This window comes from Vicia villosa, linkage group LG4 (genome assembly GCF_029867415.1).
Source record: "Vicia villosa cultivar HV-30 ecotype Madison, WI linkage group LG4, Vvil1.0, whole genome shotgun sequence".
In the NCBI taxonomy this organism is placed as follows: Eukaryota; Viridiplantae; Streptophyta; class Magnoliopsida; order Fabales; family Fabaceae; genus Vicia; species Vicia villosa.
Window position 1 is genome coordinate 180,666,201 of NC_081183.1, and position 65,750 is coordinate 180,731,950.

Consider the following 65,750-nt stretch of genomic DNA (forward strand, 5'->3'; position numbering starts at 1 on the left):
GTCTTTGGAATGTAGCTGGGGCGTTGGTAAGCCCGAACGACATCACTAACCACTCATAATGGCCTTGATGCGTTCTAAAAGCCGTTTGCTGTCTGTCCTCTTGCTTGAGAAGTATTTGATGATAACCAGAACGAAGGTCCAGCTTAGAAAAATATTTTGCTCCATGTAACTCATCAAGTAATTCATCCACAGTAGGCATGGGAAAACTGTCCTTGATAGTTATAGCATTCAAAGCCCTATAATCTGTACAACATCTCCAAGTGCCATCTTTCTTTTTCACTAGGATAATTGGGGATGAAAAGGGACTAAGACTTGGTTGGATTATACCTTCTTCAAGCATGTCCTGCACCATTGTTTCAATTTGTTGTTTCTGGCTATGTGGATATCTATAGGGTCTCACCTTCACCGGTTGTGCTCCCTCTTTCAATAACATCTCATGACTCAATCCTCTCGTGGGAGGTAGTCCTTTAGGTATTTGAAATATCTCTCTGTATGTATGCAACAGTGTACTCATTTCAGGATCAAGATCAACGGGTCTACCATCCCAATTATCCTCTGTGACAACAGGATCAAGCTTTTGGATAGTAAACAACTCACTAATTGCATTCATTTGGTTTAATCTTTTGAAAAGATTCAGCTGTGCAATAACCGGTTTGTTACCAATTTCACCTTGCAATGTGACAAACTTTCCATCTAGGTAAAATTTTAACATAGATGTAGCATAGTCAGCTACATGAGGTCCCAATGAAGCTAACCAAGGGGCACCTAAGATGACATCCGCCCCTGCTACAGGCAAGAGATAAGCAGACACATTAACCTCAATGCCCTGTATCTTCAGAGACAGTTTCTTGACCACACCTTCAGTCTGCATGTTCTGTCCATTTCCAACCAGAACCTTGCACCCTTTAGTTGGTTCCACATCTAAATTTAAGCACTTCACAATACGTGGTTGAATAAAGCTGTCTGAACTTCCTCCATCAAGCAGAATCGAAACACAGATAGGACCAATATAGCCCTTAAATCGGATAACACCCATTCCTGTAGCTCCATGGAAAGCATTAAAAGATAAGTGGTGCTCTGTCACCTCTTCAGACTCGGTTGTACTAGTTATGTCTGCTGAGGGAGATGAATTGAGATTTTCAGGATCATCATGTAACTCTAATAACATCAAATGCTTGTTTGGGCACTTATTGAAGGATAGAAAAACACTTAGAAAGGGGGGTTTGAATAAGTGTAGCTTTAAAAACTTGACAGATAAAAATAAATTGCACAGTTATTTTTATCCTGGTTCGTTGTTAACTAAACTACTCCAGTCCACCCCCGCAGAGATGATTTACCTCAACTGAGGATTTAATCCACTAATCGCACGGATTACAATGGTTTTCCACTTAGTCATCAACTAAGTCTTCTAGAGTCTTCTGATCACACACTGATCACTCCAGGAACAACTGCTTAGATACCCTCTAAGACTTTCTAGAGTATTCTGATCCACACGATCACTCTAGTTACAACCTGCTTAGATAACCTCTAAGACTTCCTAGAGTATTCTGATCCACACGATCACTCTAGTTCCTTACAACTTAATGTAATCAATTCTAAGAGTATTACAATTGCTTCTTAAAAGCTATAATCACAAACTGTGATATTTCTCTTAACGTTTAAGCTTAATCTCACTAATATATTACAACAGCAATGTAGTGAGCTTTGATGAAGATGAAGATTCTGAGCTTTGATTAGAACAGAGTTTCAGCAAGTCTTTTTGGAATAATTTCGTTCAGCGTTCGTTAATATTCGTAACCTTGCTTCTCATCAGAACTTCATATTTATAGGCGTTGGAGAAGATGACCGTTGAGTGCATTTAATGCTTTGCGTGTTCCGTACAGCATCGCATTTAATGTTATACGCTTTTGTCAACTACCTCGAGCCTTGTTCACGCTGTGTCTACTGACGTTGCCTTTAATAGCTTCCAACGTTCCTTTTGTCAGTCAGCGTAGCCTGCCACTTGTACTTCCTTCTGATCTGATGTTTGTGAATACAACGTTTGAATATCATCAGAGTCAAACAGCTTGGTGCAAAGCATCTTCTGATCTTCTGACCTTGAAGTGCTTCTGTGCGTGATACCTTGAAGTGCTTCTGACCATCTCATGTTCTTCTGATGCTTCCATAGACCCATGTTCTGATTCTGCTTCGACCATCTTCTGATGTCTTGCCAGACCATGTTCTGATGTTGCATGCTGAACCTTTTGAGACAAAGCTTCTGAGCGCTGAATTATGCATACTCTTTATATATTTTTCCTGAAAAGGAAATTGCATTGGATTAGAGTACCATATTATCTTAAGCAAAATTCATATTATTGTTATCATCAAAACTAAGATAATTGATCAGAACAAATCTTGTTCTAACACTTATGTGAAAAAGAGAATTTGTCATCGCAAAAGTAACACAAGCCTTTCTCCCTTCTCAATTGCATCTCTGCTGGAGAAATCCTTTTGACTGCAGGGTTCTTTTGGAATTGGCTCATAGGTCTAGTAGGTGGTGTGGGAAGTAATGGTGGGTTGGGGGCTTTTTCGGTAGTTTGTGTTTGGTCATTTCTGGTTGGATTGAAGTGAGTTCTATTTTGGTGATAAGATGATTTCTGTGGAGTCGACACAGATTTCTGAGCAGCCAATTTTTCCTCAAATAGCTTGGCAATAGACACAGCTTTCACAATTGAAATAGGACAATGCAACATAACATCTCTACGAATTTCCTCTTTCAATCCACTTACAAAACAATCAATTAATGCATCATTACTTAATCCATAAACACGATTGGACAAAGCAGTAAATTCAAGGTAATAATCATTAACAGATTTTGTTTGTTGTAGTTTAAACAGAGATGCTCTTGGGCAATCATAATTGGAGGGACCAAAATCCAATTCTAGAGCTTGTGTAAAATCATGCCATGATTGAAATGGTTGAGATCTAGTAACCATTTGGAACCACGGAACAACTTCTTGTTCTAGGTGAACAGAAGCAATAATCAATCTCTCCGGATCTGGAGTATGATAATAACCAAAAAATTGTTCAGCCTTAAAAATCCAATCAAGAACGTTCTTACCATTAAACCTGGGAAATTCCAGCTTGATATTGCGAACATGAAATGGAGGTGTCGGGGGGAGCAGTTCCCGACGAAGATGAGTTCGTGCTTCCATGGGTGACGACGAGAGCTTGCATTTGTTTTAACATCGTCTCCATTGATTTTGACAACTCTGCAAATCGTGACTCCGATGACTGCTGCATCGTCTCCATTCTCGCAAAGCGAGCTGCGTTGGACTGTTCGTTCCTCTCCAGAACTTCGCCTTGGCGTTTTACCTCAGCTGCAAGCTCTTTCATTCTAGTGTTGTCGGCCATGGAAGGGATGAAAGCACCAATGTAAAGTGAGTTCAAATAATATAACAGTAATCAAATATTCAGCAAGGAATGAGTATTGATAGGGAATAAGGTCACTATTGAAATGCAGCCAAGTTACATAATGGGAATACAAGCATGAAAAGGAAATGATAGAAAAGGGAAATCTCAGTACAGATGAATCAGTGAGAGAAGAGAGAGAATGATATCACACAATTCACACCCCATACTTAGAGCTACCCACTACTAATATGCTCTCACTCACTAATAAACTGGGTCCACATTGGATGCTTCTTTTTGATTCTATTGCTGCGCCTTATTTCCTTATCATTTGCCACGTCATTCTCCAATTCTTCATTCACCTCATTTTTATCAATTGGGCCTTTCTCACCCATAACAGTGGCATTGATATAAGCTTCTCGAAGGATGATCCATCAATGGCGTGTGGTACTCTTGTAGTGTTGGATTTTCATACTCTTCAAGTTGTTTATCAGGATTTCTCTTTTGTTACTCTGACTGTCCCTTACGTGGCTGGTTTTCTTGCCTTTCGAGAGGTTCTGCTTTTTTATTTTCATTTCTTTTAGTAGATTTATATGTAGAATAGCTTATTTGAATTTTCTGATAGGTTTTATGAGAGTTAAGTTTGATTTTATCTTTGGTTGAAAATAGCTTATTCATAAACTTTTGTTAAATAAGTGATTGCTTATTATTATGAAACTCAATGAACATAGTGAAAGAAGAAGATTCTCATTAACCATGGAGAAGTTACAGTGCAAGTATATATACAAGTAAAGCTGAGTTACACCATAAGCTACCTATGCTAGCTTGTATAGTATATAAAACTCAAGCATGTAACTGAAATATAACAGACTTCTAACTAACTATGTGTGCTATTGGTGAGCTGTTCATGCATAGGATTTGATATCCCCCCACAAGATGAAGGTTGATAAATGTTTATCATCTTCAGCTTGGATATAAGAGCATTGAAAGGTTGAGGGAGAAGTGGCTTAGTGAACAAGTCAGCAAGTTGATCATGTGACTTGACAGGGAGAAGTTTGAGGACACCTTGATTTTGTTTTTCTCTGACAATGTGGCAGTCAATCTCTAAGTGTTTCGTACGTTCGTGGAAAACAGGATTAGAGGCGATATGGATTGCACTCTGGTTATCACAATAGATAACCGGCGTTCTGAGGCATTGAACATGGAGATCCCGCAAGAGAAACAACAACCATTGAAGTTCACATGTGGCTGCAGCTAGGGCACGGTACTCAGCTTCTGATGAAGATCTGGACACTGTTAGCTGCTTTTTGGAACGCCATGAAATCAGTGAGCGACCAAGAAAGAAACATTGCCCAGAGATGGATCGACAAGTGTCTAAGCAACCTGCCCAATCAGCATCGGAGTAGCCATGCAACTGTAATGTGGAATCACGAGGAAGCAGTATACCACGGGCAGGGCAAGATTTGAGATATCGTAAGACACGACAAGCAGCATTGAAATGTGTAACTGTGGGATTGGACAAGAATTGACTCAGCTGTTGTGTGCAAAAGGTGATGTCTGGCCTGGTGGCATTGAGGTATAAGAGTCTCCCAATGAGTCTTCGATAAGAAGGGATGTCGTGATAAGCTTCACTCGAATCATGATGTAATTTGATAGAAGGATCAGCAGGAGTGGATACAGGTTTTGAATCAAGGAAGCCAGAGTCCTCTATTAAATCCAAGCAATACTTACGTTGGTAAAGAAGAATGCCAGCTTGAGAATGAGCAACTTCGATACCTAGAAAATATTTCAGTTTGCCAAGGTCTTTGATCTGGAAAGTTGAATGTAAAGCCATTTTGATGGAGTGTAATTCTGCATGATCATTGCCGGTGACAATGACATCATCTACATACACTAACAGAATGGTGATACAAGTATCAATGGATTTAATGAAAAGGGAGTGATCAGAGGTAGCCTGAGTGTAATGTTGTGCAAGGAGAAAGGCTGTGAGTCGCTCATACCACCTACGGCTAGCTTGCTTAAGGCCATAAAGAGATTTCACGAGCTTACAAACCTGGTTAGGTTTCGCAGTGTGAACTCCGGGAGGAATAACCATGTAGACATCTTCTGCAATCTCTCCACGCAAAAACGCGTTGTTGACATCAAGTTGATGGATGAACCAGTTTTTGCAAGAGGCAAGAGCAATGACAGTACGAACAGTGGTGATCTTGGCAACTGGGGAGTACGTATCAAAGTAATCAAGGCCCTCGATTTGATTGTAACCTTTCGCAACTAAACGCGCCTTGTATCTCTCGATAGAACCATCGGCAATATACTTTATTTTATACACCCAACGACAACCAATAGGCTTTACTCCAGGTGGAATATCAACAATCTTCCATGTCCCATTTTTTTCAAGAGCTGAAAGTTCAACTTGCATTGCTTGGTTCCAGCAATCATGTTTAGAAGCTTCACTATAAGTCTTAGGCTCAGAGTTAGAGACCAGGGATAAAGCATATTTAGAGTGAGCATAAGAGAGATGATCATGCGAAATAAAATGGGACAAGGGATACGAAATACCTGGGGATGATTGCTTTGAAGTATGGAGAGAATTGCATATATAATCTTGTAGATATTGAGGATGTTGCCTCATTCTAGAAGATGATCGGGTGAGAGATGTAAGGTTAGTAGGTGGAGTGTCAGAAGAAAGAGGTTGGGGTGGATTGGATGAATTTGAAGCTGGAGTTGAAGGTGTGGGAAACTGAGTATCAGGGGTTGAAGGAGTGGTGTTAGAAGGGTTAATGGGAGACTTGGATGGGAAGTAAGACCAAGGAGTGGAGTCTTGAGAATCAGTGGCAGAACTACTGTATGGTAATATGTGTTCATGAAACGTGACATTGCGAGACACAAATATCTCAGAGGTGTGAAAATCAAGAAGAACATAACCCTTCATGCCAGTTTTATAGCCTAAGAAGATGGATTTACGGGCACGAGGATCAAGTTTGGTTCTTTGGGATTGGAGAGTTGAGGCGTAACAAAGTGAACCAAATACCTTAAAGGTATCTAGGGCAGGAGTAGTATTATGTAAAACTTGGTAAGGGGACTGGTTCTGAAGGATTGGTGTAGGGACACGATTGATGATAAAAGTAGCATATTGAATGGCATAAGACCAGTAAGATTTGGGAAGTTTAGATTGAAATAAAAGTGCTCTACCTACATTTAAAAGGTGCTGATGTTTCCGCTCGACACGGCCATTTTGCTGTGGGTTCGAAACACAAGACCTATGGTGAATGATGCCTTTAGAGGTATAGAATTGGTTTAGGAGAAATTCAGGACCATTATCGGACCTGATGGTTTTAGGAGTGACATGGAATTGAGTAATGATCATGTTGATAAAATTCTGTACATGTTGAGAAACTTCAGATTTAGACTTAAGTAAAACTATCCATACAAAGCGAGAATGATCATCTAAGATGGTTAAGAAATATTTGTGATTATGAATTGAAGGAATAGACAAAGGGCCCCAAATGTCAAAGTGTATAAGTTCAAACATGTGGGAAGCTAAAGAATGACTAGGGTAGTAAGGCAATTTTCTTTGTCTAGCTAAGTGACAAATGTCACAAGTGGCATGAATATCAAAATCAGAAAAAGAGTACAATTTTGACATTTGAGTTAATCTCTTAGGGGACATATGACCAAGTCTGAAATGCCAAAGGGCATTTTTAGGTAGTACAACATTTTGATTAGAATTGTGTGTATGACAAGAGTTTGCTTGAGATGGAATATGAGCTTGGAGAGATCCAGGGAAATCTTTAGAATGAGCATCCTCTAGCTGCAAGATATACAAGCCATTTTCCTTTTTACCCAAACCAATCATCCTCGAGGTATTCAGCTCCTGCAATAAGCATTGATCAACAAAGAAAACAGCAGAACATGTCAAGGCATGGCAAAGCTTAGAGATAGATATGAGGTTGAGATTGAATTCAGGTGCAAAGAGAACATGGTTAAGATAAAGAAGGGAAGTAAACCTGACATTACCAGCATAATGAACAGTGGTACTATTGCCATTAGGCAATGTAATCTTAACAGGTGCAATTTTATAATAAGAGTGAAAAAATTGCAAAGAGGAACAAACATGATCATTTGCCCCTGAATCCAAAATCCAGGAATGAGGAGCTTTAAGCATATGCTGAGTGGTATTGCAAAAGATACCTGAGGATTGGTCACAAGGTAGCATACTAGTGGACACTTGATTAGTAGTAGCACTAGCAGCAGGAGCAGATGAATTAGCTTGTTGCAATAGAGTAATCAACTAGTCATACTGAGCTTGTGTAATTGGTGTGTTATTCTGAGGCTCGGGATTTACAACAAGAGATTCAGTGGCAGGTGTATCCACTTGACTAGCATTAACAGAGGATTTATTCTTGTTGAAATTGGGATGGCCATGTTTTTGGTAGCAGAAATCAATGGTGTGACCAGTTCTATTGCAAAATGTGCAAACACGAGGAGAGGATTTCTGAAAACCTTTATGTTTGAAATCAGATTTCTGAGCAGCATTCACAAGAATAGAGGAATCATCATTGGGAGTAGTCGTGTGATGATGACTCTCTTCTTGCACAACAAGAGAATAAATTCGATTGATGGATGATAGGGGATCCATGACCAATACTTGAGTTCTTACAGCAGAAAACTTATCATCAAGACCTGTGAGAAACTGTATAGCTTGTTCCTCAAGGCGATGATCCTGAGCTTTCTGCACTGCATGGCATCTGCATCTATGAGCACAAACACAAATAGGTAGAGGGCGATGGGAATTAAGCTCTTCCCATAAACCCTTAATCTCAAGGAAGTACTCCATAACAGACCTAGAATTCTGACGTAGATTGTTAATCTTGGAACGCAAAGTTAAGATGCGAATGCGATCGGCCTTAGAGAACCGTTCATGAAGATCGTGCCAAGCATCTATAGCATTTTCATGAAATAAAATGGTGGAAGCGATTTGGTCACTCACCGAGTTGATGATCCAAGATAGAATAAGGTGATTGCATCGTTGCCACTGTGTGAAGTTGAGATGATCTTCATCAAGAAGATCCATCGAACCATCAAGAAACTTAAGCTTGTTTTTGGCGCCAAGAGCACGCTGCATGGAGCGACTCCATGTGAGGTGATTTGAACCATCGAGCTTCGGTGTAACGATGACAGTGTTAGGGCCTTCACTGGGATGAATGTAGAAGACAGAATCAAGGTCAAGCTGAGAATTAGGTGCGATACGCGGAGGCATGGTTGGATCGATGATGTGCACACAAGAGTGTGAACGAAAGATGAAGAAACAATGGAAAGAAAAAAACGATCAAGAACAATATGCAGATGAAAAAACAGCTGCGAAGAAAAAAAAAAGGAATGAGAAGCTCAACAAGATGAATGAGAAATCTGAAGACTAGTCATTGATAATGGCTTGATACCATATTATGAAACTCAATGAACATAGTGAAAGAAGAAGATTCTCATTAACCATGGAGAAGTTACAGTGCAAGTATATATACAAGTAAAGCTGAGTTACACCATAAGCTACCTATGCTAGCTTGTATAGTATATAAAACTCAAGCATGTAACTGAAATATAACAGACTTCTAACTAACTATGTGTGCTATTGGTGAGCTGTTCATGCATAGGATTTGATACTTATCATTGTTTGAAAGATATTGTATTGATATTATTGATTCTAGAAAGTGAAATAATCAAACAGTTTAAGGTATTGTTGTGTCAATCAAAGGAGTGACTTTAGCTTGGGAACTAATATGATTATCAGTTAGAATAGCAAATTTAGTTCTAACGTAAGCCGATAAATAAACAAAAAAGAACTCAATGATTGATCATAGAGTTTGTCTAATTTGTGCCTATGTCTTCGACAGCTGAGTAGTTTTTGTAGTTTTTTTATGGAATGAGTAAGGGTACATAGTACAAATTTTTCTTAAGTAATATGCTTTAAGCAACCATCGTTATGCTCGAGCTCTGTCCATTTACCATTGAATATGAGCACACTCAACATGAACATAATGCATTTTTAATGATTTATTTGGTAGTTTTCATTTGGAAAATTCAACTGATGAATTAAAAATATAAAACATTCATTGAATGAAACAACATTATAGGTTACTACTTTATCTCAGGCGACTTACATTTGTTACATTTTCTAATAAATACTTGTCATTTCTTTACCATTGGTAAAAATATTTTACAAGGATTGAAGGACTTGTTTGTGCCTTTCTTTCTGTTTTAGTGTCTAAATTGATTGCCCTATGATTATAGGCTCCAGTTCTTCTAGATATTCTGGAGAAAATGAAAAGGAGTGATAATCCTTTCTACCCTCAGGTAATTTTTGTGTGTGAGTTTTTCCATTATGTTCTCGGTGCCAATCTTGTCACTACACTAAGAACTCAATCATGTAGAATTCTATCAGATTTGTAACTGTTTTTGGTTTGTTGGCAATTTATGAATGTTTTCGTAACTGATTTTTTCTTCATACGATAATAAGGTTATTCTTATTACAGGTGTTAATGGTTGATGGAAATGGAATACTTCATCCACGAGGCAAGTACTCTATATAGGAACATTTTGCATTAAGAGTCATGCACTATTTTCTTCTCTATCAGTATTTGTTGGATTGAAAGATAACAGCTGGAATGTTAGGAGCCACTTGCTTTTCTGTTAGACTTCCGGGTACGGAATCAAACATTTCAGAGTATTTTTTTGTACTCAACATTTCCAAGTTAATAGAATGGTTGGATGTTGTTTCTATTTTTAACCAGTTTTTTCACATTAAATATAGTAGTAGATGTTAAATTTAATTGAAAATGCTGTGAAACTGATTTCACTCACTATAGAAAATTACCCGATAGAATGCCATTTCAGGCAATACTAGATAGGTTATGCATTTCAGCCAAAGTATATTTTATCACTCAATTTCCAATATAAGAACTTATCCCGGATAACTTTTCTGAGATGATTGAGGTCATTTTAGGTTCTTTACATATATTCATACTTGTGGTGACAAACAAATTTTTAACTTGTAACCTGTGTTTGACAAATTTTGGCCTGCTACGTTCAACTCTTACAGGTTTTGGCTTGGCCTGTCATATTGGAGTTATAGCCAATCTTCCAACAATTGGGATTGAAAAGAGTGTTAGTATTTATAGTCCCGGCTAATTTATATTTCCCGATCTCTAGAGTTACGTTCACTTTTTTTGTTTTTCAATAAAGATTCATGTGATGTCACTATAAATCTTGGCCTGCTACGTTCACTTTTTTTGTTTTTCAATAAAGATTCATGTCACTATAATTCTCAGCCTTTATAAATCTTCTCATGCATCTCCATCAATTTAGATATTTGATTCTATCTGGTGTTTTTGTAGTTAAGAATTAAGTAATGAGTATATATATACCTATGTTATTTAACTTTATATGTTCCAGTTGCATCATGTGGATGGTCTGCATCACTCTAGAGTTCGAAAACTTCTTGAAGCCAAAGAAAACTCTTCTAAAGATTTTATTCCATTGGTTGGTTGCTCCGGGCAAACATGGGGAGTGGTAAGAATTTAAATTAATGGCACTTGTCCTTACCTCAAAACGGCTGTGCCATACTCATAAAAAGAAGGCTATAAAGTGTAAACTTAAGCTTCCAAAATCTACTTCCATGTGTTTGTGCAATTTTTATTGATATTCTGATTCAGCATTCACTTGGCGTTTTTCTCCTTTCCTTCCAAAATGTTATCCAGGCCATGAGATCTTCACAGAGTTCCATAAAGCCGATATATGTATCAGTCGGTCACAGAATGTCACTCCAGACTGCATCTACGGTTGTTCAGATGACTTGCAAGTACCGTATCCCTGAGCCAATTAGACAGGTGAAACAATTTTCTATTTGAAAGAATGTGGTATCTACTTTATACATACATTTATCATCACAACCACAACTGAACAGTTGAATTTAAGGAAAAGCATGCATCAGAACATATAAAGTGGAATATTTATATATTACTTCCAATTATTGGTTACTTGTACAAAATGAAGTATCCTTACATGTCTATTTGAACTTCAGGCTGATATAAGATCAAGAGACTACATTCGAAAGTTTGAAATGAATGCCAGACTGAAGCAAAATCCCTGATATAGTACATTTCGACGACTTCTTAACTTTTCTCCATCACTTCTTAAACACCTACAACGATGCTAACACCAGAAATGTATTGTACTATTGCTCATCACTGTGCTGCTGTTGAACATGTACAGTTTTCTTTTTCCAAAGAAAATAATATAGATCCCTTTTAGAATGAGATGTTTTGTTAGCCATGGAATCACAATTAAATGACAGTCTTAGTTGATTTTTTTATAGCTTCATTGAATCATCTGTTCCACTATAGAGGGTTTAAACCACTTATGTGAAAAAGTGGTAATAACATAAAGTATATAAACTCAATAAAATATATAAACAATAATATTGTGGAGACATCCCCTAGTGAGATTCTCCCTTTTGATTACATTTTCGGAATTTACATTTCTAACAATATTTTTTTAGTAAACAAGATATTATATAAACTGGAGAATTAAGGGTTTTTCAATCTGTTTACAAAAGGGAAGGCTCTTTGACGAAATCGTAAAAAGAATAATTGTAATAAGTAATCTTTCCATAAAAAGACCACCTCCACACTAGAATTTTGATATTCCAAATCAAGTCATCAAAATTCCAATCCTCTTCCCTAAAACAAACCTCATTCCTACCCAACCAAATAGACCACGTCGTAGCCAACCATACCATATCTAACTTCTTTACATCTATCTTTTTTTATTTACAAAACGAGTGTCAATCCATAAAACTCGACAAGCTCTCCTCCTTCTCTACCCCCCCCCCCCCCCCCCCCCCCCCCCCCCCCCCCTTTACCTATCCACAACGCTATTTCCTTACAAATATTCTTTACATAAGAACAAGCAAAAAAAGAATGATCCCGATTTCCCAAATGAAATCTACAAAAAGAGCACTTTAAATTATCAAAAGGAATCGAGACACCTCTTAGCACCAAAAGATCTTTTGTTGGAAGCCTATTAGCTAAAAGCCTCCACCCAAAAGCCTTAATCTTGAAAGGCACTTCCGACTTCCAAACCAACCCTTTCGCCTCATGAAATCTACAATTAGGACCATATAAAATACGCTTGCTCGCATAAACCTCATAGCAAGAAGCAACCGAAAAGCCATCAGCGCTATTGGGCACCCACTCCACTCTATCCTTCTCCTCACCCAAATTCCCAAAAGCCTCCAAAATAGTCCTTAATTTTTTCCAATCGGGCAACCTTAAAGAATTATCCAACCAATCCTCCGGAATACCCAAGTCCCCCCACCTCCACTCGCTATCCACCCAACCCCCCATAGCCGCCACTGATACCCCTTTTAAACGCGACACGTCAAAGAGATCCGAAAACTCATCCTTCAAAAACATCCCCTCCAACCAATTCGCCTCCCAAAATGGAGTATTAAACCCATTAGGAGTTAAAAACCTACAAGAAGAAGCAAAAGAATCAAGATTAGATTTACTCCCTATGTTAACGATATCCTTCCACCAAAAGGACGCCCTCCTCATTTCTTTCGAAGATACTTCGCCTCCCAAAATCTTCACAGCTAAATCACCATACCGATCCTTTAAAATTTTAAAACAAAGAGAATCAACTCCTTGAAGAATCTTCCACCTCCACTTACTCAAAAGAAAGCTACTTTGGATACTCGTTAGCTCTTTCTCCACCTTCTTCGGCACTTTGTAAAAGGATATAGTGAATACGGTTAAAGAACTCAAAATAGACAAGATATTCTTCCTCCTAAATTAAGAAACCTATTTTTCCACCCCGACAACCTCTTTCTCATCTTGGAAATGATCGGACTCCAAGTCTCAACTTTCCTCGGATTAAACCCCACCGGTATCCCAAGAAAGTAAAAATTACTCTCTTCGACCTTACAAGAAAGAACATTTGGTACGGCTTCCAAGAAAGCATTATTCACATTAATACCAATCAATTTTCTCTTGTGATAATTAATGCCCAAACCAAATGCTAACTCAAAAGCCTTTAACACAACCTTGATAGCCCAAACTTGTTTCCAAGTCCCTTTCCCCACCAACAAAGTGTCATCCGCAAATTGAAGAATATCGACGTTACAACTACGATGAATGGAAAAGCTCTCAAATTCTCCAATCTCTATGGATTTTCTTACTAACCCCTTAAGTCCTTCCGCGACCAACACATAAAGAAACGACGAAAGGGGATCACCTTGTCTCAATCCTTTACCCACCTCAAACTCTTTTGTTGGACTACCATTAACAAGAACTGACATATTACTATTGAAAATTAATTTCTCTATCCATCCTCTCCACTTTGCGCCAAAACCCATCCTCTCCATTTCTAAGAATATTGTTTTACACTATATTTTTCTTTTTCTTTTCTTTTTTTTCCTATCTATGATTAAAATCCTCTGGTTGAAACATTCTCCAATAGTAGTGTAGTGAGTATTTGGTGGTTGGAAGAAAAAAAATGAATATTGTTTTACACTATAGTTTTCTTTTTCTTTTCTTTTTTTTCCCTATCTGTGATTAAAATCCTCTGGTTGAAACATTCTTCAGTAGTAGTGTAGTGAGTATTTGGTCGTTGTAAGAAAAAAAATCTTTGTCTTCATGTTATTTTATTTAACACGTGAACCTTTAGGTTGTTTCCTTGTCCGTGAGTAAAAGCTATAAGTAAAAAGGAGGGAAAAGAAGGGGTTGGAAGATGTTTGGATTTTATTAACCGGTGTAAAACTAATTGTACCATCTTTATTTGTTTTAGTTCTAAAAAAAAATTTACAATATTATATATATTTGACTTAAATGCACTTTTAGTCCCAATGTTTAATCGATGTGGAGACGATATAAAATATTTTACCCACATAAAATACTTTCATCATGGACTCAGAAGGGATCAATCCTTATGGAAAGAGATTGAACTTTGTTAATTAGTATCCGAAGAAACATTTTGGTGACGTTAATAATCTGTCAATTAGACTAGTAGTAAGAAATATCTACGAAATGGAGATATTTTTCTAATAAGGGTTATTAACCACACATTATATATATATATATATATATATATATATATATATATATATATATATATATATATATATATATATATATATGAGGAGGGTTATATTGACTCCAAGAGTAAGTGTTCAACACTTACTCCAAATCATAACCATTGATTTTTATTAATCTAACGGTTTTAATTGATCATTTAATCTAATTATTTTTGGAAATATTTTTTTACATAAAACTTTAATTAAAACCGTTGGATTAATGATAATGAATGGTTATGATTTGGAGTAAGTGTTGAATACTTACTCTTGGAGTCAATATAACCCTCCTCTCTCTCTCTCTCTCTCTCTCTCTCTCTCTCTCTCTATATATATATATATATATATATATATATATATATATATATATATATATATATATATATATATATATATATATATATATATATATATATATATATGTCATTTTATTAACTATATGATTAAAATATACCGTCATAATGTATATTAAATAAAATTTACTTTATGTTTCTACCAGATTAGTTATTTCTTTCATATTTGTATCTATTTTTTTCATATTTCTCATTGTATAAATATTGTATGATATTTTTTATTAATCATACAATTTGTTTCTTATTTATAAAATTTAAACTTTTAATGGGACAAGTTCATCAATGATCAATATATTTATCTCTCTCTCTCTCTCTCTCTCTCTCTCTCTCTCTCTCTCTCTATATATATATATATATATATATATATATATATATATATATATATATATATATATTAATTAAAATATTAAAATTACAATTTTAACGGGTCAATTTCATCTAAATACACAATTTCATCTAAATATAGCATGGACACACACATGTATTATATGGTACACGTATATGGTATTGATATTAACACATTTAATTAGTGATCAAAATATTGAATATTAACGTGAATATTAAATTGCTGATCAAAATATTGAATATTAACGGAAACGTGAAGTTACTGATCAAAATATTGAATAATAACGGAAACATGAATTTACTAATAACGGAAACATGAAATTAATGATAAAAGTATTGAGTATTAACAGGAACATGAATTTACTTATCAAAATATTAATATTAGCGGAAACATGAAGTTACTAATCAAAATATTGAATATTAACGGGAACATGAAGTTACTGATAAAAATATTGAATATTAACAGGAATATGAAGTTACTGATCAAAATATTAATATTAATGGGAACATGAAATTACTGATCAAAATATTGAATAATAACGAGAACATGAAATTACAGATCAAGATATTAAATATTGATGAAAACATGAAATTACTGATCAAAATATTGAATGTTAACTAAAACATGAAGTTACTGATCAAAATATTGTATATTAACGAAACATGAAGTTACTGATCAAAATATTATATATTAACGAAACATGAAAACATGAAAACATGAAGGTAAATCTCAAGGGCTGCTTAACGATAAAGAGTTTTACCACAATTTCAATTAAACAAAAGGTAATAGGGGTTTTGGTTGGTTTGATATAATTCGTAACAAAAGTAAGTAAATAAAAGATTAAACGATGAACAAAGATGAGTAGATTGCTAGGGTTCGGTGAATGATTCTTCATGTGACAAATCTTCTCTCTCAATGCAGTAACATGATTTTCATAATTAATCATCGGTTCTTCAAAGTATCTAATCCTAAGGCCTTAGTGAGAAGATCTTTGACCGCACAATCTAATTACTACGTCCATAGATAATTATAGTTATGATCAAGCATTCCAATAACAAGAATTTCCGCTTACAATATGATATCCCTAGTCCTAGGTGATATGAATATTATATGTTCTTAATCGTGTCCACAAATAATATGCTGTCCAGCTACACTATTCATTCATATTCAGAATTTATTTTTCAGACGGATAAAGCATTACTAACAGATGAAGAACAAATCAACAAATATGACAATCAGAATAGTTATTGCATCAATTGAACAAATTTATCACAATCAGAATTAGGGTCACCCCTTAGAAATGGGGGTTTAGCTACTCATAAAAATAACAAAAACCATAGATTGAATTGTAGACATTACAGATAAATGAAGGGAATAAGATCTTCAATGGAAAAAGCTCATAGAATCTTTCAATCCTTGCATCCAATCTGAGTTTCCCACCTTCTCCAATGTATTTTTCGCACCCAAAACTGTCCAACCCTTGTCCAAATACACTCTGGTTCTTTTATTTCAAAGTTTTTGGGCTTTTCAGCAATGGAGTGACACACGTTCTGGGACGCGTCTGAGCAGAAGGGTTGATCTCTTTGATTTTCTGACTCCTGGAACGCGTGTGGACACGCGTTTTGGCCAGTGACACGCGTCTGGGGACGCGTCCTGGCAGAGGGTTGTTTTTTAGTTGCTTTCCTCCCTCAGACACGCGTCCTGGGACGCGTGTGAGCAGAGTAGTGCATTTTGGCCTTGAGAGACGCGTCTTGGGATGCGTGTGAGCAGAGTAGTGCATTGGCCTCGAGAAACGCGTCTGGACACACGTGTGACCAGAGGATGTGCTTTTCTTTAGTTTTTTTTTGCCTTTTTGCACTGATTTCTCCCACTTCCTTCATCCGAGTCTGCAAACACTATAACACACAACCAAAACATAAAATGCGGAATAAAGAAATAAAACATTAAGCAAAATACTTCAAATGTCACTAAAAACAACTGTAAATATACATGTGAAAACCACTGATCACAAATCCTCTGATCCACTCTCCATTCGATCCTCTAATGACTCCACCATAGTCTGCCTTGCCTTTCTTGTCTACTGCTCCATCAACATTTATCTTAATCCAGTCTCTAGGAGGCTTATTCCACTGCACTAAATGCTCTTCCATGCTCGGTTGGATGAAGATTTTTGAGCTAGCTTTGGCAGTGCCATATTCATCCAACACCTTCATGATGAAGGAGAACATACAAATAGGTCGATTATAGTTCTCCTGATGCATTTCCTTCTTGTGCCACAACCAAAGATTATAGCATGTAATTGCCCAAATTTTTTGCCATTATGTTATTCCTTCATTGCCAAGATTGTTATTCATATTAATATGTAGCCACTCCTCTAAAGTACCTGCAAAAAATAACACCTGTTTGTTAGTAGGGACCGCTTGTCTCCATAACTTCTCCACACTAGGGCAATCTCTAAGCACATGCAACGTATTCTCCTCAGCGTTACCACACCGCCTGCACATAGCACTACCAAGATCCATTCTAAATTTCTTCATGTTGGTAAGTAAGCCATCATGATGCAGCAACCATATAAAATAGTGAACCCGCTCGATAGCCTCAATGCTCCAGACCTCCTTCCATTTAGCATCTTCTATTACTGCAGTGCCACTAATGAGTTGTTTGTACATTTCACTCATTGTAAACTTATTGCCTTTATCTCCAATTCCCACTATCACATTAGGAATTGCACCACTCAAGGGAGGAGGAATACTTTATATTCTGTAGCATAAATCACGTGGCAGCCACTGACTCAAATCAGTCTACTTCCATTCACCTGCATCAGTACATAAATTACGAATTGTGGCCATATTTAAGTGCTCCGGAATATTGATACTCATGTCCCTAATCCTTATGCTCGGGTCAATCCATCTGTCATCCCAAGCATTAATCACGTCTCCAGATCCAATCTGCCAAAAACAACAATCATTCATATAATTCTAGTTCTTTGTAATAGTTTTCCAAAAACTGGAATCAGCAGGCTTTCATATGGGATTTTTTTCATCTGTATTTCTACCATATTTTCCCCAAATCACCTTACTTCAGAGATCTTCATTGTGTTTCTGCAACTGCCATCCCATCTTGATCAAACAAGCTTTATTCATCACATCAAGTCTCCTGAGACCAAGACCACCTTCACTCTTCGGGCTAGTAATGATTTGCCAATTAACTACATGATACCTCTTGTTATTCTCCGTGTCTCCCCACACAAAATTTCGTTGTAGCCTGTGGATTTGATTAATACAGGTTTTAGGGAGAATATTTGTCATCATAGGGTATAAAGGAAGAGCTTCGATGACACTCTTGGCCAACGTAACACGAGTGCCATCATGTTAGGTAATTTTAAAATTGGTTAAAGTTGGTTTTATGGTGAGTGAGGTAACTTAAATGATATATGTCAAATTTAATGAGTATAAGTTGCTGATTTAATATCAATTTTTCGTGATGATATTTATTTTTATATATGTATTAATATAAATAGAGTTTAAAGGTAATGCACTATCAGTATAAAATATTTTATACGATATATCATAATATTTTATACGATATTCTATTAAACATAAATAAATTGTTTGTTGGTATTTATCTATCAATTTGTTATGCTATTTTATTTTAAATAATTTTTATTCAGAGTAACTATATTCAACAAAATTTGATAGATTTACTGATACCTTCCGGCACCAAAGAAGATCTACCATTGTCATTTACTTATTTTCTTATTTACGCTTATAAATTATAAAACATTAAAACATAATAAAACAAATTCAAAAATTGATAAAAGAAATATCAAACAAAAATATTAATAAGATTATTTTTAAAAATAAGTAAGAATTTGTCACAAGGTTAATATTTTATATAATCTAAAAAGAATTAAAATATATTGAAATTACTATTTTTAAAATTAAAATTAAATATTAATTTAATATTTTCACAACAAAAAGGTTTAGATTCAACGGTTCTTCGGGAGTATTATTGTACGAAACATAAAAACGAATGTGGTTTATATTGTTATGGAAGTTCATGTTTCACACTTGAAGAAGATTTCCTTATAAAATTTCACAACAAAAAGGTTTAGATTCAACGGTTTTTCAGTAGTATTATTGTACGAAACATAAAAACGAATGTCAGATGCACTGAATTCATTGATGCACGTTGTAAAGCCAACAATAAGTTACATCAAAGGCACCACTACAGTAGAGGAGCTGATGCCTTCCCCCAAGACATTACCGGAAATGGATTTGCTGATTTTTGATTTTGTTACCTTTGATAATTCTATGCAAAAAATGACATAAACAAAGTGATATAATTAATTAGGTTGATGAGTGAGAAATACTATTATTTGTTAAAGAGAGATACATACAAAAAGACACCAAAAACATGCTGATCAAAGTGTATCCAATTTCATACCCCACACAAAAAGACACCAAAGACATGGTAGTGTATCAAATTTCAAACCCCACATTAGAAGGTTCTCTTTACATACGTTGAGACAAAAACAGCATGTTCAGTATGGGATATAAGATCCACTTAGGGCCATTTGTTTTCAAAGTTTTTGTTTCTTCTTTTTCTTCTTTGAAATTGATGTATATCCTCTTAAGGGGGGACATTGAAATCGACTGGAAAATTAGAATAGGACATATTCTTAGACAGGTTCTATTGTGAAGTGGTATTGAAATATTGTAGACCGGTTAAAATATTGTAGTCTCGTCGCTACCATTGTTGCTTTCCCCAGACAGGGACGTCTCAAGTTTTTGGAGGCCCTGTGTAGATTATTCATGGTTCAATCATGACAAGACAATTAAATGCCCTATTTAGCCACATTTTAACAATGGCAAAGATTCATAAGGCCCTATTTAGTTAAAGTTTAACAATAAAAAATTTGAGGCCCTGTGCGGTAGCCCACCTTGCACGCCCTCAAAGACGGCCCTGTCCCCAGATTCCATAACTTCTTCAACACAGCAACGCTACGCAGAACATGAATGAACGGTGCAGACAAGAAATAGACGTCATTCAATTAATATCTTCTATTCTATTCTATTCTCCTGTACTGGAATTCAGGAAAGAATCATCTTTGTCATGAGAGGTTAATTATAGTTAAGTAAGACTAAGACTTCACTTGATTGTATTGATCACACTTACACTTGTTCAATTGTTAAAGATAAAATTCTTACTATTAAAATAACTAGATAAAAATAAAATCAGAAATTTCATTCAAAAGACATTATTAAAAATAAAACACCAGGAGTACGGTATATATAATGCACCATTATAAAAGTAGTGATGCTTAGAAAACAAGTCATTTAAATTTTATGGAGGTATGCAGCTTTCGTGGTTAAAAGTAATCATGTGACTGAATAATAGTAGACGTTTCACTTTTTATAAATTTTTATAATTATAGTTTTTTATTATATGAAAATCATGGTTTTAAATTGCGGTTGCGGTCGCGGATGCGGTTGCAGTTGCGGGTGTTGCGATTGCGGTCAATGCGATTGCTGCAATGCGCATTGCGGCAGTTGCGGCGTGAATTTAAATAAGGAAATGTTTGAAATACACCATTAAAAAACACTTAATGTTACTATTTTACATTACAAATCACATGTAAATTGAGTTTATGGGTTCTCAAATGTTGAGTTATGATTAAAATATGTGAAGAAATATGGTTTAAGGTGTTTGAATCGAATTCTAGTGTTATTGGACGTGTGATTACAAATCACACCGAATTGCGGCCTGATGCGGATGCGGAGGTTACCGCATCAGCAATGTTGCAGCCGCAATTGCGGTTGCGGACCGCAATTTAAAACCATGATGAAAATCAACATATATTCTCTTACGAAGGCTGGGTGATTGGGAAAGAATTGTCTGCCAATTACTATATCATAACTTTGGTGCCTCTAATCCTTCTCGTTGAGGAACGCAACAGTAATATACTTTCATTCCATAAAATAAATTAAATTTGACATTGAGATACTAAAGATAAATAAAAGAAGATATCTTAATGGGAATAAAATTTTTGAAAAAAAAATCTAAATAACCATGTTTAATAAATAAATTACACCAAAAACCATGTTTTCGGCAAAATTACGCATATGACCAGGTTTCAGAGGTGGTTTCCACATAGGAGCCACCTCAGGTGGCGCCAATGCCCATTTGTCCATAACATATGCGCCACCCAGGGTGGCATCAATGTATATTTTCCTCTTTTAAGCCACCTAGGGTGGCGCCTAGGTGCTTTCCCTTTTTTTTTTTGCTTTTTTTTTTGTTGTTTCTTTACTATTTTTTTTTTTAATTTTTTTATTTCTTAATAAAATTGTTTTAATTTTAAAGTGTATATATATATATATATATATATATATTGAATTGCAACAGATAAGATCAGTGAATCAAGTAACTCGAGCGTTAACGGAAAACAGTAGTTCATTCATTAATTAAAAGGTACATAGAAAATAACCAACAGAAAAAGATAAACTAAAACATCTAAGAAATCACCACGGTGAAAACAATGTCATTAGGTCCATGCATCATTTGAATGGCATCAATGTCGTATTCCACGTTAGCCCAGAAAGTTATCGTTGCTCCAGTCACAGCATCGACCCTTGTTTTAAGCCTCTTGATGCTTCTTATCTGTTCGTCGGCCTCGTACTCCCCCTCTAAAAATCTCAGGAGAGTCGTCTTGAGTTGCTCGACGGAAGAGATATTCCAAAACATAACCGGCATGGGAGGTTTGACGGCGGAGAATATGACATGTCCGGTCCTTCTGCGATACTCCGGTTCAGGTTCGGCACGCCATGTTGATCTCCGGGGCGGCAACTCTGTTGTCCGGTGACATCCATCTGGCCTAATGGTTGTCCGGCGAGGCATGGTTGTGTTTGTGTGATTGTTTGGTATTTGGAGTTTGTGTATCTGTGTGTAAACTCAACCATAGGAGCCCCTAATTTATAATAGTAGTGGGTAAAAAAAAGTAATGATGTTGCGTACTGTTTACAAGCACGCCTAACATGTACGATAAATGCAGACACACTGATCAATGACTGACTTGATGGGACTAGACGAAAGCATGCGTATTTGACTGACTGTCCAAAATAAAGAGTGGCAGTATGGGCCATGAAGACAATTTCACTACGAGACAAAGACATAAATAGTTGATTTAATAAAGGATAATACAAATACAAATACAAATACAAATACAAATACAAATACAAATACAAATACAAATACAAATACTAATACTAATACAAATACAAAAACATTATCAATAAAAATACAGATACAAAATACAAAAGACATACAACTAATTGTTGGTGGAATTTGATCCACGGTTAGGACAGGTATTTATATTGTGCCCGACTTCACGACATATGCTACACTTTCGTACCATTTTCTCATGATCCATCTCGGTTGTGATCCGGGTGCTGTTCGGGCGACCTCTTTTCTTTCTCCGCATGTTATCATTATGCCAAACCACGTCCCCTTCATACGCAGGCCAATAATCCTCCTTTGCCAACAATACGCACAACAACCACCCCAACAATACGCACAACAACCACCCCAACAACCACCCCAACAACGCCAACAACGCCAACAACGCCGACAACGCCAAACATCCGAACAACCTGACCATGAGGAATATCAAACAACACCAACAACGCCCTACCAAAGTCAACCCATCCAACAACAATCATGGGGCTTCACCCAACAACTCCGTGACGCCGACCCCTCCACTAGGCTACCCGTCCAACAACAATCGTGGGGCTTCACCCAACAACACTACGACGCCGGCCCCTCCTCCTCCACTAGGCAACCCATCCAGCAACAATCATGGGCCTTCATCCAACAACACGGCGACGCCGGCCCCTCCAACTACAATAGGCAACCCAGCCCCGACATGGGTTCAAATGACGATTACGACCCAAACGAGCAAATGACCACTCAATCTTCACAGTACCAACAACATGGATACCCCACACCCCAATTTCCACAACACCAACAATATGGGTACACCACACCCCAACAAACAATGCCATTTTTCCAAGGCCAATCAAGCGCTGGGTTTTACCGACCATATGACACAACTCCACCGCCAAGACCAATCTTTGAGGGCATGGGGACCCGACTATTTGACAGCAACATACAAGAATACATGTCCAATGAGCGCATGGAGGGGCTAATCCGAGGACCACCTACCCAGACACAACAAGAACAACCAAGGAATAGGGGGGGGTCGTGGAGAAGTGGGTCGTCGAGATCCTTCCAACCGGATTCGAGTAGTTCCAGATTGCGGAACTGGCGGTGAGAGGGGTCATGGTCCGGCGCCGGGTCGGAGGGGTCATGGTCGGAGGGGTCGTGAATAGCATAATATCTATGTTTTATAATTTTTCTTTTTTTTATCGTATTTGTAATGTTTGAACTGTATGATCGTATTTGTAATGTTGTTTCTGCATTTCTTGTATATGTAATGTTCGGAATGAATGACATGTGGTGTTTCATTATTTATTTAATTGTTAAAACAATTTTATTAATAAATAAAAATAACAAAATATAATTTATTTATTTATTTAATTATTAATAATTTATTTATTTATTTATGTTAAAAACAATTTTATTAATAAATAAAAAAAATTTAAAAAAAAATAGTATATAAACAATTAAAAAAAATAAAAAATAAATATATATGTACATAGGCGCCACCCTAGGTGGCTAAAAAGTCAAAAATATACATTGATGCCACCCTGGGTGGCGCATAGGTTATGAGGGATTGGTAGTTGGCGCCACCTGAGGTGGCTCCTATGTGGAGACCACCTCTGAAACCTGGTCATACAGGTAATTTTTCCGAAAAGTGGTTTTTGGTGTAAATAAATTATTAAACATGGTTATTTGGATTTTTTTTTCAAATTTTTGAATAGGTTAATTTTATAAATATATTATTATAAATATATGTTAAGTGTAACCGATCCCAACGTGGGTTATTATTATAAGGTCTGCTATCTTTACACTCAATTTGGCTACACCGTATATACACTGTAACAATTTTTCAAACCATTTACATGTTAGCACAAAACCCAAGATAAAAAGAAAATTATTAAAAAGCAAATATACATCAAATAGTATATAAATACGGTGTTGGTGTTACATTTTGGTGTAGCTCTAGCATTTCTGTATTATTATATAAACCCTTCCAACTCTTTATTGTTTTACATCTTTTCATTTCTCTCTCATTTTTCATATTTGTTCATATTTCCTCATATCCCTAATGTCTTCTTCTCACAGAGAAATTATCTCTACCATTCTTAAAAGTTCAACCCTTCTCTTGAAGATTTCAATGGTTGTGTGATTCCGATCTGATGCGGTTCTGAGTTATTTATTGTTGAAGATGCGTCGCTTTGGCGAAGAACCATTGTGTGTCGTTGTGTTGCGATGCATCAGCGCAAATTCCTATGGCTTTGATTTATTGAAGCTCCTTGCAGTTGGATCAATGGTTGTGTTGCGGCAGTGGCTGTTAGGAAGCTAATTGATGAACCCTAACAACTCAAGAAAAGCTAAAAGAAATAAAATAGACAAATACAATTAACTAAGAAAATAAAGACTTTTTTTCATTTCATTTGATGATTCCAAAGGTCTCTATGAGACTACAATATATACTACTCTTAATGGATATTAAACATAAAAACCCAACACCTAATAAAGGCCCAAATACAATTAAAATCCAATAACAATATTAATAAATAATAATTATTATACCCTTCTATCATTACTTACCCCTTCAAAACAACCTTGTCCTCAAGGTTGTAAATTAATTGTTGAAAAAGTCACATGATCAATGGGTCCAATATTACTTGCCATGCTTTTGATAAAGTATACTTCTTCATGAGCATTAGATAACAAGGACCAAATATAACACTTATGCTACAGAAAAAAAACAATGTGACTTTAGATCGGTCAACTGAAGACAACACTGCCCCAATTATTTCAACACATTGAACATAAAGTCTTTTAAGAAAACAACCCACGGATCCCATTGTTTGTAGTGCAGACCTTCTTCTAATATCAGCTTCTGAGTAGGAAAGCCAATATATGTAATACGGCTGCGTGATATCAATTCAAAAGTAACATTGAAAAATTCTGCAAGTTCCTTGGCTGCACCATGATAAAAGTCATATAAATAGTGTACAATGTGGACACAATTTTGTTTAGGTGCCACCAATTGTAGCTTCTTCCACATAATTGCATCACTAGCAGTAGAGGTGAACATCACAACATATGAAATATCACTATCTATCTCCTGGCCTTTGCGGTGGATATAAAAGTAAAAAGTACACACTTTTTCAATAGTTGATAACCAAGAAACACAGTAAGTATAAATCTTGTAAGAAACATAAGTTTCTTGGGATATATAAATGTTGTAATGATTGGGAGTAAGATTAAGATTCTTCGCAATTTCATCGATGTGAACAGGTTGAACGGAGTTAGCGATATAAATATCAGCGGGAACTAGAGAAACTACATCAAGCTTTCTCATCACAGAAGAACTCATTGTTGATTTTCTATTGAGTTTTGATTTTGAGAAGAGTGATTGTTGTTCTTGTGACAATTGCCTCCACTTCTCATCAACAAGGAACAATTCCAAGAAAATAATTGAACCATCTGCATCTCTAGATAAAAAATAATGCTGCTCACATTCTTTGGATTTAATTAGGAATTTACTTGTTGGAAACCAATGAGTGAAATTCACTACTGCTTTGTGACCATGAAGAGTAGTTAAAATATGAGCACTCTTAGGAGATAAAATGGCGACTGTGTTTTGAGCACCAAAAGATACTAAATCGGAAGCACCGCAAGAAACATTGTTGACTGTTTGGTGGCATCCTACTCCACTGAATACTCTTCTCACTTCAACTTTGTTTTCTGTATGCATTATGAACAGACTAAAAGTTAGGAGAGAGGACAACGAAAGGTTTCGTGAGTAGTTTCTCAGAAGCTCATGAATTTCCAAAATAGAGGAAGGCATTTTAACAAACAGGTGGAGAGTTGGTTCAAGTGGTAGCAGCGTGACTGGTACCATGATTGAATCAGGTGGTTTCGGCGGCGGTAGAGCTCGTGATGATGGAATCGAAACTCTGTTCGGTGGTGAATGTGAGAATGTTAAAAGTGTATCCGATAAAGATGGTGGTGGAGGCAAAACCGAAATCAAAGGTGGTGTTTGTAACAGTGGTTTCCATGGAAGATCTGGCAGTTTTAAAAGCGGACGCAACGAAGTTGTTGTTGGTGAAAGCAACGACGGAGTTACCAAAGGTTGATTAGGTATCGATGTTAATGGTAATAGACTAGAAATCGATAACTGGAAAACCATATCGGTATCATTATTTCCCTCTCTTGTTTGTTTGAAGACGCGAGACTCAAATGACTTCGGAGTTAGATCTGGCAGAAGGGTTTCAAATGAAACTTTGTTTTCACCTCTTTGTTCTTCAATAACAAAGTCAGAAGTCGAATCTGGTGGCTTTGGAGGTGGTAGCGACAAAGTTGTTGTGGCTTTTTGTTCTTTACCAACAATTTGTTCTGGAAAAATGAACTCCGACTTCACATTTGCAATCGGATCTGAAATTAGTTGTTGCTTTAAATTTGGAAAAGGATTTTGAACCCTTTCACTAATAAATTGAGATTCAGCAGCAAAATCTTCATGAACAGGAGTTTCCTTAATGAAATTTATTGAATCTAGATCTGCCATCACATCTTCTTCCTCTTTTCCATTATCTGTAGAATGGTTTTGTTTGTGGTTAACTTCAACCGTAGGAGTTGGTTCGATAACCAGATCTAGGTCTTCTTCCTCATCCAACAGTGGTAAAATTTCTCGCCATTCCGGTTTAAAGTGCCATAACAGTGCCGTGGTAAAGGTATCCCAAGTATATCTGCGATGAATACGAGACCACCATATCCACCATTCGAGAGCAGAACCTCTCAATGCTCCAACAACTTTTAAAACCTTCCATGACTCGGGTGTTTCATGCTCCTTGAAAAATTTCTCAAAACAAAGAATCCACCAATAGACATCTTCTTCCCCATCAAACAATAATATTGTCATGAATTTAAGCGGAAGTGAGATCAAAAATGAAAGCACCAATGTTAGGAAGCTAATTGATGAACCCTAACAACTCAAGAAAAGCTAAAAGAAATAAAATAGACAAATACAATTAACTAAGAAAATAAAGACTTTTTTTCATTTCATTTGATGATTCCAAAGGTCTCTATGAGACTACAATATATACTACTCTTAATGGATATTAAACATAAAAACCCAACACCTAATAAAGGCCCAAATACAATTAAAATCCAATAATGATAGAAGGGTATAATAGTTATTATTTATTAATATTGTTATTGGATTTTAATTGTATTTGGGCCTTTATTAGGTGTTGGGTTTTTATGTTTAATATCCATTAAGAGTAGTATATATTGTAGTCTCATAGAGACCTTTGGAATCATCAAAGAAATGAAATGAATCTTTATTTTCTTAGTTAGTTTTATTTGTCTCTTTTATTTTACAGCTTTTCCTTAGTTTGTTAGGGTTTAGATCTTGCTTCCTAACATCGGTGCTTTCATTCTTGAACTTCAATCCCTCCATGGCATATTGTTACTACAACAACCCATTTTCTCCTTCATGCACTCACTCTCATTATTCCACTACAGCAACAATTTCTGCCCCACCATTCATAAACCCATTTCCTGCATATTATTATCCAACCTCATATCCTCCATTTTCAACCTTTATTCCTTACACCTCATACATCACATACCAACAACAAGAACCCATAGTTTCTGCACCACCTCAAGAACTATCATCATCTCCAAATTTTTTTTCACAGCCAGAAACACTTCAGCAGTTAAAAATTCTAAAACAATATATAACTGAGACTCATGAAATCTCAAACAGATCTAGAGAGGAGTTGAAAGAAAAACTCCAAAATCTTTCTGATTCATTCAAAAAAACACATGAAAAATGGAAAGAGCAAAAAAAAAGTAGCAGAAAATTTTGATTCCCTGAGATTTTCTCCGGCGACATTTCCTGCTTCTTCTCCGGCAACATCTCCGGCAAGAACTCCGACGACTTTCTCAAAGGTATCTCTGGCATCGCTTCCGGTGACTACTCCGGTGACAGTTCTGAGATCTTCTTCAACAACGCCGACACTAACTCAAGTGTCACTTTCGACGTCGTCTACTCCAGCAAAACAACCAGATCCAAAACCACCTAACATAATTTTATCTTCGGATCTGTCATTATCATTCAGAAACTCATTTTTACAAATACTAGATTTGAAACGGCCACCTGCAAAACCACCCGACCCACCACCGAAATCCATTCCAGCTATTGTTAAAAAAAAAAAAGAGAGACGCAAAAACGACACAAGCTGAAGGTAAAAAAATGTTGTGGTGCTATGATTCTATAGAGAGAGAAAGAGTAGTTGAGAAGAAAAAAAAAGAGTGGTTGAATAAGAAAGCAAAAGAAGTACTCACATTGTTTCACTCAACGAGTCATATATTACCAAGAACAAGAAAGAACAGTCCGCGTGGGAGCCACCTCTGCATTGTTACTATCAATATGTGGGTGACATTTTCAGTAGATGGGTTGAATTTCCAAGACCACACTATGATTTTTCTTATCACATGTTTCTCTCACGTGTTCGTTGGCATAATGTTAAGCACCAACCCGTTCTTCAAAATTCAATTACTCATTACAACAAAAGTCACATGCAAATTTATTTATTTATTTTTTAAACTTTTATTATAATTTTAGAACCTTGAGGACAAGGTTCAAGTGGACCCCGCGGCAATGATAGAGAGTACTTTAGTATATAAATTTATTTAGAATTTAGATAAGTAGTAGTTTTATTTGTATTAATTATTTATTTGGGCCTTTATTAATATTTGGACTTTTTAGTTTGTTATCCACTAGTAACATTATATATTGTAGTCTCATTGAGACATATTAGGGTATCAATGAAAAGAAATGAAATCAAAGTTTATTTTATCTTTTATTTTGTTAAGTTATTTTAGTGTTCTTCATCTTTTCTAGTAAAAACCCTAGTTTGTAACTTTGATAGGAATAGCTTCCTATCAGTGGCTGTGCGGTGGATTTCCATGGAGGAACCGATCGGATGAGCGGAGGTCTGGGAATAACATCCGGGTGGTTGCCGTGTCGGCACAGTGGAGGCCGGTGTCAGCTTTGGCGTCCTTCTTCTTTTTCACTGCACATTAAACAAAGGCAAAAACAATTTCCCAAAATTCTCAGTTGATGATTCATTTACATGGTTTGAGGTTAAGTCTATGTAGATTTACGAGTTACTAATATAAAAGAAAATCTTTGTTAGTTTTTTTTGTAAAAAAATGGTTTGTATTATGTTGAGGAAATCTCTTTCTCTTCATCTTGTGTTTCTGCAACTAAAAAAACAAATAAAAAGCTGTACAAGGTAATTTTGTTAGAATTGTTTGAATATGTATCAGGTTTTGATGGTAAGGTTGATGGTGGATATTTGAAATTGCAATGTGTTGTTTTGCTACTGAGTGGTGATATCGTCAAAGAGAAAGTCCGGTTATTTCAAAAATATGGTGACATGTTTGAAGATACAAGGCTGATGGAAACATGATAATAGTTTGGGCTTGGGAGAATCTACATAGGGATACATTTGAGAGTTGTTTAGAGTTTGTGAATGGTGAAGGAATTGTGTGTACCGTGAAAAATTGGTGGAACAAGGGTTTGTGTGTTACTGCCGTGAGAGAGAGAATTAGAATTGATGGCCAAATTATTAGTCGTGAGAGCTTTGTACGTGTGTATTGTGATGGTTAGAAAAATTAGGAGCGGAATGTTGAGAGTGTTAGGATTGTGAATGTTCGGAGGAGAGTGTCCAGAATAGGGTTATTTGTTAGTCTTATCTATCATATAAGAAAAGTCTACCATTTGGGACTTTCTTAGGCTATCCACATCAGCAACTCTTCCATGGTTGATCCACATCAGCATCCTCAAAATTAACTTCTTCTTCCACTATGATTTGGCAGTTACATCCTCCTGTTTTTCAATTTCCACTATCCTCATAACTACCCTTAAACCCCATCCTCTTTCACGGTTACGAAACTTTCCATCTCCCCCTTCCAATCTTCTTCTACAGCGGTTTCACAAAACCCTTTCTCTTCCAAATAGTTTCTAATTTCTCTGTAAGATGGATTCGTTAAAATTTCTCTGTTGCAGTTACAGATACTTTAATTCTCTACCCATCCACGTTCTAAACTGCTACACTTTGGTTGATCAATATACGCCCATCCACGTTCCAATCTTCTTCTTCTACCGCGGTTTCAGACAACCATTTATCTTTCATTGGGCTTCTGATTTATTCACTTTGATTTTGATTTAGTTTTAAAAGTTTCAGGTTTCATCGTGTTGGCTCACGCGGAAGAGGAAAGATTCATCGCCGATACAGTTTCTGATGATGCGTCGGTGTTGGTTGTGGTGGACGGAGATTAATACTCTAAAAGAGGTTCAGTTTTATATATTTGTTATTACTTTGTATGATTTGTTAAATTCTGTTTGGATAAGCTGTGACCTAAGTTTGATGTGGGTTATGCAGGTTCGATGATGAAGCACAAGTTTGCTTGGCCATAAAAAAGAAAGGATGGCAATGAGAGAGATTGATCGGTTATTTTTAGTATTTTGATTTTGTTTATGCTTTGAATTTCAGGTGGCTGTTCGTTTTGATTTGGGTTTCTAATGTTGTGTCAGGTATAATGCTTAAATTTTTTAACCGTATTAAAGATTGTTTATTCGACGTTGTTGGAATTGAAATTCTGTTGACATTATGCATGAGGGATAAAGTACGGGAATGGTATAACATGGTATATCTTGCCATCATTTCAGTATTTGGATGGGCTTATAGCTTGCCACTTACATTCAGCATTCAGGTATAAATATAATCAACCAATTAACACTTCAGTTTTTGGCAGAAGAATGATAAGTAACACCGGTAGATCTAACTGAAAAAGTAAGATTTCTACTATCTACTCTTTCTCAATACTAATCTAAATCTATGGTAAATTTATTTTTCGGATTGATTGTGAGTTCAACGGAATGCCCGTTCCATTGGTCAGCGAGATGTTCATATTGGCAAGAGATGGCGTCGAATTCGAGGTCGACAAGATTCCTGGCGCTGGGTATTCTTTCCGTTTTTCTAATTTTCCTTTTATCATTCATTCAATTTTCCTTTTACTTGCTTGGTGTATTCATTTTTGTTAAGAATCGGCAATAGGTGCAATTTTTGTACTTTAGCAGCTTCAATAGGTATAGTTTATATTATACAGTTTGATATATTAATCATTTTGTTATTAACTTCTTTTGAATGATCAGAAGTCACGGGGGTCGTCTCAAAGCAAAGGGGATCATATATTTGTCAAATGTACGGATGGTTTTTGTTGCCAAAAACCCTGTTGATGGCATTGTGGCTTTCGATATGCCTTTGGTATTTCATCCAATTCTTTCATTGCTTCCAATTGCCAGCAGGCTAAATGCATCATCTTATTAAGGTTTATGGAATTGTTACAATTGCATACGGTGGTGAAGCGTGCCACTACGAAGGAACAAGCAACTGATATCTTGATCGGCAGCCGCGTTCATCCACATAAAGACGAGTTCAGGAGTACCAATGAAAGTATCATTTAATAAGTAAGTTCAACCGTGTATATACATGTGACTGAACCATGAATTTTTTTCGATTGACTGTGCTAATGTAGTTGCGTATTTCTTATCATGAATTTTGTTTCTAATTCCTGCTTCATATGAGCTTTACCTGTTTTGGCACTGGCAGATGGGACATCTTGCAAAGGATTTCAAAATTCGAGTTCCAAAAGGACGTCCAAGAATGATAGTTGTTGTGGTTTCACTTATGAAACTAAATTCTACTATTGATGATGGAAGAACGTGGTGATGTTTTGTTTAAGAGATGTGAGTTGAAAGTCGCGACGAGTGAATGTGGACAACCTGACTCGGTGTTTGCGGATTTGGCTGAGTCGGTATCAGTTGAGGTAGGAATTTATGTGGGTTACTTTCTCTACCCTGGACAATTGTTAGCGACAACAATGATTTGTGTTTTTCGGATTAATGTTTATTATGCTTACTTCTAACATATATGTATACGCCTCAATCAAGATCACAATTAAGATTCGAGGTTCTCTAGCTCTCTCTTTGTTTCTGACACTTTTAACTTTTCTGACCTCTCTTGGATGTCCTGAAATTTTCAAGGGTTGAAAAGTGGAAAAAGAAACTGAATTTGAATACCTTTGTGGGAATGATCCAGGCTTCTAATGCGGTTGTTCTACCTACGAAATGGCCAACGATATATTCGATATACTTCTAAATATGGCATCTGCTAGAGTTCAAGAGCTTTGTGATTATATCACTAAATTAATGCCTTTGCAAGACATCACCGAAAACTCCATTAAGCATACCGTGTCGGACGTTAACACTGTTGTTGAAGCTCCTGGAAGGTTAGCATTTGATTGCAGCATAATTAATTTTGAAAGATTGCATTTTCACTTATATCGTGCCACTTTCTTTTCATTTTTCATTCAAGGCATTTGATTATTTTTTTCTCTGATTTTCCTTATTAATTTTGTTTCAGGCAGGGATTGCAAGAACATGGTTTTTGAAGAATTTCTAAGTAGTTATTCAACATACAAATCTACGGTAATAAGATAAGAATACTTCAAAAAATTGATGAATGAATCACTACTATAGTTTTCAAAATTATAGTAAAGATCAGAACTTTTAAGCCACACAACTGGTGTTGGACCTGATGACAATTTAGTGACATCATTTCCAAAAGTTACCTGATTGTTTTGAACTGTTAGGTATGAATTTGTGGTGTTAAATGTTGATGATATTTACTGGTACTGCATGGCAAAAGTTACCTGAATTCTAAAGTTATCTGAATTCTGAACTCTGAACCTTTCTCCGTCTCTGTCGCAACCTCTTCCATTCATCTTCCTCATGAATTCACATTCTTCTACAGATTCAGTTCATACACACGACAACATGGTGCTCACATCGTCTGTGCACGATTACTTCAACCACATCTTGCAGGACATCTCTGACATGAAGGTTCTCATACTTGATTCTCAAACGGTACGCCACTTTCTTCATTAATGATCTCCCACATTCCTAACAAATCAGATTGTTTTATTTCTTTGTTCTTTTGATAGTTATAAACTTATAATGGTTTGATCGATTATTTAATTGCTGTTGTTTCTAATGAAATTCATTTTTATTTAGCCATAAGAACTTTGCCAACCTTATTCGTTATTATGAAGAAGACGAACCATTCATATGGACGGTGGTGTTTGAGTATACTCCGAACGAAAGCTTATATGAGCATCTACTTGGTAACACATGTATATAGTAACTTCTGCAAGATTTGGGCCTGTTATGTTCCCATAAAATGTTCATGAGGGAAGGGAACAAGAACACTATCCAATTATATACCTCATTTAGTGTCTTAATTATGTCTCTCTTTCAGGATGACGACGGGAACAAGATGTTAAATGAATACATTAGAGAGTATAAGATTGGTGACCACCCGGAACCGAAAGAGAAGAAACACGTTTTCAAACTCGAGGTAATCACTTTGTTGCTATCAAATATTGTCCCTTACGAAGTTTATTATTTATAAGAATTCGACACTTCTCTTTCTCTTTGATGCAGATACTAGCAGGAAATGCGAGAAAGGTGAGCGCTGGTCGGTTTGAAAGGCTTTATAATGGTGACAAAATGTTGGAGGCAAAAGAAGTAACACTAATATTCCCAAAAATTGTAAAAAGGAAATGGAATAGTGGTAATTTATTGTTTTCTGCAGTTGAATGAGGTTTTGGTTCCTAATCCATTCAATCTTGTGGCACACCATTCACATGACCAATTTTAGAAGTCTATGCGACAAAAATCATTCTAAGGAGTTGGAGATTTGTCGTTATGCTGTTAAACAAAGTCGCGGTCATCTGATAAACATTAATATTAAGTACTTAACCTATGCTGTTTCATTTTCAATGTCAAATATTAACTGAATCATGATGAAACATGTCAGGTATGATGAAAGGAACATCTGATACATATTAAAGGCCTTTGGTATCGTGGCTGCTGCTTCGGATTCTGGAAAATAAATGATGAAAGGAACATCTGATACATATTCGCGCATTATAGGTGCTTACATTAAACACCGTTGTGTAGTTGGAAGAACTAAATATTCTGTTAGGCTGAAGGTACGACCGATTACATTTAAATGTTGTATAATTATATTGTTTATGATATACGCATTGTTTGAACTAAATAATATTGATGGTTCTGTTCAGATTTTTCATTGTTTTCAAATAAATTTCAATGTACCCGGCGTGAAATCCGTAATTCAAGCACCCCAAGGTTTGTATTCTGATTACTCGATTCTCCTCCTCAATCCCTCCTCATTCTACTATGATTATTGACGTTAATCTGTTCAGATTTATGGCATGATTACAAACTTTGTGGTCTGCAAGCAGAATGAAGCATCTTAGTGAGTTCCTCTACATGACCCTCAAACTGAGCTATGGTAAAGGGCATAACAACATCTTTAACAATTGAAAAGTCGTGCACTTCAGATATGTGAGTTTCAAAACAACTAATACAAGAGGATAGCACTAAAGCATCTCCAAGACGTTTCTCAGATATTTGTAGCTGATGTGAAATTCTTGGTTTCTCAAATTCTACATTTGTGACCAGTTGCTTGAGATGGACCAGCTCTTGTCTGTTCATTTCAGAATCCTGCAGATGCTGTTACTTTTCATTCAATTCTGAGGTAAGATCTATAACCGTTTTCTCCAAATTTTCTTAGAAGATTTTTTCATCATGCAACTAATTTTTAACCTGAGATGAAAACTGGGCAGATTCTCCTATTTTGTCCTGTAAAGACACCTCCAAAGCTTTCTTCTCCTCTGTAATTGTTTCTAAGGCCAGCTTACACATTTCCATGTCACTAGATAAAGTACCTAGCTTTACAATTTCTTGAGTAAGATCTTGATTTCTGGAATTAAGTTGCTAAAGTTCAACCGAACGATAAATTGCTTTCAATCCTTAATAATTAAATATCTATTACGATTGATGTTTTTATTTGAACCGAAACAAGGTAATTAAATACCTAATTATGTCTATTACTTTTGTGTCTATTCAGGATCAAAAATCAAAGTGGCCGACATATATTTCTTTAATAAACTTCTACTGTTGCCGTTGGTGACAAATGCTATGAAACCATTCATTATCCTTCAAAATAAAAGCTTAAACTTTTTTTGGAGTATTGCTTTTTTATATTAACTATCTATATTTTTCAGAAACTAACCCATCATGGAGTTATCTTAAATAATTAGTGTTCCTATAGTTTTTAGAAACTAACCTCTCATGAAGTTATCTTAAATGATAAATGTTCCTATAGTTTTCAGAATGGATTTTTATAAATGATTTTCATGTTGAGTGATTATGGCTAATGTAAATCTTCGTTGAATCTTCATGACATGTTAATTGTTAAATGTTCTGCAATTGTATGTCTTATTAGAGGTTTTTTCATTATTGATGTTTAATGTGTGAAACATCAGTTTTAAAGAAAAATAGTTGATGCTGAATTCAGTTTTGCTCAATTTTTGATGTTGGTGCTACCTGTAGATTTTGTCATGAAGATCAGAGAAATAGTTGTTACAAACAACATGACGTTGGAACCCGAGAAATCTACAGGCGGTGGACTCTTCATTCCCGCAAAGTGCGGAGGGTCTCAAGTGCAGGTTAGCTTCCTTTTGCTTTTTTTTCTTTTCTGGATTTTATGTTCACCTGTGAATTGGTCCCTGTGTTTGTAATTTGCCTTTGCGACATTAGGTAGCAGTGGCCCTTTCACATGCTGCTATTCTAGAGGAGTCTATGTGTGCCTGGGATCAACTCATGGAATAGAACACCGTTTTAGATTTAGCTCGACCAGAAGATGAAATGGAAATTCAAGCAGAACCCCATGTTCTATAAACGGTAGAAGCTGAAGTGGTCGAGCCAATTGAAGCTGACATTCAAATGGGAGAAGATTGTCACATAGAGATTTTTGTTTTCACTTCTTTCTCTTTCTTCAAAATTATATATTTGAACAAAATTGGTGTTTGTATTTTATAGAAACTTTCAAAGTAATGTCAACCTCATGTAATTCACAAGGTATTGGCTGGCTAATGTCAAGCTTATTCATTGCTATTATTTTAAATCTCTACTACTGTTCTTTTATTTTAGTGAAGGGTATAATTTATAATTTGATGAGTGAGTTTGGTTGCATTATCTGGGAAGATAATTATTGCCATGAAATGGAACAATTCTCTCCATCCATGCCACAAGACAAGGGAAAACTCTTGGAATGTGATTTAAGAGCCATGCAGAGCCTTTTTCAACCCTGTTATCTGTTTGACTAGGAATTAAAACCAATTGTTGTTTTATCTCTATCACTTGATATTCAGCCTTACATGTAGGTGTTTAAATGAGCCTTACTTCCGAAACCGCTACCTCTTCAGTCAATGAATAAAGGCACTATTAATACATTCAACTAATGTTTTACAAATAAATTATATAAATTTGTCTTTGAAAGAGTTTATGAAAGGATCACACAAACTCTCAGATTAAATGTGATTGTTTATGAAAGGATTGCAAAAAATATACTACCATTAATTGCTTAGAAAAATATTTCCATATATAGTAAGTTATTATAGTACGAAATATTATTCTACGGATACATACATACGGGTATTTGTATGGTACACGTATACGATATTTATATTAACACATTTAATTAAACATTGAATAATAATAAGAATAAGTTTACTATTGACTCGGTAGTGATAAATTTTTTGAATATTAACAAGAACAACTTTGGAATATTATAGAGAATACCAAGTTATTGATCAAAATAATGAATAGTAACGGGAACACAAAATTACTGTTCAAAATAATAAATATTAACAGGAACATGAAGTTAGTCAAAATATTGAATATTAACGAGAACAAATTTGGAATATTAACAGGAATAAGCAATTACTGATCAAAATAATGAATATTAGCGAGAACATGAAGTTACTGATGAAAACATTGAATATTAACGGGAACATGAAATTACCGAATAAAATATTGAATATTAATGAGAACATGAATTACTTATTAAAATATTGAATATTAACGGGAACATGAAGTTATTGATCAAAATATTGAATATTAACGGGAATATGAAGTTACTGATTAAAATATTGAATTATAACAGAACCATAAAATTACTAATCAAAATATTGAATATTAACGGAAACATGAAATTACTGATCAAAATATTTAATATTAACAGAAATATTAAATTACTGATCAAAATAAACTCAAAATAAATAACTCAGTCCTATTTACTATTACTTCAGAAGAAGATCCCACATACTTACCCTTCCCTTTGTCACACCTTCCACCTTTACTATTGTCCTTCAATATATGTGTAACTTCACTAATACCCTCGAACGAATCTTGCCCAACAACAGCTTTTCCATTCCCTTATGTTTTACACACACTATTTTTCTTTATGATAATCTTTAACCTAACTTATAATCTTTTTCAAACATTTCTGATTTTCCTAAACCCAAATGCGCGGAAACAACGGGTACCCGTGCGAACGCACGGGTAAGACACTAGTTTATACTAAATATAAATTAGGTTAACTTGAGCCAAACGAAAAAAGATATTTGTTTCAAATAATTAAAAAGCCAAAGCAAATTCATTTGATTTTGATTTGTAATTTCTTTCTTACTTGAATCAAATTGATTCTTTCTTAAAAGAATAAAACTATCCTAAAATGTAAAAAGTGAATAAAATCTTTTTATTTCATGGATTTTTTATTTATTTTTTATTAAAAAATGCATAAAAGATTTATTTTAAAAACACCTATTTAATTAATACAAAAAATTAAAATTAGAATGATAAATTTAAATGAAATAAAATTAAGACTATAGTTAGAAACGAATAAAAGGAGAAAATGTTAGAAGTGAGATTCGAACTCGGGACTTCTCACTCTTGTACCTCTTACTCAAATCATTACCAATTGGACTATGTCACTTATTGGGAATAATCTGACATTTGAAAATATATGAGGGCAAATTTTGGGGTATAACAACATCGCTGTAGGAAATCAACCTTTCTTGTACCTTTACAATGGTGCCTACGAATCCACCACGCTTCCAGCTCTCCAAAATATCCAAATGGCTCTAGTAAAGGCTCGTTTAGGAGAGATGGTCAGAGTTATTGTGCCTTTAAATGCGGATGTTTTTCAGAGTTCATCAGATTATCCTTCTGATGGTGAGTTTAATGCAGAAATCCATGAAGTCATGATTGATCTTGTCCAGTTTTTATATCAAAACAACGCTCCATTTACAGTGAACATCTACCCTTTCAACAGCGTTTATCGAAACCCCACTTTTCCGATCGACTTTGCATTTTTCGACGGTTCTACCGATCCTTCAATTGACAAAGGGATGATCTATGACAATCTTAGATGCTAACATTGATACCCTAGTGTGGGAACTGAGCAAGTATGGTTTCGGAAACATCTTCATAGTTGTTGGAGAAATTGGTTGGCCTACTGATGGAGACAAAAGAGCAACTAGTCAACTCGCTTAACGATTTCATCAAGGACTCATGACTCGTCTTATTACGGGAAAGGGGACACCTATGAGACCTTGGCCTATAGATGTATATTTGTTTAGTCTAATAGATGAAGATAACAAAGCTATTCAGCCAACTAGCTTTGAAGTGGGTAATTTTGACCGTCATTGGAGATTATTTCGCTAAGACGGGCAACTGAAATACAAACTTAACACTGGATCAGAAGCAAATGGGTTAGTAGACGCTACTGGGGTAAAATACCAGGACAAAAAATGGTGTATTTTGAAACCCTCAGCAAACCCCAACAGTGATAAAGTTGCCTGGAGTGTGTCCAAAGCTTGTCAAACTGGAGACTGTAGCAGTCTCGGATATGGAACTTCATGCGGCGGTTTAAATGTTCGAGGTAACATTTCCTACGCTTTTAATAGTTTTTATCTGGAGAATGACCAGATCTCCGGAAATTGTGATTTTTCTGGCCTATCTGAAACCACAGACAGAGATCCTTCAACGGAAAATTGCAAATTCCAAATCATGATAGATTCCGAATCTGATGGGAAAATTAGACCTTTTGGAATAATGACGTTTATACTTCTGTTTTTTACTCTTGTCTAATCTGAAACTATTAGTAATAGGCATGTTGTGTTTTTTACTCTTCTAATATGAAACTGTTATTAATAGGCATGTTATTAGTAATAGGTAACTGCTAACTGCGTGTGTGCAGTAACACTGCTACTATGTAATTGCTACTATGGTTATTATTAAATGTTGCTATTATGGTTATTATTATTAAATATTGTGTGTGTAGGTAATCTGTTATTTGGCATTATAAATATAGGGTGAAATGGAAATTAAAGGTAATATAGTAATTGGCAGACAATCCTTTCCCAAGCACCCAACCTATGTAAGAGAATATATGTTGATTTTCATATAAGACCATTTACAATGGTTTCAACACTCAACACCCACTTTTTCAACTCCCAACACTCCACATCATTTTCTCTCTCTTCCACCTAATAACTCAACACTCATTCAACTTTTACCTTCTCCAATGGTTTTTCACTCAACACCCTACCCCACCACTTTTTATTTTCATATTCTTATTTAAATTTTATTTTTATTTTTATAATTACATAAAATTACAATTATCGATTAAAATTAAATTAAAATAATAAATACTTAACAATTTATTTTTTAATTTTTTGTAATAAAAACAAAATTTATTTAAATAATTGGATACGATACAAATCATATCAAATTAAATTAAAATACAACACACAAGTAACGTAAACACTAATAGAAAGATAATAATAAGATTAAGATAGTGAAAAACTTGTTTTTTTTTTCTGTGTCCAAATCAAATGAACCAAGTCTCTATTTATAGAGAAAAAAAAATCATGAATTTTGGTAAAAAAATAAAAAAATAAAAAAAATAATTTGCAACAAAATAATTGAGTTCAAAGTATTAAATGGATAAAAATCTGGTCAGCCAATCAGAAGCTGCCACATGCCCCCTGCGTCAGCATTCAATTGTGTTGAGTTTTCTCAACACCTCTCTCTTCCACCTCACACTCAACACCACTCTAAACACCCATTGGAAGAGATTTTGCATGTTGAGTTCAACTAAACACACCCATTGCACATGGTCTAAGAAAAAACTATGATCGTAAAAACTATAAAAAGTGAAACGTATACTATTCTTCAGTGACATGATTACTTTTAACCACGAAAGCTGCAAACCTCCACATAGGTAAAGAGAACCTTCTGATGTGGGGTTTGGGATTGGATACACTTTGATCAGCATGCCTTTGGTGTCTTTTTGTGTGGGGTTTGGGATCGGATACACTTTGACCAGCATGCCTTTGGTTTCTTTTTGTATGTATCTCTCTCTAACAAATATTTCTCACTCATCAACATAACTAATTAGATCACTTTATTTATGTCATTTTTTGCATAACATTATCAAAGGTATCAAAACCAAAAATCAGCAAATCCACTTCCGGTAATGTATTGGGAAAGGCATCATCTCCTTTACTGTAGCGGTGTGACTTTACAACGTGCATCAATGAATTCAGTGCATCTGACATTCGTTTTTATGTTTCGGACAATAATACTCCCGAAGAACCGTTGAATCTAAACCTTTTTGTTGTGAAAATTTATAAAGAATACATATTCAAATTTAAATATCTTCTCCAAGTGTGAAACATGAACTTCCACGACAATATAAACCACAGGTGGTGTGTCATGTATTTAACGTACATGTCATAACAAAAAGAATATTAATATTTTTATAGTATATATTACTATTTTTAATACATATTGATATGACAACATAAGTGAAATAATAAATTATGTTTAGAGGAGTGCTAGCAATACTCTCTTTTGAACCAGTGGCGGAGCCAGAAATTTTAGGGAGCCTGGGCAAAAATTTTACACTTTATTTTTACTAATTTTATATCCTGTTTCTACTAATTTTGCCTTTGATTTTGTCAAAAAAAATTGCCATTGATTTTGTCTAAAAATTTTGCCCCCTGTTTTTACTAATTTTGCCCTATATTTTGTCTAAAAATTATTAATTTTGCCCCTAGTATTGTCTAAAACTCGACTATTAGATGGGGGAGTATACAACGAAAGGAGGGGTTGAGTCCGGGCGCGTGCCCGGGCTGGCTGGGCTATAAAACCGCCCCTGTTTTGAACACTCTCTCAAGCACTCACTTTCTTATTGGTTGAAACATGTGTGGGCTCCCATTTTGAAAATAGGTCCCACATAAAGTAGTAGGACCCACACATGTTTCAACCAATAAGAAAGTGAGTGTTTGAGAGAGTGTTCAAAAGAGAGTGTTGCTAGCATTTTTCTTATGTTTATAATATAACTAGATATATATTTCTTCAATACAATCAAATCAAGACATTAATTATCTCTTTTTATCAAATTTGTCATCATTTTTTTAATCAAATTTGTTATAATTTATTTAATTATTATTTATTTTGGTGATCAGAAAACATTTACAAAATTTATGTTTTTTCTTAGAAAATTTCTTTGGCCACCTCCCTATGGGGGTCACCCCCAGCAAAAATACCAAAATACCCCTGCTTCGGAAATGAACTTCCGAAGCGCTTTTTTTTTTGAAAAAATTGACTTATTTCGGAAGTTCATTTCCGAAGCAGGGGTTTCGGAAGTTCACTTCCGAAATACTGCGGTTTCTGCAGATTTATCAAAACACTCTCCCTCCCCCAATCATTTACTCTAAATCAAAACAAAAAGTGGCAAAGGCGAAAATTTGTGCAAATAGAATTCCAAAGCTGCATCAAGGCTCCAATCACACTGCTAAACAACATTCAAAAGCCCTCAATCCCAACACTTTGTAAGTTTTGAAATTTTTAGATCTATTATTGAAATGCATGTTATTTAGGGTTTTAATTGCATAAATGATATATGGTTAGGTTGTTAGTAGTATTTAGGTTGTTTAGAAGCATTTTGATTTGGTTTGAAGTTTGGTTTAGGGGTCTGCCATGGAAGTTGCAGAAAAGTCCATCGCAGGGGTGTTTCGGAAGTTCATTTCCGAAAACACCTCCTTCCCAGTTTTCGGAAATGAACTTCCGAATTGTATCAGAAGTTCAAATTTTTTTGTTTTTTATTTTGTCTCGCATATTAACCGATTTCAACTATTTACAGGAACATGTCAGACAACCAACAAGCACGCAGGACTGCGTCTTCTAAAGAGGGTGCTAAGGGAAGAAAGGGTTCTTCAAAGAAGGAGGTGAAAGAGGTGAAGGAGGTGAAGGAGAAGAAGAAGCTTTTGACTGGTTCTGCTTCTCGTCCCCTGGGAGTCCATGGCTCGGACGCGCAGGCTCAGCCTTCAGGCGTGATCAACTCTGATGGTTCTGATACTGAGTGGGATGAAGATTGGTATAATTATCTTCATTCGGAGGAGTTCGCTCGTCGAGAAGAATAACGTGTTTTTATTTTGTTTGATGTGTATTTTGTAACGCTCGTCGGGCAGAATAACATGTTTTTGTTTTGTTTGACGTGTTTTGTTTTGTTTTGTTCGGATTTCGGATTGTATCGCACATTGTTTTGTATTGGATTTATCATGTTAATAAAAATAATACGTACTACTGTAAGTAACAAATGACGGAGGAGGTGTAACCGGAGCCGGAACATATGACGGAGGAGGTGGATGTTCGGAGGAAGAAGAACCGGAGGTACGTCCACCGCGAGACAAAGGAGCCAATCATTGTAAGCTATAGTTTATCATTATCATCTGGGGACGTCATTTCTAAAAAATCAAGATTAAAAATAATAAGATTTTTTCTTGATTTTTTGTAATGACGTCCCCTGATGATAATGATAAATTATAGCTTACATTGATTGGCTCCTTTATCTCGCGGTGGACGTACCTCCGGTTCTTCTTCCTCCGGACATCCACCTCCTCCGTCATATGTTCCGGCCCCGGTTACACCTCCTCCGTCATTTGTTACTCACAGTAGTACACCTTTTGAAATTTGGAAGCCTTTTTTTCTCCCCACCACTCTCTCATCCCCACCTACCCGTGTTCAACAATATGTAACTTTAATTTTATGTAATATTGTCGTTGTAAACTTCACCTGATTAAATAAAGCGAATTGTTGTTGTTTTTCATTTTATTCTGTCCAGACATATTTTCGGAGGTTCATTTCCGAATTCTCCAAGGGGGGTGCGTTCGGAGATGAACTTCCGAAACACCACATTTTCTGAAAATGTAACTTTATTTCGGAGATGCATCTCCGAAACCAATATTTTATATTAAAAAAAACACGTTTTCGGAAGTTCATTTCCGAAAGCACCTTTTTTAAGAAAAAAAGTACAGTTTCGGAAATGAACTTCCAAAACAAGGGGTATTGTGGTAAATTCACCAGGGGTTGGCAAGAAGGTTAGGAGGTGGGTGAAGAAAAAACCTTTTTCTTATTTATCTTGGAGATAAAAGAAACATTTACAAACTTTATTTTTCACCTTTTTTTACCAAACTTTTTCTTTTAACTTTTAAAACTGATGACATAATACTGATATTTTACCTCCAAACATACTTCATGTTTTCAATTTCTTATATATAAAATCTTCAATTGCAATACCACGAAATCTCATTGCAATAAATCATTTGCTTCTTCCAAGTCATTTTTTTTAACAAGGGTTTTCTCAACAACCTTCCTCCCATTTTCCCATTGTTCCGTCATAAGATCCTTATTCCTCTACCATGGAGGGAGGAAATTTTATAATATGTATTTTTATCCTATTATCCATCTTTAAAGTTGGTGGGTTGAGTATAAATTGGGGAACAGAATCCACACACCCTTTACCACCAATTACCATGATAGATATACTATAATTTGTATCTATCGTTTCACTTAAATTTATCAATTGGTATCATAGCCGTCTAGATACATATTCTAGCCATTATTAAATTCTAGATTATTGGCTACGTTGAATTCTAATTTATATGACCAATAGTTGGTATGTGTTATTTGTTTTATTGTGATATGTAAATAAATAAACATATCCTTGATTATGATCATGAGTTCATATACACGAGGGTATATATTATGTTGTAATGCTAAATGATATTGTTTTGATATTTTCCTTGAAACAACAACTTTTTTTTATCTAAAATTCCTATACTTTTGTGAGAGAATTACAATCTTTTACGAGGATTAGTCTTCCCAAATTGGATTTAGCTGACAATATTCTTCGCCCCTAATCATTTTTCACTTCAAAGAATGCCACAAAAGGGAGCATGTAATCAAAATGGCTAACCCTATTATTATGAGATTATAATTTTAAGACCAATTATTACAGTAAAAAGATATTATATTAAATGAATATTTTTTATTTTGCAATTGATTGCAATTTGCTATTCATACAGTACTCTGCTTCATTTCCTAAAATGACCAATTAAGTTAAACTACTTAATTGGCATACTGTAAATATTACTTTGGTAAAGTGAATGTAAATATTGTAAATATTGTTGAAACTAGGTCATACAACCGTCGAAGTACTGAAGTAGTGCTGAGACACATTTAAAATTTAACCTTCATTCTAAATTGTTGGTTACTTTATTTGACATATATTTAAAATGATGTTTCATATATATAAATAATTCTATCTCATTATAAGCTTTGGGCTATCTAAAAAAGAGTGTATGAGGAGGTTCCTACCTCAAGACACCAAACATGTATGATAAGATTATCTGTGTGGATGTATCTTCTCCTTTGAACTTTTGGAACAAGCTTGAACTATATTATACTTTGATGCATGTCAAAGCACAGTTGGATGTTTGTTGGGAATTCTCAGGATAGAGTCCTGACTGCTGCCAAGGAATACAACTGATCTTGACTCGAGGATTTTGATTCTTTTGGAGAATAATCGAATGATTTGCCAATTACCACTAACTGCAACCTCTGATGAAGGAATTGCAAATCACACTGAACTGAAGAGAGATACCAATGAGGATCAGACTTTACTGTCGAGGATAATCATCCGATCGATCAATCACCCTTGGTTGCAACCTGAGAATTGCAAATTGCACCGACCTGTAGAGAGATGCCAAAGAAGATTGGACTTTCAATTTCTGACTAGCTGAGGCTTCGTCATCACTCCTCTTCACGATTATTCTGTTCGAAAGGCAGCCATGGTTTCATTTAGTGAGGGTAACTCTTTTCTTAGTACTTGAATCCTTATTGGATCAAACTCGTTGTTCAGACTTGTTAAGAACTTATAGATTATGTCCTTCTCCTTGTAATTTTTTGGTAAAGTAGCATCTGATGAGCATTTTTCTTCAAAATGTTCATAGTGATCCAACTCTAATCAGGTTTTGCAGAGTTTGGGCAAACTCACAGATAGACCAATCTCCTTGTTTGGTAGTCGCAATCTCCACCTTAATTTCGTAAATTTGTGTAGCATCACCAACCTTGGAATAGTTTTCTTTACAGTTGTCCCACACCTCTTTGGCAGTCTTCATGAATATGCATGCATCACTAATCTTGGGTGTCGCACGCTCGCAAAAAATGAACAGAGTCGCCACCAATATATTTATCCCATAAGGGAAAGGAATATCAGGAAACCTAACAAGGGAAGGAACAGGGTCTTGCGACTAGAGAATCAAGGTACGGGAGTCGGTTACGCAAGGGGAAGGTATTAGCACCCCTCGCGCCCATCGTACTCGATGGTATCCACCTATGTTTGTTTCTATCTAAAGGGTGTGTACTATGTTTATGTTTACGTATGAATGAATGCAAAAAAAATACGGGGAAAAGAAGGAATATTTACAAATGTGCTCGTTCAAGCCCCGCGACTTGATGCCTACGTATCCCTTTCAGGAATCAGAGCGTCGTAGTTCGGCTCCATAGTTTTGTTTGTTTTGTGTTTTTTAGTTGGGCGGCGTTAACGCTCGCGCTCTTGCATAAGGGGACAACCTAGGATGCAATAGAGCGAAGATAACAATGCCCTTAAGAAAGGAGAGAAGAGATTCAAGCTTCCATTCCCTTTTTAAAGTTTTCACTTTTTTATTAGTGTTTTAAGTGTTTTCTTTGTATTTTTTAAAGGGATTTTATTTTGATATTTATTAAGTGTTTTATGTTGTAAAAGAAAAAGAATGAAAAAAGTGAGGGACTAGCCTAATCTCTAAGCCTAATGTTATTGTTGTTATACTAATGGTATTAACAAGGTAGACCTAAAATATAGGCCAAAATCGATGTAAACATAAACATACAAAATTTGGTACAAAAGCATATAAGAAACAAATCAAAATTAAATGCAAAAATTAACCTAAACAATACTACTATTTTTATGGGTTTTCTATGAAGGAATTACCCTAAAAGAGACTACAAATTAAACTATAAAAAACTTAAAATCTATCAAGTTTTAATTGATTTTACAAACATTTATTATCTAAGAATATGATACTAAACTATATGATGAAAGACCTAAATTTAATATGGAAAAAATGTTATCAGGGGGGTGTGAATTGAAATGACGGTGCATGAGTAATTGGCGCTGGGCCCAAAGGGACTGGCCCAGTAGAGTTGTTTTTTTGTTCAGATTTGCTTGCAAAAAAAACCGGTGTGATGGGCCTTCAGGGGGTGTATCAGAAATTCGTACTTGGCCCATGGTTATTTGCTTCGGTCCATTAGGCATTTTATTTTCAGATTAGACTCAGATTTTAATGCTTTTTCTTGTTCAATTAACTAGATTAATTAACATTAACCACAGTTAATCGCATTTAATACTCAATTGAAACTAAGGTTAATTAACAAGAGAAGAAAGAGGAAATTAGGGTTCAATGCATTGTGACCGTTCACCTTATTCAACTCACGATCCTCCTCTCAATGGCGACGACGGTGGCTACTCCTTTCTTCTCCGATGATCCCCTTCCGCCGCGAACCACGAAACAAAGCAAGCTCCGCTCCCTCTCATCTCTTCTCCGTCTCGGTTCTCAAACTCTCGCTCTCACCTCTCTGATTTCGTAACTCGAACTCTCGTCTAGATCTCCTCACACGCGAATACTCCTCATCTCCATTTTGAAACCGTAAACGAATCGGGCGGTGACACTGAAGGTTGATTATCGACTAATGATGATGTAAGATAGAGGATTGTTGCGATGAATAACCCGATGTCGATTGAAGGCGTGGTGGATTGAAGATTGAGATTGCTGAGGACGGTGATACGAGGCTAATGAATATAGCAGAAGGAATGTACCAGAAGATGAAGATTCGATGTTGATTATTGGAGCTCCGAGAAGCGGTTACGGTGAGCTCTTTTCCAATTCTCTTTTTTGTTTTCTTTCTGAGAATTCTTTTTCTTCTATTATGATTTTCCGTTCCTTTTTGTTGATGATGATGATGACGGGATTGATGCACCGTTAAATGGAGACGATTGAAGCTGTTGATGTTGAAATGATTGATGAAGATGAAGAATGCCTGAAGAAGATGAATCGAGAGAAATTGAAGATTGTGGAGGAGCTCAAGAATTCTGTTATGGTGAGTTTTCTTGTTGCCTTTTTCTGTTATACGATTCCTCTTCTCTCCTTCTTCTATTTCTTTTCATGGATTGAGTTGTGGTGTGGAAAAGACGAAGGTGAGGAAAAACGGAGGTGAGGAAAAACAGAGAGAATGATGATATGTGAGTGAAGAATTTGTAGTGAGAGTGAGAGTGGAGAAAGTGAATTGATGATGGAGAATTGAGAGGAAGATGAAGAAGATGAATATGGTTGAGAGAGAACGAAGATGATGATAGGTTAGAGGTGAGAAAATGGTGGTGATGAAAATGGTGAGGAATGGGCGTGTGAACCTTGAAGAATGGGGGAGAGGTTTGAATTATGGAGGGAAGGGTGGTTATATAGAGAAGGTGATGAGCTAGGTTTGGTTGAGTGTGAGGCTTGGAGTGAGGTTCGGTTTCAGTTAGATAGGTGAGGATTGAGGTTGGGAGATGCTGACTAGGAATGGAGGAAACTGAATTAGTTAGAGGTTAGTTAGAGATATGTTTTTCTGTTAGGGAAATTCTGTTTTGACAGTCTAGAAATGATTAGAATTTAGGATATTTGCTGAGCTAGATTTGATAGGTAGTAAGTGTTTCTTATTTTTCGGTTAGATGAAATGTAAGGGATGGTTTTATTTCAAATGTAGCATGGTTCGGTTTTATTCGGTTTTTTGGAACTGTTTATTTGAGTTTTTATTTTGAATGCATACTGGTGTGAGGTTTGATGCTGAACTGGTGTGTGAATGATGCAAGACTGCTATGTTATAGTATGGTGCGGGGCTGTTTGTTTGAATTTCGTTTCGATACTTAGGAAATTTTTATCTACAAGTGAACGGCTGTTTTTGGTTTGGTTTTTTTGAATTGTATGGTCAGAACTAAGTTAGTGGAATGCTTGAATGTGTATATGTGGGATTTCGAGAGTGAATTAAAATTGACTGTGTATGGTTAAATGGTACTGTTTTAGGATAGGTTTGAACTGAGATTGTATGGCTGAAAGGGTATTCTCTTGCTTCGGTTTAATGTGCAGGATTTGAAGTTTTACATGATGCAGGGGCTGGTTCATTTCCATGGTAGATTTTCTTGTATGGCAAACTGTGACAGATTGGATGAGATCAATGGGACGAACCGAGCTGAATGATGTGTTGCAGGTACAACGAAAGGTAATTGAATTTATACTGACATGGAACTGGCCTTGTGAATTATTATGTGATGTGAACTCATCCATTGCTTGTAGAGACTGTCTTATTGTTGCAATTTGGAAATTGAAGCATGAATACAAGGAGTTTGGCTTGCTGAATTGTATGGATTGTGTTCTTGTTTTTATTGAGTGTATGTGAAATGTGTATGTGATGTGAATTGGATGTTGTATGCAGGCTTGTACTGTGTGATGGTTAATTAACTTAGTTAAAGGGCTGTTATATGAACGTGTGACAGGTGAGTTTCAATTTCTGTTTTGTAACTACGTGTCGGTTAGAAGTAGTGGTGACAATTCTATCTGTTAGCTGTGAGACTGAACTGTTAGAAGTGAATTTTGCTGCAGGGCTGCTCTTCCTTTTGATCCCTTTTCCTGTTTGTTCTTTTTGTGAATTGCATTTCGTATGAACTGTACACGTGGTTTTGAATCGGGACTGTCATAGTGAATGTGGAGATAGTGAACTGTTAGGTTAGCATGAAACTTAGCTCATTGTTTGTGAATTCCATTTGAACTTGGAAGCATGATTATGTTGCATTGATGCCTGGTCTTTTCTGGTTGAATGGAGATGTGTGCCTGCTATATGTTTTATTTTATTGGTTATGTGCAGGCAGTAGGTCTTATTATGCAGGATGGAAGCAATACATGGTGCACCATGGAAACAACATGAAGCTGGATGAAGAAGTCTTTGAAGATTTGAAGGATAATAGGCCTTAGGGGGGTCAATTGTGTAAAAGTATCAAAGGATCAACAGTATTTTAATTGTTGTAATTTTCTGTTTGATTTTTGTTGTAAGGTTCCAAAAAATAGTAGGGTATAGGTATGATCTGTAAGGTAAATAAAGGATTTTTTGTGAGATTGTTTTTGTAGTTTGATTTTTTAGCAATGGACATGGCTTCAATGTAATTGGAATGTTGTGTGTGTATGGATTTGTAGTGGGTCAGTGTATTTGAATGGTTTTAAGATACAGCTATTGATTGAAATGGATTTGAAGTGTGATCCCTTGAATATTTCAATGAAGTCCCTTTTCTTTCTCAAATATGTCTTTACTTCCTTTATACTTGAACCAGAATCCTAGTGCTCCAAGTTCAATTCCATATCTCTTGCACTCGGTCTCCAAATGAAATCAACTTGATAACCTTAACTTGTGCTAACCATGAAATTAAGAGAAAGCCTTGATTGATATCTTGATGAGAATGAAGTCCCCAATACCCCAATTTCAAAATCCATGCTCAAAAGAAGAGACTAATGAATCAGGCTTGTTTGGTAATACCAGTTGTAATTCACCTTGATCCAAAATGCCAAATTTATTGATGAATGTATGAGTGTTAGATATCCTAATAGATGAAATGCACATGAGTGGAAAGCCTAAGCCAGATGAAAGTAAAAAGGTGGGACAAATTTGGGGTATGACATTGGGTATCATGGAATTCCATAGCCATGACATTACAACATCTTCTTCATCCCATGCAGCAAACATTTTGTCTGTAGCTTCAGGAGTATCCTTTCCAATAAGATGATTCAATTTGCCTTTTCTCTTTAAAAATGTTTGGACAAAATGAGACCATTTGAGATAGTTTTTACCATTGAGACAAAGGCTAGGTTGAACATTTTGCAGTTTAACAGAGCCAGTGTTTGGGCAGGGATATTAACTGCTTCAGACATTTTGAGTTTTGTTGGGGAAAACAGCAATATAGACTATAAAATAAAATCGGCAATGTAGGCTGCCCAGCGAAAACAATGGCAATGCAAGCCACAATTTTTTAACAGACTCCTATGGATTTTGGAACTCTGATACCATGACAGGGATAGTTTTACTATTATTATGATAGAGCGGCATATGCTCTTAAATAGAATACAACATATTTAGAAAAGGAAATTCCTAATAAATACGCATCACTGCCCCATTATATTCTATAATTAAAGGCCAATAATTTCTATAAATACATACACATTATTCAGCTAATCAAATCATATTTATGAAATTTTAATCCTATTTAAATATAAATTATACAAGATTGAGATTGAGAGTAAAATTGCTTTAATGTCGGATATATGGACTGCTAGCAACCAAAAGAAAGGGTATATCACCATTACAGCTCACTACATTGATGAGGACTGGGATATGCAAAGTCGTATTTTAAGGTATGGTATTTATAAGATTTTTTGTTAACTTTATCTTACATGTAGAATTTTAAATTGTATTAATATCTAATAAATCTATTTATGGATATGTTTTCACTATGTTCGGCACTGCAATTAGTTGGAAAGCAACACTTCAAAAGGTTGTTGCTCTATCAATCACTTAAGCGGAGTATATTGCCCTAACTTAAGCTGTGAAAGAAGCATTGTGGCTTGAAGGTTTTGCGAAGGAGATGGAACTTCAAGGTCGAGGTATCACTGTTAAATGTGATAGTCAAAATGCAATACACCTGTCAAAGAACTCATCATATCATGAGCGAACTAAGCACATCGATGAAAGGTTGCATTTAGTCAGAGGAGTAATCGAGCGTGGAGAAGTCCAAGTGCTGAAGGTTTCGACAGATCACAATGCTGCTGATATGATCACCAAGACATTGCCGAGTTGCAAGTTTTTCCAATGTATGCAGTTGATAAAGCTGCATGAAGAAAGCTAGTTGCTCCCTTGATGATGTAGATTTAGATCCAAGGTAGAGATTTGTGAGATATTGGATCGAACTCTAGTGTGGTCGAAGGGTAGCTTCTTGGTTCGACATGATTAAGCATGAAATCAAAGGTTGTTCACATGCTGATGTCGAAGATGCTAGGGCTGTTAGCATGTTAAATTAGTTTTTAGTGTTTAAACCCTAATTTGTTAAGTTAGCTTGTTTATTAAGTTGGCTTGTGTAATGGGTCTTGGGGAAAAAGCCCATTAGTTAGTATGTTAGGCTTTATTATAAATAGCATACTAGTCTCTCATCATTGTACACAGCAAATCCTAATTTAGGGTGAGAGAGGTTATTTGTTATTCTTGTAACCTTTTAATCTTGTTTTCTAAGAGAAAGTAAAAGAATAGCAGTTATAACAAATTCTTGTTTTCTTCTTCTTCCTTACTGTCATACCCCAAAATTTGCCCATACATTTTTCCCATTCCAATTCAAATCAAGATGCAAAGCTCCAAGACACACTTTCCTATACAAGGCTCTAAAACTAGGGTTTGGCTCATTCAAAGGAAAATCAGTGAATCAATGGCTCCAAGACATCTCATATGGCTCAATATATCCCACATTACCTCTATGACAAGTATCAAGGCCTATCTCAAAGTTTTGGTCACTCAAAAGTTTAGAAAGTCAACAGTCGACTATCTTGACCCAAAAGTCAACTGTGGTCAAAGTAAAGTCAAAATTCCTGATTTTTTGTCAAGATCCTCATATTGAAGTATCGTTCACCATTTGATCAAGAATTGATCATGGTTCATCAAGGAAAGATAAAAAATCAACAAATCAAAAAGTTTCTAAAGTAGGGTTTGTATAGGAGAAAGTCAACTGAACTTTGACCAGCCATAACTCTCACATGGATCATCCAAAATTTTCCATCCAAATCTAATTTTGAAGGAAATTTGATTTTCTACAAATTTGTCTCTTACATGCCAAGTCCAAAAATGCTTCATTTGAGAGATATGGACTGAGACATTATAAGTCCTTCTAAAAGTCAACAAAAAGTCATCTTTTTGCAAAGAAGTGTAAACGAACATGGAAACTTCAATGAAGATGAAACCAAAAGAATATTTTAGAGGACTCTTTGAGCTTTCTAAAAAGTATAATAACACCTTCATATGATTAAAATTGAGGGAGATACGCTTGATGCAAGTTGGTGAAATTTCAAGAAAAACATGAAATCTCAAGTAGGGAATTTTGAATTTTTAAATGATGGGCCTATATTTTGGAGTCATGAACGCGATAAGGATCTCATAAAAGGCCCACAAACCCATTTATCTTTATTTTATTATTTCTATTTATTTTATTTTGAATTTATTATTTTAATTTCAAATAAAATCAAATAGTATTATAATTAAAGTGTAAATATCATAAAATCATGCCCCAAGGATCCAACCAAATTACAATAAATCCCAAGGGTCAAATAACACGTGAGAACAGGCATAGAAATAGATTGAAGTTCAAAGTAGAAATATTTGATAAAAGAAAAATCATATCAAATTTCCCATGATGAGTGACTGATCCTTTCCAATTCTAAAACCCTAATTCAATCCTTATAAGAACAGCAACACATTCAGCACAGGGAGACGAAAAAAAACAAGGGTTGGCAGCCTTAAGAACACCCTCCAAAATTCTTTAAAAATCAAGCAAACTAGGGCGTGAGCAAGAATGAATTCCAGAAGGATTCAAGGCCATCTATTTTGTTAGAACAAGATTTGTTCTGATCAATATTCTTAGTTTTGATGATAACAAGGATATGAATTTTGCATAAGATAATGTGGTACTCTAATACATTGCAATTTCCCTTTCAGGAAATATATAAAGAGTATGCACAAATCAGCGCTCAGAAGCTTTGACTCAGAAGGTTCAGCATGCAACATCAGAACATGGTCTGGCAAGACATCAGAAGATGGTCAAGCAGAATCAAAACATGGGTCTGTGGAAGCATCAGAAGGAACTAGAGATCAAAAGCAGAAGCACTGAAGTCATGGTATCACGCTCATAAGCACTTCAAGGTCAGAAGACAAGAAGATGCTCTGCACCAAGCTGTTTGACTCTGATAATATTCAAACGTTGTATACATAAACATCAGATCAGAAGCAAGTACAAGATGGCAGGCTACGCTGACTGACAAAAGGAACGTTAGAAGCTATTAAAGGCAACGTCAGTAGACACAACGTGAACAAGGCTCGAGGTAGTTGACAAAAGAGTGAAACATTAAATGCAATGTTGTACGGAATACACAAAGCATTAAATGCTCCCAACGGTCATCTTCTCAAAAGCCTATAAATATGAAGTTCTGATGAGAAGCAAGGTTAACGAAATTCTGACTAATTTATGTGAATACAAACTTGCTGAAACGCTGTTCAAATCAAAGCTCACAGACTTCATCTTCATCAAAGCTCACTACATTGCTGTTGTAATATATTAATGAGATTAAGCTTAAACTGTAAGAGAAATATCACAGTTGTGATTATCGCTTTTAAGGAGCACTTGTAATACTCTTAACTGATTACATTAATTTGTAAGGAACTAGAGTGATCGTGTTGATCAGGAAACTCTACGAAGTCTTAGCTTGTGTATAAGCAGTTGTAACTAGAGTGATCACGTGGTGGTCAGGATACTCTAGAAAGTCTTAGAGTGTGTCTAAGCATTTGTTCCTAGAGTGATCAAGTTGTGATCAGAATACTCTAGAAGACTTAGTCGTGGGCTAAGTGGAAAACCATTGTAATCTGTTGCGATTAGTGGATTAAATCCTCAGGTGAGGTAAATCACTCTGTGGGGGTGGACTGGAGTAGTTTAGTTAACAACGAACCAGGATAAAAATAACTGTGCAAATTGTTTTTATCGTTCAAGTTTTTAGACTACACTTATTCAAACCCCCCCTTTCTAAGTGTTTTTCTATCCTTCAATTGGCATCAGAGCGCCGGTTCTAAGGTGCAAGCACTTAATCGTGTTTAGAAAAGATTCAGGAAGAGAAAAACGCTTCAGTATAAGATGGCTGGTGAAGAACTTACATCTACATCTGGCTCTACTGAGCAGTACAATGGAAATGGTTACACTAGACCACCAGTATTTGATGGTGAAAACTTTGAATACTGGAAAGACAAACTGGAAAGTTACTTTCTTGGTCTAGATGGTGAACTTTGGGATCTTATGATGGATGGTTACAAACATCCAGTTAAAGCTAGTGGCGTAAGGCTTACAAGGCAAGAAATGAATGATGATCAGAAGAAGCATTTCAAGAATCATCATAAATGTAGGACTGTTTTGCTGAATGCTATCTCTCATGCTGAGTATGAGAAGATATCTAACAGGGAAACATCCTATGATATATATGAGTCATTGAAAATGACCCATGAAGGAAACACTCAAGTCAAGGAGACTAAAGATCTTGCTCTAATCCAGAGATATGAAGCCTTCAAGATGGAGGATGATGAAAACATTGAGAAGATGTTTTCAAGATTTCAAACGCTAACTGCTGGATTGAGAGTTCTGGATAAATGCTACACCAAGGCTGATCATGTAAAGAAGATCATCAGAAGCTTACCCAGAAGATGGGGTCCAATAGTAACTGCATTCAAGATTGCGAAGAATCTGAATGAGGTTTCTTTGGAAGAGCTTATCAGTGCCTTAAGAAGCCATGAAATAGAGCTGGATGCAAATGAGCCTCAGAAGAAAGGTAAGTCTATTGCATTAAAATCAAATATTAAAAAATGCACTAACGCTTTTCAGGCCATAGAAGAAGATCCTGAAGAATCAGAATCTGAAGAAGAAGATGAACTGTCCATGATCTCCAGAAGGGTAAACCAACTCTGGAAGAGCAAGCAAAGGAAGTTCAGAGGTTGCAGAAATTCAAAGAAATTTGAACGTGGAGAATCTTCTGATGACAGAAGATTTGACAAGAAGAAGGTCATGTGCTACGAATGCAATGAGCCTGGACACTACAAGAATGAATGTCCAAAACTTCAGAAGGAAAATCCCAAGAAGAAGTTTCATAAGAAGAAAGGTCTTATGGCAACATGGGATGAGTCAGAAGATGAATCAGACTCTGAAGATGAGCATGCTAACTTTGCGCTGATGGCGACAGAAGATGATGGATAAGAATCTACATCAGAATCAGATTCTGAAGAGGTATTTTCTGAACTATCTAGAGCTGAGCTAGTTTCCAGTTTAACTGAACTTCTAGAACTCAAGGCTCATCTTAGTATCAAATACAAAAAGCTAAGAAAGCAATTTGAATTTGAAACTAAGAAGCTGGAATTGGAAAATTCTGAACTGAAGGAAAAAGTTTTAAAATTAACCAAAATTAGTGGATCTCCTTCTGAATCAGAAAAATCCATTCCCAGCATGAATCATATTTTGAAGGAATATGACTTGAGCTTCAGGAAGTTTCTATCTAGAAGTATTGGCATAAGTCAACTTGCTTCTATGATATATGCTGTGTCTGGAAACAATAGAGTAGGCATTGGTTATGAGGGTGAAACCTCATACAAGCTTGAATCTGTGGATGATATGAAAATATCATACAAGCCTCTGTATAACCAATTTAAATTTGGCCACTCACATGATATTAGGCACACATCACATGCTCAAAGCTTTCACATAACACACACTAAGAAGCATGTGACACAACCTAAGAAATATCATGGAACTCAGAATAAGAATTATCATGTTGTTCCTCATATTTCTTATAATGCTAAACCCAAGTTCAATCAGAACTTGAGGAGAACTAACAATAAAGGACCCAAGAAAATGTGGGTACCAAAGGAAAAGATTATTCCTATTGCAGATACTCTTAGCTGCAAAGAAGTCAAAGCACAACATGTCATGGTACCTGGACTCAGGATGCTCCCGACACATGACAGGAAGAAGGTCTATGTTCAAAGACTTGGTGCTTAAATCTGCTGGAGAGGTTAAGTTTTTGGAGGAGATCAGAAGGGCAAGATTATTGGCTCTGGAACCATCTGTAGGGGTAACTCTCCTTCCATAACTAATGTTCTTCTAGTAGATGGATTAGTTCATAACTTGTTGTCCATAAGTCAATTAAGTGACAATGGTTATGACATAACCTTTAATCAAAAATCTTGCAAGGCTGTAAGTCAGAAGGATGGCTCAATCCTAATTACAGGCAAGAGAAAGAATAACATTTATAAGACAGATCTTCAAGATCTTAAGGATCATAAGGTAACTTGTCTTATGTCTGTTTCGGAAGAGCAGTGGGTCTGGCACAGAAGATTAGGTCATGCTAGTTTGAGAAAGATTTCTCAGATTAACAAACTAAATCTTGTCAGGGGACTCCCTAATCTGAATTTCAAATCAGACGCTCTTTGTGAAGCATGTCAGAAGGGCAAGTTCTCCAAACCTGCATCCAAGTCTAAGAATGCTGTTTCTTCCTCAAGGTCGTTAGAACTCTTGCACATTGATCTGTTTGGCCCAGTCAAAACAGTATTTGTCAGAGGAAAGAAATATGGATTAGTCATTGTAGATAAGTATAGCCGCTGGACATGGGAAAAGTTCTTTAGACACAAAAATGAGTCTCATTCAGTGTTCTTTGAATTCTGCACTCAGATCCAAACTGAGAAGGAGTGGGAAATCATAAAGGTCAGAAGTGATCATGGTGGCAAATTTGAGAACAGATTCTTTGAGGAGCTCTTCAAAGAAAATGGTATTGCCCATGATTTCTCTTGTCCTAGAACTCCACAACAAAATGGAGTTGTAGAGCGAAAGAATAGGACTCTTTAAGAAATGGCCAGAACCATGATCAATGAAACCAATATGGCTAAGCATTTCTGGGTAGAAGCAATAAACACTGCATGTTATATTCAGAATAGAATCTCTATAAGACCTATTCTAAATAAGACTCCCTTTGAATTGTGAAAGAACAGAAAGCCCAACATTTCATATTTTCATCCTTTTGGATGTGTCTGTTTTATTCTGATTTCTAAAGAACATCTTGGTAAGTTTGATTCTAAAGCACAAAAGTGTTTTCTTCTTGGATATTCTGAACGCTCTAAAGGCTACAGAGTATACAATACTGAAAAATTGGTTGTAGAAGAATCAATCAACATCAGGTTTGATGATAAGCTTGGTCTTGAAAAAACCAAAGCAGCTTGAGAATTTTGCAGATATAGATATTGATATGTCAGAAGTTGTAGAACCAAGAAGCAAAGCTGCAGAAGCTGGAAGCCTCAGAAGAAATGGATCAGAAGATCACTCAGACTTGCATTAGCTCATTCAGAAGATGTGATCCTTGGAAAGAAAGACGATCCCATCTGAACAAGGGCATTCCTTAAGAACAATGCAGATTGTCAATTAGGTCTTGTCTCTTTGATCGAGCCAACTTCTGTTGATCAAGCTCTAGAAGATCCAGATTGGATAATTGCCATGCAAGAAAAACTAAATCAGTTTACAAGGAATGATGTATGGGAATTGGTTCCTAGACCAAAAAGGATTCAACATCATAGGTACGAAGTGGGTTTTCAGAAACTAAATGAGAAGATGAGAAGATCTTTGTATGAGTATCTTCTGAAATGTGATCGGATTAGTCTTTTATAAGAAGTTTTGATCTTAATTAATTAGAAGTAGTGATTCTGTTATTACTAACGTTTCATTGTCTAAGTTGATTCAGAATCTCCTTAAAGCAAAACAGCTGTAACTGGCTTTCCAGATGGTAAACACGTGTTCACTATTTCTGGATGTCGCACGCTCGAGAAAATAAACAACAGAGTCGCCACTAACATATCTATCCTAAAAGGAAAGGAACGTCAGCAAACCTAATACGAATAAGAGCAAGGTCTTTCGACCAGAGGTAGGGTACGGAAGTCGGTTACACAAGGGGAAGGTGCTAGCATCCCTCACGCCCATCGTACTCGATGGTATCCACCTATGTTTGTTGCTATCTAAATGGTGTATAAATCTAAAGCTTAATTACTAAAGGAATGCATGCAAATGAAAGAAAAGAAACACGGGGAAAATAAGGCTTTTAAATAGTTGTGCTCGCTTAGGCCCCGCGACCTAATGCCTACGTATCCTTTTCAGGAATCAGAGCGCCGTAGTTCGGCTCTTTAGTTTTTGTTTGTTTTTGTGTTTTTTAGTGGACGAAATTACATTCGCACTCCGCTGCTCGACCTCTGGAGTCTTAAGCTGGGAATGGAGCGGAAGTAACGTGTCCGATTAAGAGAAAGAATGCTCTGAAGGCAAGAGAAAGAATGCCTCGGAGGCAAGAGAGAGAAGAAATATTTTGAGCGTTTCGAGGAAATCCCTTAAGCAAGGGAAACTCGAGTTACTCTTTGGTTGGTGTTTTTTAGAAGTTGGGAACTTACGCCTGAATGGTACCCTTAAGCAAGGGAGATCCAAGCACTCGAACATTCCCTTAAGCAAGGGATGTTCAAGCTTCCATTCCCTTTTTAAGAATTCTCACTTTGATTATTAGTGTTTTAAGTGTTTTCTTTGTATTTTTTAAGGGAAATTAAGTCAAGTATTTGTTAAGTGTTTTAAAGTTGAAAAGGAAAAGAAACTAGCCTAAGTATGAAGGGAATTTCTACCTAAGATTATCGTGGTTTCTACCTAAGGTTAGGAATTAAAGAAACATGGAAGTTAAAGTCACAATTAGAAACAAAAGTGAAGAATGATACAATGGTACAAAGTTACATACAAGCATGAAGTAACAAGTCAAAATATAGTAAAATGAAGTAAAATACTATTATTTTTATGTTGATTTTTATGAGAGAAAATGTATTACAAATCAAGTAAAAAGACTAGAATAATTAGCCTAAAAACTAATATTTTTTATGGTTATTTTTATATGTACAAAATTAGCACTAAGGTCTAAAAATGTAGGAGGAAAATTAGTATTTTTATCACCTAAAAGAAATGGCAAAAAAATCTAATTAAAATCTAAAAGAAACAATTAAAAACAAATAAGGAAACAGGGGGTGAGAATTGAATTAAGGTGGTGAATAGCAATTAGGCGCAGGGCCCAGCCCAAGGGCGTTTTGTAGAGTTTTTGTTACAGCCAAAAAACCTGAGTGTGATGCTGGGCTAAAGGGGGGTACGGATAAGCACATAGCATAGGCGCTGGGCCCAGCAGTGGGTTTTTTGTTCATATTGAAAAAGGGAGGTACGGGCCAGATAAGGGATAAACAGAAGCAATTCGTGGCCCAAGTTCAGTGATCCATATGGTTTTATTTGCTATTATTCAGAATAATAATAATACAAACAATTAATTAAAAGGAATAAAAGGATAAATGAAATTGGATTGGGAAATTAGGGTTCAAAGAGTGACCTTTGAAATCTTCGGAACTCCGACTTCTTCTTCTCGCGGCGGCGTGGCTCTCCGATTGCTCTCTCTCACTCCTTTCGCTTTCGATCCCCACTCTCAACAATCTTATCTCTGAATTTCATTCACTTTCTTCACTTTGAACTCCCTGCTTCGCCTTCGTCCTCTTCGCGATACATGGAGGATTGATGAGGAAGCCGTGCGATGAAGATGCAGGGTTTGATAAAGATTTGCGGCCGTCTTGCTATGATGATTAAAGGTCTGATGCTGAGCAGTGATGATGATGATGAAGATTCTTGCCAATGGAGAACGAATTGTAGGTTGTGTGATGATGATTCGGTGTGGCGCAAAGAAGCGAGTTTCTGCAGATCGACTCGTGAAGGTGATTGTTGCAAACGCGAAGGAGCTTTTGTGATTTTTTTGGATTTTCTTTCTGCGAAGATTGACAGGATTCAAGATGATTGGAGAAGTGAAGATGGTGTTGATTGTGATTAAGGATGAAGGTCGATGGATGGGAGAAAAGAAGTTGCAGAGAGAATGAAGTGAAGAGAGCGATGAAGGTGAAGTGAATTGTGGAAAATGGTGGAGAGTGTGAATGGTGGAGAGGTTCAAAGGATGAAGAATGGTTCTGATTTATAGAGATTGCAAGGTTAGTTCCCTTCTCCATTTCTGATTTTCTGTTAGTGAATCTGTTGGATAATTCTGTTATAAAACTGTTTTAGGTTGTTATTGGCTGTAACTGATTTTTGGTAGTTAGGAGTTTGTAACTGAATGCTGTTTTGGGAATTAGGTGGTTATGACAGTTATATGGTTGGTTACTTGGCAGTTAGGTTAGTTGAAAGTTAAAGCTAGTTCTGTTAGTTATGGCTCTGTTATAGGGTTTGGAAAATTAGTTAATTCTGTTAGTGAATTATAACTGAATCGGTTAAGTGGTTGAAGGTTACAAAGCTGAGCAATTATTTATCAATCAATTGAAAAACAGTCAGGGAATTATAAATTCGAACTGAAGCTGAGTTAGTAAAAATGGTTAAAAACTGAAAGGTTCACTTGGTAAGGTGTTTAACTGGGTTGGTAGTGTAACACCCGTATAATTTTAATATTAATTTAATTGGATTATTGAATTAATAATTAGAATTATTAGGGATTTTGTGAAAATAATGATTAAATGATGGTTTATGGCATTTGGGTCATATGAGTAATTAGTAAAAGAGGGAGGGTGGTTTTATAATCCTTTTTACTAAAATATTATTATTTTCATAATTGGGATTTGGGAAGAAGAAAGAACGTGAAAGAGCAAAGGGACTGAGAACACGAAGAGCTGAAGGAGATCTGTAGAGGGAGAGACCAAAGATCAAGGACAAGTATCTGAGGTAAGGGGGGACTCTCCATTTAATCTCTATTATCGTGTTATGAGTAGTAATGTTGATTAGGGATATTGTTTGGTTGATTGATTCTAATTTCTGAAATATTCATCTGTGTTCATTATTTGGGTTTGAACTGTAATCCCTAACAATTGATAGATTTAGGGTATGATGAATAGAATTGGTTAGAGAATCATATGCTATTGTTTGTGGATGAATTCGTACACTGTTAGATGCATTTTTTCTGGTTTTTGGACTCAATTTCGTAGACTGGTATGAGTGGGAACGAATGGGTTTTTGGACTGTGTCGAATTCTGCAGGTTACTGGGCATTTTCTGGTGTTTCGCGTATGAAACAATGCCATACGCGTATGGCATGAGGCTGATACGCGTATGGGGGACACTCCCAAGGGGCTATACGCGTATGATACGCAGTTGCCCTCTCCCAAGAACCATGTACTGGTGTGTTGCGTATGAGAGCGTATGAGGATGCTCATACGCGTATGGGAATAATTAAAGAGGAAAATTATTCTGGTGATACGCGTATGGCAAGGCTGATACGCGTATGGAATTTTGGAAAGAGGAAAATGACTCTGGTGATACGCGTATGGAGAGCTGATACGCGTATGGGATGGTTTACAGGCTATTTTGTGCTCTGGTAAATTGCGTATGATACGCGTATGAGGCAGGGTGATACGCGTATGGACGCGTATGGACCATATGATACGCGTATGGCGTGCTGTGTGTGAAATTTCTGTTTTGTGATTTTTCTGGAAAGTTCGATGATGTGTAACTTTCTGTTGGTATGTTTATTTGTGTACTGTTTAGTACTGTGTAAACCTTGTGATGTGATTCTGTGGTTTACTGACGATTGAATATGTTGAATGATGTGATATATATATGAACATGCTTGTTGTTGATAATGGTGATGATGGAATGAGTATAGTTGATGCTACTCATAGATTGGTAATGATGAAAGTATGTTATATATATGTTACATGCATTCATAAACATGAGTTGAATCCTATATGATGAGAGGATTCATCGAGGGGCAGAATTCCCATTGTGTGGAATTCGTGCTGGCAGGGCCGTTTCTGAATTGATGATAGATCGGTCGGTGGATGATTCCACTGGTGATAATTGGTACCACATGCATAGTGTCAGTTTCATACATGTGCATGATTTGTTATAATAGGATCGTATATGTTATGTGATGATTGTCTGTTTATCTGGGGATATATGAATGGTGATTGTCTGAATATGAAACGATTGGGTGAATGATATAACTATGATATGTTATTATTTATGATGCGATAACATTGGTTAACTGTGATGAGACTCACCCTTACTTGTTGTCATTTTTCAGATTGAGGATAGCGGCGCGACTTGGTGAGGATTAGCTCATAAGTCGGTTGTTAGTTATAGTGTCGGTGTCATGCTCTGGTAGATGTAACACTGGGAACACGTTGTCTTTGAGTTGGTTATAACTCTATTTGGTTGTTAATTGAGTCAGATACATTATGAGGAATGTTGACTCTGTGTGTTTTCAATTCCGCTGTGTAAAACATGATTTATTTAATGTGTTCTAACTTCAGTTGTTTTCAGTGAATGCATGACTATACTGACGTGGTGTTTTATTATTTATGAATTGTGATACCCCTTGCATGCTTACTCTGATTTAATAATTATTATTTGCCGCGGGTTATTAGAGGGGTGTTACAATAGTGGTATCAGAGCATAGTCGGTCGTTGTGACCAGAGTCTTGTGTCAGTCTTTTGTGTATGCGACTAATACGGGTTATTGTCGATACTTTTGTTCTGACTGGGTTATTTGTGGTTAAGCAGAACAATGGCTGGAAGAGGAAGAAACGATGATGCACTCGCTGAGGCTCTGGGCATGATTGCTGGTGTGCTTGGAGGAGGGACTGTAGGAGCAGGGATTGGTGCTGATAGGCAACTGGGGAATTTTCAGAGAAACAATCCTCCAATGTTCAAAGGCACGCATGATCCAGAGGGTGCTCAGAAATGGCTCAAGGAGGTCGAGAGGATTTTCCGAGTCATTGACTGTGCTGAGAACCTTAAGGTGAGGTTTGGCACTCACATGTTATCTGAGGAAGCTGACGACTGGTGGTTGTCAACTAAGGCTGAGCTGGATGCTGGTGATACGACAATTACCTGGACTGTATTCAGGAGAGAATTTCTGAGGAGGTATTTTCCTGAGGATGTCAGGGGAAGAAAAGAAGTTGAATTTCTGGCACTGGTGCAAGGCAATATGTCGGTGCCGGAGTATGCTGCCAAGTTTGTGGAATTGGCAAGGTACTATGTGCACTATAATGAGGACGAAGCCAGTGAGTTCTCGAAATGTGTCAAATTTGAGAATGGTCTTCGTGACGAGATCAAGCAAGGTATCAGGTACCAGAGAATCCGGAAGTTTGTTGACCTGGTGGATTGTAGCAGGATTTTTGAGGAAGATAATATCAAGCTGAAGTCATCTCACTCTCGCGAGTTGGTTGACAGAAAGGGTAAGAAGCCTATGGATAGAGGTAAGCCATATGGTAGGGGTAAACCTGTGGATTGGAAGAAACCCAGTGGGGGAGATTCCAGTGCCCGTATCAGGTGTTACAATTGTGGCGAGATGGGACATCGTAGGAATGAATGCAAGGTTGATCAGAGGAAGTGTTACAAGTGTGACCAAGTGGGTCATATTGCGGCTGACTGCAAGAAAAGGATTGTGACTTGTTTCAACTGTGGAGAAGAAGGTCACATCAGTCCTAATTGTCCTAAGCCAAAGAAGAACCAGTCAGGAGGAAAGGTTTTTGCTTTGACCGGATCAGAAACTACTCCAGAGGACAGGTTGATTAAAGGTACGTGTTTCATTCATGGCACACCTTTAGTTGCAATTATTGATACTGGGGCAACTCATTCTTTTATTTCTTTGGATTGTGCTATGAGATTGAATCTAGAGATATCTGATATAAATGGAAGTATGGTTATTGACACTCCTGCGTCGGGTTCAGTAACTACTTCGTCTGCATGCTTGAATTGTCCGGTTGACATTTTTGGTAGAGAATTCGGGATGGACCTAGTGTGCCTTCCGTTGAAAGAACTTGATGTAATCCTGGGAATGAACTGGTTGGAGTTCAACCGCGTTCATATCAACTGTTTTACAAAGACGGTAATTTTTCCTGAAGAGATTAGTCATGGTAATCTGGAGATGACCGCTAGGCAGGTGAATGAGGCTATCGGTGATGGTGCAGCAGTGTTTATGTTGTTTGCATTGATGAATGTGAAAGGGAAAGTGGCGAGTGGCGAATTGCCTGTGGTGTGTGAGTTTCCAGAAGTCTTTCCAGAAGATGTGAATGAATTACCACCGGAAAGAGAAGTGGAGTTTTCTATTGAATTGGTTCCGGGAACTAGTCCAGTGTCGATGGCACCGTACCGTATGTCGCCGTCTGAATTGGCTGAACTGAAGAAGCAGTTAGAGGAATTGCTTGAGAAGAAATTTATTCGTCCTAGTGTTTCGCCGTGGGGTGCGCCTGTGTTATTGGTAAAGAAGAAAGAGGGTTCAATGAGGTTGTGTGTAGATTACAGACAATTGAACAAGGTTACTATCAAGAATCGGTATCCATTACCGAGAATCGATGATTTGATGGATCAACTGGTTGGAGCACGTGTATTTAGTAAGATTGATCTGAGGTCTGGGTATCATCAGATACGTGTGAAAGATGACGATATTCAGAAGACTGCTTTTAGAACGAGGTATGGACATTATGAGTATTCTGTAATGCCGTTTGGGGTTACTAATGCACCTGGTGTTTTTATGGAATATATGAACAGGATCTTTCATCCTTATCTCGATAAGTTCGTGGTGGTATTTATAGATGATATTCTGATATATTCTAAGAATGAGGAAGAACACTCAGAGCATCTCAGAACCGTGTTAGAATTGTTGAAAGAAAAGCAACTTTTTGCCAAACTGTCGAAGTGCGAATTCTGGTTGGAAGAAGTCAGTTTTCTTGGACATGTGATCTCTAAGAATGGTATTGCTGTGGATCCTACAAAGATAGAAGCTGTATCTCAGTGGGAAGCTCCGAAGTCAGTATCAGAGATTCGTAGTTTTCTTGGTCTTGCAGGTTATTACAGAAAGTTCATTGAGGGATTTTCAAAGTTAGCATTGCCGTTAACTAAACTGACCAGGAAGGGACAAGCCTTTATTTGGGATGCCAAGTGTGAAGAAGGATTCCAAGAGCTTAAGAGGAGATTGACTAGTGCTCCTATATTGATT

The 65,750-nt window shown here is 36.2% G+C and overlaps 1 protein-coding gene and 1 pseudogene across 1 annotated transcript in view; both read left to right on the forward strand.

Annotated features, from left to right (window-relative positions):
• Nucleotides 1–11,726, forward strand: part of LOC131600452 (uncharacterized) — a 14,746-nt gene extending 3,020 nt beyond the window's left edge. Inside the window, exons 3-9 of the mRNA XM_058872612.1 lie at nt 3,790–3,944; nt 9,679–9,741; nt 9,921–9,960; nt 10,487–10,551; nt 10,840–10,956; nt 11,145–11,273; nt 11,468–11,726. Coding sequence (XP_058728595.1) covers nt 3,790–3,944; nt 9,679–9,741; nt 9,921–9,960; nt 10,487–10,551; nt 10,840–10,956; nt 11,145–11,273; nt 11,468–11,536 — 638 coding nt within the window. The 3' untranslated portion in view covers nt 11,537–11,726. The remainder of the gene's footprint in view (nt 1–3,789; nt 3,945–9,678; nt 9,742–9,920; nt 9,961–10,486; nt 10,552–10,839; nt 10,957–11,144; nt 11,274–11,467) is intronic.
• Nucleotides 11,727–29,227: 17,501 nt separating this feature from the next.
• Nucleotides 29,228–39,563, forward strand: LOC131598438 (glucan endo-1,3-beta-glucosidase 5-like; annotated as a pseudogene).
• Nucleotides 39,564–65,750: the final 26,187 nt, after the last annotated feature.